Source organism: Molothrus ater, chromosome 29 (genome assembly GCF_012460135.2).
Source record: "Molothrus ater isolate BHLD 08-10-18 breed brown headed cowbird chromosome 29, BPBGC_Mater_1.1, whole genome shotgun sequence".
In the NCBI taxonomy this organism is placed as follows: domain Eukaryota; kingdom Metazoa; phylum Chordata; class Aves; order Passeriformes; family Icteridae; genus Molothrus; species Molothrus ater.
This window is the reverse complement of record NC_050506.2, coordinates 5,001-64,284: the sequence shown is the minus strand read 5'-3', so window position 1 is coordinate 64,284 and position 59,284 is coordinate 5,001. Positions and strand designations below refer to the sequence as shown.

Below are 59,284 nucleotides of genomic sequence, written 5' to 3'. Positions count from 1 at the left end.
ACTGTATGCGTCTGCTTTTATTGTGTGTACTCATGTTGTACCACTTATGGTCGGAGCTGCCCTGCCCTGGCATGTAGTCACAGTTAGGTAGTAGAGTTATAAAAACTTTACTGTTCATCTGTCTTTAGTGGGGTTTAGGGTAGAAAATTTATCGGTCAGAGCGGGGACAAGTCCTAGCTGTCAGCCACTCCGTTGACCGCTTCCTGTCGTCTCACAGGTCCCTGAGGCTACTGATTTCCCCAGAATCTACCATTTGACGTTGAGGAGCGGCAGCCAGAAGAAGCGTGGAAGCACGTTCTTCAGCGTCTCGAGTAAGAGCCACAGGGAACGTTTAAATGGGAGGAGTGCGTGAGCGTGTGTGAGAGCACGTGTCTGTCTGTCGGCGTCTGCTCGTCTCTGAGTGTGTGAGCGCATGCTGTGACTGGATTTAACCTTGTGTGTGTGACTTGCTTTTCAGGTTTTTCAACTCATTTGTAATTTTAGAGTTAAAAAATCCCCAGCCGGGTTTAGCCCCCCCACCCCCCCCCCCCGGCTGTTTTTTTTTTCTTTTTTTTTTCCCCCCGGCTGGGTTTTTTTTCCCGGGTCCCGGTCGGTCTGCAAGGTGACGTTCATCGCCAAAGTTTGGGCACAGACCCTCCAGGGACCGGGTATTTCTTCAGGCAGGAGGAATTTTTGGAGGCTCCAGGGAACCACGTTCCCGAGGCCCAATAATTGCTGGGGTGTAATTTAGCAGTTGTGATCAGAGGGATGGTGAGTTTGTGTGTCATTTGAAGGGGGTGTTAATGGTAGATGAGTGCTGTTTTTTGTGTGCTTTTGTTGTTTTGGGTGTCCTGTAACAATAAATCCACAAGTAATGAAAATAGAAAAAGGTTATAATCTTGTGTTAATGTGTGTGTTGTGTTGTATTGCTCTGTATTGCAGGGTGAGCACAGGGTGAACTCTCTCCTCCTTGCTGTGACACCTGGGCTGGCAGGGATGACACAGTGACCTCTGCCAGCCCATGCTGCCTGTGCCATCACCTGGCACTGACGTGTTTGATGAAAATCCTTTTGCTGGGTTTTTTCTCCTGAGAAGCCTCAGAACAGAAATGGAACCAATAACAATCTGGTGGCTGTGGAGTGTGGGCTGGAGATGGTTTAGCAACAGGGGCATCTTGGGTTGGTCTCCTGTGCATTGTTTCTACTTGATGACCAATCATGGTCCAGCGGTGTCGGGGCTGTGAGCAGTCCCAGGTTTTTATTATTCATTCCTTTCCAGCTTTCTGATGTCTCCTTGCTCTTTTAGTGTAGTTCTAATATCTCATTTTCTTTTAATATAATAGAGATCATAAAATAATATTTCAGCCTTCTGAAAGGTGGAGTCAAGATTCTCATCTCCTCCCTTGTCCTGGAGGACCCTCAAACACCACCACAATCAGCGGCCGAGCGGGTTTGTGCGAGCCCCTCAGTAACCCTCGGCCGGTCCCGAGTTGGCAGACACCAGGGGGCAGCCCCGACACGGCCAACAGCGGGGAGACACTGTGTGTGCCCCGAGGGTGCTGAGGGCACCTAGGCTGGGGGGAGACACTCTCTGTGCCCTGAGGGCACCTGGGCTGGGGGCAGACACTCTCTGTGCCCTGAGGGTACTGAGGGCACCTGGGCTGGTCGCCTTTGCAGCAGAAGCGACACCAGAGACAGCGGTAGAAGATAAAGGGCCGACTCTTAGCAGGGGTTAATCCAAGGTTTTATTAGGACCCCCATAGGAGCTCCTGCACCTCAGGGGGCTCCTGCCCAGAGCCCCGGGAGCTGTGCCAAGGTTACATTTAAAGGGAGGTGGAAACCGAAAGTAGATAACATCCTACCAACCATTAAGTGACCCTAAGGGATGGATGCTGGGGGATAGACATATAGGACAGCGTATGGGGCAAGGCTTGGGGGCTGACCCCGAGCCTCTGGCTAATCACTCGAGGACTTGGACTGAAACTTCTGCATGGGGGGGATGGGAGGCTGAGTGATTGACAGAGAGCCAGGGTGGGGGTTTGGGGATGATCTCATCCCGGGAGAGGGATAACACAGGTAAAGGGAGGGGGGTACAGTTTGGGAAAAACCATTTGGGAAAAATTACTTCAAAGTATTACAAAGTATAAAAATGCACTACAGCAGGTTTGGGCAGCACCAAATAAAATGTAATAAAATGCTTTAAAAATAGAAAAATTAAAAAAAAAATAAAACAACAAAATTAATTAAAAATAAATAATAAAAAAACCCAAACTGTAAAGTGCTGTAAAGTGCTGTACAAGTTCCATAAAATGTAGTGCTGTAATGCAAGACCCTCAAACACCACCACAATCACCAGCTTAAATTGGTCTGGGCAGCACCAAATAAAATAAAATAAAAAGCTTTAAAAATAGAAAAATTAAAAAAAGAAATTAAATAAAAAACAAAATTAAAAAAAGAAATGCTTTAAAAATAGAAAAATTAGAAATAAAAAATAAAAAGAAAATTAAAAAAATAAAATGCTTAAAAAATAGAAAAATTAAAAATAAAAATTAAATAAAAAATAAAATTTAAAAAATGCTTTAAAAATAGAAAAATTAAAAAAAAATAAAATAAAATAAATAAAATAAATGCTTTAAAAATAGAAAAATTAGAAATAAAAATTTAATACAAAACAAAATTAAAAAATATAATAAATGCTTTAAAAACAGAAAAATTAAATATAAAAATTAAATAAAAAATTAATAAAATTAAAAGGTTTAAAAATAGAAAAATTAAAAATAGAAATAAAAAATTAAATTAAAAAATAAAAAAAAGGTTTCAAAATATAAAATTAAAACTAAAAATTAAATAAAAAATGAAATTAAACAATAAAAAAGCTTTGATAATAGAAAAATTAAAAATAAAAACTAAATAAAAATAAAATTAAAAAAATAAATGCTTTAAAAATAAAAAAATTAAGAATAAAAATAAATAAAAAAATAAAATTTAAAAATTCAAAAACTTTGAAAATAAAAAATTTTAAAAATAAAAATTAAATAAAAAACATAATTAAAACATAAATGCTTTAAAAATAGAAAAAAAAAAATTAGAAAAAAACCAAAATTAAAAAATAAATGCTTTAATAATACAAAAATTAAAAATAGAAAAATAAATAAAAAACAAAATAAAAAAAAAGCTTTAAAAATAGAAAACTTAAAAATAAAAAAATTAAGAATAAAAATAAATAAAAAATAAAATTTAAAAATTCAAAAACTTTGAAAATAGAAAATTTAAAAAATAAAAATTAAATAAAAAACAAAATTAAAAAATAAATGCTTTAAAAATAGAAAAAATAAATATAAAAATTAGAAAAAAACCAAAATTAAAAAATAAATGCTTTAATAATACAAAAATTAAAAATAGAAAAATAAAAAACAAAATTAAAAAAATAAATGCTTTAAAATAGAAAACTTAAAAATAAAAAAATTAAAAATAAAATTAAAAAAATAAAAAGCTTTAAAAATAGGAAAATTAAAAATAAACATTCAATAAAAAACAAGATTAAAAAATATAACTTCTTTAAAAATAATAAAATTAAATATAAAAATTAAATAAAAAATTAATAAAATAAAAAGCTTTTAAAACAGAAAAATTAAAAATAAAAACGAATTTAAAAAATTTTTAAAAAGGCTTTAAAAATAGAAAAATTAAAAATTAAATAAAAAAATTTACAAATCAAATAAATGCTTTTAAAATAGAAAAATAAACAATCAATAAAAAACAAAATTAAAAAATATAATAAATGCTTTAAAAATAAAAAAATGAAATATAAAAATTAAATAAAAATTAAAAAAAAAGCTTTAAAAATAAAAAAAAATTTAGAAAATAGTTTAAAAAGAGAAAAATTTAAAAAATTAAAAATAAAATTTAAAAAATAAAAACCTTTAATAATAGAAAAATTAAAAATAAATATAAATATTTAAAAATAAAATAAATACTTAAAAAAATTTAAAAAATAAAAAGGTTTAAAAATAAAAATAAATAAAAAATAAAATTAAAAAAATACAAAGCCTTAAAAATAGAAAAATAAAAATTAAATAAAAAACAAAATTAAAAAAATAAATGCTTTAAAAAAAGAAAAATTAAATTTAAAAATTAAATTTAAAAATATTTTAAAAATAAAATGAAAAGCTTTAAAAATAGGAAAATTAGAAATAAAAACAAATAAAAAAATTAAAAAATAAAATAAAAAGCTTTAAAAATAGAAAAATTAAAAAAAACCCCAAAATTAATAAAATAAAATTAATTAAAAATACATGAAAAACAAAATAAAAATTCTAAAGTGCTGTAAAGTGCCGTAAATTTTCCATAAAACGTCGTAAAACTGCCGTAAAGCTCGACTGTCGTAAAACTGTCGTAAAACTGTCGTAAAAGGCGTCGTAAAGCGCGACTGTCGCAAAAGGTGCCGTAAAGCGCGACTGTCGCAAAACTGTCGTAAAAGGTGCCGTAAAGCGCGACTGTCGTAAAAGGTGCCGTAAAGCGCGACTGTCGTAAAAGGTGTCGTAAAAGGTGCCGTAAAGCGCGACTGTCGTAAAACTGTAGTAAAAGGTGCCGTAAAGCGCGACTGTCGTAAAACTGTCGTAAAAGGTACAGTAAAGCGCGACTGTCGTAAAAGTGTCGTAAAAGGTGCCGTAAAGCGCGACTGTCGTAAAACTGTCGCAAAAGGTGCCGTAAAGCGCGACTGTCGTAAAAGGTGCTTTTTTTCGACTGTCGTAAAACTGTCGCAAAAGGTGCCGTAAAGCGCGACTGTCGTAAAAGGTGCTTTTTTTCGACAGTCGTGCTTTACGACACGGCCTTTTATGGAACTTTTACAGTACTTTACAGCACTTTACGGATTTTATTTTGTTTTTTTAATTATTTTTAATTAATTCTATTTTTTAAATTTAATTTTTATTTATTATTTTTTAATTTTCCGATTTTTAAAGCTTTTTATATCTTTTCTTTAGTTTTACTTTTTCTATTTTAAAGCATTTATTTTATTTTTAAATTTTCCTTTTTATTTAATTTTTAGTTTTAATTTTTATATTTCTAAAGCATATTTTAAATTTTTTTATTTTTATTTTTTTCTTAATTTTTACTTTTGAGTTTTTGATTTTTAAAGCTTTTTTTATTATTTTTTATTCAATTTTATTTTTGATTTATCTATTTTTAAAGCTTTTTATTTTATTTTAAATTTTTTTTAATTAATATTTTTTTAAAGCATTTTTTTTAAATTTATTTTTTATTTTTTAGTTTTCATTTTTTATTTATAAACTATTTATTTTCTATTTTAAATTTTATTTTTTATTTCATATCTATTTTTGCTTTATCTATTTTTAAAGCATTTATTTTATTTTTTTTAGTTTTTATTTAATTTTTAGTTTTGATTATTTTATTTTTAAAGCATTTATTTTATTTTTTACATTTTATTTAATTTTTATTTTTGATTTTTCTATTTTTAAAGCATTTTATGTTATTTTTTAATTTTATTTTTTATTTCATTTTTTAATTTTTTTATTTTTAAAGCATTTATTTTATTTTTTTAATTTTATTTTTTATTTGATTTTTATTTTTTGCTTTTTCGATTTTTAAAGCTTTTTTTATTTTTTAATTTTATTTTTATTTGATTTTTTGTTTTAATTTTTTTATTTTTAAATCATTTATTTTTTTAATTTTATTTTTTATTTCATTTTTATTTTTTGCTTTTTCGATTTTTAATGCTTTTTAAAAACATATTATTTATTTAATTTTTAGTTTTTATTTTTTTATTTTTAAAGCTTTTTTAATTTTTTATTTAATTTTTATTTTTGATCTTTCTATTTTTAAAGCTTTTTAAAAATTTTTTATTTAATTTTTTATTTCATTTTTAGTTTTAATTTTTTATTTTTGAACTATTTATTTTATTTTTCAAATATTATATTTTATTTCATTTTTATTTTTTGCTTTTTCTATTTTTAAAGCATTTATTTTTTTTTTACTTTTATTTTTTATTTAATTTTTAGTTTTGATTTTTTTATTTTTAAAGCATTTTTTAATGTTGTTTTAATTTAATTTTTATTTTTGATCTTTCTATTTTTAAAGCTTTTTAAATTTTTTTTTAATTTTCAGTTTTAATTTTTTTATTTTTAAACATTTATTTTATTTTTTTATTTAATTTTTTATTTCATTTTTAGTTTTAATTTTTTATTTTTGAACTATTTATTTTATTTTTATTTTTTTATTTCATTTTTATTTTTTGCTTTTTCTATTTTTAAAGCATTTATTTTATTTTTTTAATTTTCCTTTTTATTTAAATTTTAGTTTTGATTTTTTTATTTTTAAAACATTTTTTTATTATTTTTTATTTAATTTTTATTTTTGATCTTTCTATTTTTAAAGCATTTTTTCATTTTTAAACATTTATTTTATTTAATTTTATTTTTTAATTTTATTTTTTATTTATTTTTAGTTTTGATTTATTTTTAAAGCATTTATTTTTTTAATTTTATTTTTTATTTAATTTTTTGGTTTTGATTTTTTTATTTTTAAAGCATTTCTTTTATTTTTTTAATTTCATTTTTATTTCATTTTTAGTTTGAATTTTTCTATTTTTAAAGCATTTCTTTTATTTTTTAAATTTTTTTTTAATTTTTAGTTTTAATTTTTCTGTTTTTAAAGCTTTTTATTTTTTTAATTTGCTTTTTTTTATTTTCCCATTTTTAAAGCATTTATTTTATTTTTTTTATTTAATTTTTATTTAATTTTTATTTTTAATTTCTCTATTTATAAAGCTTTTTATTTTATTTTATTTGGTGCTGCCCAGACCAACTCAAGCTGGTGATTGTGGTGGTGTTTGAGGGTCTTGCAGTTACCCCGATTAATAGGTAGAGATGATGTTTGGAGGCCACAGTGTTACAGGTAGGGGTTAAACAGTTTTTTAGGGTCTTTCAGGTGATTTTTCAGGGATTTTTAGGGATATTTTAGGGTTTTTTTTACAGGAGTTGTTTAGGAATTCTCTGGAAATTTTTAGGATACCTTTAGGACTTTTTCAGGGCTTTAAAAATAATTTTTAGGGTGTTTTAATGACTGTCTTACGGGGCGCAACAGCCACCCAAGGCACCCCATTCTGGCGCCGTGGCGCTCCAGCCCAGGCTCCCGTCAGCGCCGCCCGTGGTCGCTTCCCCTCTCCTGCCGCCGCCTCTGCATGGCGGGCCGAGCCGCGCCTTCCCCACCACACCCTCCCGCTTCAGAGCTGCAGGATGGCGCGGCTCCGCTGCCTCCTGCAACCACGGACGTCCCGGCGTTCCCTTCCAGGGCCGCAGCCGCGGCCCCGTTCCCGTTCCCCCAGCTCCGCCGCCTCCCGCACCCCCGCGGCCTGCCCGCCGCCATGATGACTGCCCGCGCCGCCGGAGTGATGGAACCCACGCATGCGCCGTTGCTACAACCCCCGCACCAGCGATATCACTCCGCGCCGACTCATCAAACCACAGCGCTGCTTCCGGGATCAGCCGCACGCATGCGCAGTTCTATCTCCACGGCCCCGCCGCCACCCCCCACTGCGTTTGCCGCAGCTTTGGTACAGCCCGGTCCCGGTTCTGAGCCGCTGCGTGCCGCTGTCCAGCCACAGCCGGCATCCCTGTGCCCTGTCACGCCACTTCTGCTGCCACTGCGTCTATACATGGCACCACAGCAGGCGAAAACTGCAGCGCCTTGCGTGTATCCTTCCGCGTGTCTCCCTCTGCCGGGCACCGAGAGATCCCTCTGCAGCACGTAACCCTGAGCAACCGATACCTGGTGTGTCTCTGCGTTTTCGCCTTCCACACTCCTAGCACCCAGTGGGACTACTTTGTGTCACGATTCATCTGCACAGCCACATCCATGCACACAAACCGTGCGACGAGGAGGAGGAGGAGGAGGAGGTTGGAATATGACAGCTGCTTTAATAAATACAGGACAGAGAGAGAATTATTTTGCCCCTGCAAATGCCAGCTCTTTGATCCCAACACAAAAGAATTTTGAAAAAGAACTGTTCCCAAATAGCTCCAGAGTCCCCTCAGTGTTTGGGACAGATTTCTCGACCCAAAATTAGACAGTAAACCCTGAAAATTCGCCAGCATTAATGCCAAAATTAGAAAACTCACAAAAATCTTTTGATAATTTTCACCTAACAGACTGGTGTGAAAAACATCAATCACTTGCTTTTCAAATTTTTGAAAGTTTAATAGTAATAAAATGGTTATAAAAATAGTCATACAATTAGAGTAATAATAATTTGGACAATTTGAATTAGGACAATATGAGACAACAAAAACAAAGAGTTACGGACGTCCGGGTACCTTTTTCTGGGCAGCACGAGCCTGAAAAAGGACCCCCGTTAACAAAGGATTAACCCTTAAAAGCAATAGCCTGTTGCAGAGTCATACACTTCATACATGGTGCATAAATTCCATTCAAACACAGGATTCTGTCTGCTCATCATCCACTTCTTCCTTCTAATCCTAACAGCGCCTTGGAGGTAGGAAGAAGTTTGTTTCTTCTGATAAGAGGGCAATATATATAAATTCTTTTTCTCTGAAAGATCCAGGTGTCCTGTGGCCGCTATCTCGCTGCAAGTCCTTTCTTTAAAAAAAGTATCTTACATAGCATCGTTTCTATTTTAACAGTTTTTATAACCTAAAACTGTATTTAACACACTACTTAAGAGAATTAATACAGCATTCCTTTCTAACACAACACATATAATATTCATTTTAATATTTCAAAAAAGCCAATATAAAATACCTGCATTTGTCACAATCCCCACTCTTATTCTTTGTAAATCCTTTGGCTTGAGCAATATTTCTTATCTACTTGCATCTTCTGGACTATGCGGGCAAAATAAAACAGGGGATTACACAAGGAAGAAATATAAAAATAGTTGCAACACATAAAATGAAAGATCTTAATTTCTTCTAATACATTACCCTACCAGCTAGGTTTTAACATTGTTTTCTAATTTTTGGACCGGTACCTCGGTTATTATATGCATATATATTTTTTTCTTCTTTGATTTCTTTTGCTTTTTCTAGAATGACTTTTCTGTGCTCATCAATTTTCAACAATTTGATATATTAAACTTTCCACAAACACCCCCTTCTTTGGCCAATAAATAGTGTAAAGCCAACCTATTCTGATACCCTACAGTTTTTGTTTGGCTTAGCTGACTTTATATTAACTCCAATGCCTGGGCAGCTCCATTTGCTATCATTTCTATAACTGCTTGGAGTCTTGTAATACGACTCAATAGATAATTTGGTGTCAATACAGAGTTAAGTTGCTGTGCTGGTTTTACCTTTTCGTTTATTATTTGTTTTTTTACCAAATCTCGAACCGTCCAGATTAAATGTAAAACAAATCCCTCTCTCTCCTTTTGGACCTTCAATTCCAAATCTATTACCACTTTTTCCTAAGTTTCTTGTAATCCAATAATTTACTCCATTTTGCCTACAGGTTCTTAATTTGGATGGGTTATAACAGTGGCTGTTGACATAGGTGTGTGTAATAAAAGAGGAACTTTGGTTTCTTTCCACGTGATGCTTTCTGCAGCATTTGTGACACGATCTTGCTGGTATCCCAAAAGGGAAAAGAGAACAAATGAGTGCCAGAAACAGGAATAACAGAGGTCCAGTATGCCTTATACTCCCACCTCCCAGGCCTGTGAGGTTGCAACCCACAGCAGGCGTATTTGATCTTCTCGGTGGCAAAAAACAGAGGCCAATCTGGTCGTGCCCTCTATTTCCTTGTCACTTTCTCTTAAATAATTTCCAGGCAAATTGGTTTGGACACCCTTTAGCTGTGGACTCTTACCGTTCTTCAGGTATCTCTCATTCACCAGGCACTAGTAATTCCCATCCACAAAACTAAGTTATTACTTTAACACTTTTTGCAATAAGAGCATAAATGTTGTGAACTACAATACTAATTATTCTCACAATTCAAGCATTTACTTATAACCCAGCTAGCATGTCCAGTCTTGGAATGAATCAAATAAAGTTTACTGATGGAAATGGTAATTCCCCTTCTCCCCTGTACAATTCTCAGGCTACGGTCAGAACACAAAAACAGTCTTGATCCTTCTATCTGGAGTATTCCTCCCCTAAGGAGATGTTTTATTCAGGCAAGACCAGAATAAAACCAGGCAGTGTTTGAAATCAGTGGTACAAGCGTTGTCTTAATTCTTAATTCTGTGTTGTTCTTTGTACATTTCTTGGATCATTTGCCTTTTTTGAAACTATTACCACTCAGTCCCCTTTGAGAAAACGCCAAGGGAAGAGCCCTTTTGCCAAGGGGCAGCATCTGAGCAGGCCAGGCAGCATGTGGGGTTCCAGGAGAGGGCTTTCAACTTTCCCCTTTTACTGTGCCAGTCCCTCCCCAGAGCCCCCAGACCCTCCACAGCACTCCCAGAAAGGAGAGGGGTTATTAGGAGAAAAAGGGTTTAGAAAAAAGGGAAAAAGCTTCCTTTTCCTTTATTTTTTGTGTTTAAACTGGGAGGGACTCTGCTTCCCCTGCAATTTTAGTGGTCTCAGTTGAAAGAATCCCTGCCTTTTCTATGCTGTTAGGGGTGTTAATTGACAGGGAGTCCTCATTTTCGATTATTCCCCAGTTTAAGTAGAAGGGGAAAACCTTGACAATGTTTCTTATGGGTTTGAATTAAGGGTAGCCGCCCCCTTTTTGTTGTCCTGAGGCCTAAATTGAGGGAGAAGCCCAGCTATCCCTCCATAAGAATTTGAACTGAGGGAAAAATCCCTCTTTTTTCATCACTGGAGAGATTTAAAGAGAGAAGAAAACCCTTCTTTTCCCAATAATTAAGGAGAGTAAATTAAAGGGCAGAAGCTATTTATTTGCCATTGTATTATTTTCAGTAGAGGTAACTGCCCCATTTCCTCTTTTTAAGGGGTTCACTGGAAGGAAGCTCTGCTTTTTTCAGCATTTTAAGGGTTTAAAACTACATTTCAGGGCCCTTCTTTCTGTGCCATAGACCAAGTATCTCAGAGCAGGGTGAGCCTGGCATGCACTTAACCCTTACACTGCCTGGGAAGCTTTTATTTTTCTTATTTTTACTTATAATGTAGGTAGGCCTAATTAGAGGTCCCAAGGAGACTTAGACGATTCATATCATAAGCATTCTTCTCCACCGGGCTCAGTCACACATGAAGTACTACTTAATAGCCACTAAGGAATAATTATGTAAGGTCACAGCAAATTAGCCAATTTATCTAGTTATGCTGCCTAAACCGAAAGTTTTATTTCTTACCAGTTTCCTGCCCATTTACTCCAAGTAGTTGTTGCAAAAAACAAAGCACTGTTATTTTTCAGAAGAGTTTTCTTCTATAACAAGCCCTTTGCTCCCCTTGAATTTGAGTCAGAGGAGCCAAACAGCTGCAACTGCTCTGAGGGCTTTCATACCAGGTGGGATTCACCCCCCTCCCTTTTCCTGGGTGCCATGGGAACGAGAGGCGGGCACCATCAGGGGTATATTAACCCCAGCCTTTGCTCAGGGCCTTCATTCCCTCTCTGGGATGTGCTGGGATCAGAGCTCTCCTCTCATTTCACTCTCATTTCAGGTAAGAGGCTCTTTCAGCTTATCTCAGCTTGTTTTCAGTAGGTGTTTCTGGGCATCTAAAGCAACAGAGGCTTTGAAGATACTGTGAAGAAAACAGCATAGAATACAGGGAGTATTTAAGTTCACAGTTTTGGGTTTTGTGTTTAGGGGTGGTAAAGTGCATTTGTAATTTCCTGTTTTGTTCTTATTTTGTTTTGTATTTTTTTTAGGAAGAGCACAGCTTCCAGAGGCTCCGGGTTGTGTTAACTACAATGCTTTTTTCAGCAGATTCATCATGTCACAAGAGGAATCTGGGAATCTGCCCAGTGTCCAAGATGATGTTTGAGATTGAGGCTTCAGGTGAGTTGAGGATTGTGACTAGGAGAGGGAGGGTGAGCGGGTATCCGGTTAGGAGTTATTGTTGGGGGGGTGGTTTTGAAGGCAGCAGGGTGAGAAAGGGTGTTTATTTGAGCCCCCCACCCCAGGCCTTTTAGAAGCCGAGCAGAGGCATTCACGTGTCTTACAGCACACAAGGTCACCCACTGCACTCACAGGAATGCCATTTAACTTTGCCTTTCTCTAACCCAGGTGTCACTCACAATAACGGCCGCAGCCTTGGAATCAGGATGAAGCTGAAGCCTGAAGGAGCCAGGCACACTCAGGAGAGGGCAAGTAGCTGACTCGCTGGGATTTGGCCCACATAACTCTGTACTCATACTTTGGTTTTGGTTTTCTTTATTGTAGCTGACCGAGAGGCTAACAGGCCATCACGGGGCCCTCCGAGGCAGACTCATTTCAGGTGCCATGTGGATCCTCATCACGGATCATCCAAAAGATAAGTCAGGGCCACGGCCTGGAGATGGGACAATGGGAGAGCAGCGGGTTGGGAGTTCCTGGGACAGATTTAAAAATTAGCAGAGGGAAAAGCAATCTCCTCCAAGGGGCCTCTTAGGAGAGCTAGAGGGAGAGGCTCTAATTTTGACGGCAGCTTTCAGGCGGGCAGTGCAGAGCAGTTCCGGTCCACGTCGTGTTGTCCAGTGTACCGTGTTACCTAGTGTGTCTTTGGGGTCCCTTTTGCCTTTTCCCCTCGAGACCCTCACCACAAGCATAACGTGTCGTGTTTGTCGTCCCCCTGTTTGTCACGTTCCGTGTCACGGGTGTCCGCACATATTTGTGCCGGAGCCGCTCTGCCCTGCCCTGCCGCATAGCCTGCTGCAACAGGACAAGTCCCAGGAAGTTGCAGTTTGTGGGGTGTTGCCAGACTCTAGATGATATTCCTAGATAGACAGAAGATGTTTGGAGCTGTGAAGTTATCCTGCAGCCCTTTGACTTTTGTCCTCGCTTTCTTTCAGACGCAGAAGGATAAAATCCAGGGCAAAATCCATCCACCCATCCCGAGTGAGGCGGTTCCCCCGGGCAGGTCAGTCACCATTTGTCTCTGCAGGGAGAGTGTAAAGTGTGACTCTGTTACAGCTCTGTTCTTTTTCTTTTTAGGAAGTAAAGCTGGATATTGGCAGTCAAGGTGAGGTGGGCAAGGTGAGCATTGAGTAGGGTACAGAAGCAGTTGTTAATGCTCCAGTCTCGCTTTCCAGTGCAACTCTAAGCATCCGTTCCTGTTTCTGCACTTTAGGCAATCCACTCGGAGTACGCCGAGCCCCAGTCACCGACCGGCCGACACGCCGGGCGCGCCGCTCTCCCGAGCCCTGCGGAAGAATCACGGGACTCGGCGATGGAGCTGAGCGTTCTTAGGAGCACGGTGAGTAGCAGACTTGTGGGGTTTTGGCTGAGGGGCTGCCAAGATCAGGCACTGATGTTTGGTTTTCTTTAATACAGCTGTCTGAGAGACACCAGCCCGGTGCCAGCAGGACCTTCCCGGCTGACGAGGTGGCCTTTCTTCGCACCTGAGACCGGCATCCCCAGATGTGCGAGAGATAAGTAGAGGGCCATGACCCACAGAGGGGATGAAAGCGGGGGGCTGGTTTGGGAATTACTGGGAGGGGTTTTTGAGTCCCCTTTGGAGATGGGGGGGTGTCCATGAAGCAGCCCCTTAGGCCCCATAAAAGCAAAGCCTGGCTTTGGATCACAGTGCTGAGGTGCGCAGGGCAGAGCAGTCCTGGTGTGTATCGTGTCACTTGTCTTTTGTGTATTATGTGTGTTTGGATATGTCATGTCCTTTACCTTAGGTCTTGGAGGGGCCTGTCAGAAACCCTGGCATCATTGTTAGCATCTGCGATCTCTGCATTTCTCGGCCTGGCACCCAGGCCATGGAACTTTGGACTCAGGAGCTCAGACAGGCATCAGACTCTCTTGTCTCTTTAGAAGCATCCGGTCAGATGTCTTTTCAGGTCTTGTTCTGAGCTGTATGGGCAGCTGTGCCCGCCAGGATCCATTATGGCGGACTAGGACTTGTGAGAAGGTGAGGGCAGGTAGAGGCTTCTGGCTGTAGGATTCTCGGGCATCCATCTTTGCAGTTTTTGGAATAAATCATTCGGTTAGCATCTTCTTCCTCCAGGTTTCTCTGAGCCTCGTCAGCTCGCCATCCATCTTACCTCAGTCATCTAATTTTCTGTCCTTGTGCTCCTTGCAGTCATGGTTCTTGTCTCGAGATTTCTGTCTGTGTTGTGTCCCCATTGTCTGTCACGTCCTGTCTGTCCCGTGTCACGGGTGTGTGCACACATTTGTGCCGGAGCTGCTCTGCCCTGCCGCATAGCCTGGTGTAATAGGACAAGCCCTGGGGAGTTGAAATTTGTAATGTGGGGTGTAGTTGGACTCTAGATGCCATTCCTAGATTGACCTAAGGTGTTTGCAGGTTTTGAGTTATCCTGCAGGTGTTTGACATATGTTCTAACTCTCTTGCAGGTGCAGATGCATTGCATCCATGTCAGAGCCCCCCATCCTGGGTGAGGGGGTTCCCACAAGCAGGTCAGTCACCATTTGTCTGTGCAGGGGGAGTGTCAAGGGTGACCCTGTTACAGCTCTGTTTTTTGTCTTTCTTTTTAGGAAGTAAATCTGGATCCCAGCAGTCAAGTTCAGGAGAGCAAGGTGATCAGTAGCATTTCTTGTTGCTGAGCTCTCAATTCCTGGGGCAAGTCTAAGCTTCCATTCTCTTTTTTGTGCTTTAGGCAATCCACTTGGAGCCTGCCAAGCCCCCGTCACCAGCCGGCCGATGCACCGGGTTCCCTGCACGTGCGAGCCCTGTGGACGCATTACAGGATCTGGTGATGAAACCCTGAACTCTTCTATTTAAAGGCGTCACCAGGGTAGCCTTGGGCACCTGCCAAGGAGTTGCGGTGAGTCGGGGAAGTAGGGAGGAGGAGCGAGGGTCCGCTCAGGTTTCAGCAATGCCAAATCACCTCGTCTCCTTTTAACCCAGGCTTACCCCATGACCATGGCATCAGCCTCGGAGCGCGGCCGAAGGGTGCGGCCCCAGGAGCCGGGCATTCTTAGCAGAACGGTGAGTCGCAGAATTGTTGGGTTTTGGCCAGTGTGCTGCAGAGATCATGCATTGATATTTGCATTTCTTTCATGTAGCTGACTAAGAAACAAGAGGGAGTTGTTGAACAACAGTGCCAGCAGGAACTTCCCAGATGTTGAGGCTGCCTTCTGTTGCACCTGACACGGACCTGCATCCCCAGATGTCTGAGAGATAAGTAGAGGGCTACAACCCACAGTGGGGATGAAAGCAGGGCGCAGGGTAGGGACCCACCGGGAGGGATTTTTGAGTCTCCTTTGGAGATGGAGGTGTCCATGAAGCGGCCCCTTAGGCCCCATAAAAGCAAAGCCTGACTTTGGATCACAGTGCTGAGGTGAGCAGGGCAGAGCAGTCCCGGTGTGTATTGTGTCACTTGTCTTTTGTGTATTATGTGTGTTTGGATATGTCATGTCTTTTACCTTAGGCCTTGGAGGGGCCTGTCAGAAACCCTGGCATCATTGTTAGCATCTGTGATCTCTGCATTCCTCAGCCTGGCACCCAGGCCATAGAACTTTGGACTCAGGAGCTCAGACAGGCATCAGACTCTCTTGTCTCTTTAGAAGCATCCGGTCGGATGTCTTTTCAGGTCTTGTTCTGAGCTGTATGGACAGCTCTGCCCCGCCAGGATCCATTATGGCGGACTAGGACTTGTGAGAAGGTGAGGGCAGGTAGAGGCTTCTGGCTGTAGGATTCTCGGGCATCCATCTTTGCAGTTTTTGGAATAAATCATTCGGTTAGCATCTTCTTCCTCCAGGTTTCTCTGAGCCTCGTCAGCTCGCCATCCATCTTACCTCAGTCATCTAATTTTCTGTCCTTGTGCTCCTTGCAGTCATGGTTCTTGTCTCGAGATTTCTGTTCGTGTTGTGTCCCCGTTGTCTGTCACGTCCTGTCTGTCCCGTGTCACGGGTGTGTGCACACATTTGTGCCGGAGCTGCTCTGCCCTGCCGCATAGCCTGGTGTAATAGGACAAGTCCTGGGACGTTGAAATGTGTAATGTGGGGTGTAGTTGGACTCTAGATGCCATTCCTAGATTGACCTAAGGTGTTTGCAGGTTTTGAGTTATCCTGCAGGTGTTTGACATATGTTCTCACTTTCTTTCAGGTGCAGATGCATTGCATGCATGTCAGAGCCCCCCATCCTGGGTGAGGGGGTTCCCACAAGCAGGTCAGTCACCATTTGTTTCTGCAGGGGGAGTGTCAAGGGTGACCCTGTTACAGCTCTGTTTTTTGTCTTTCTTTTTAGGAAGTAAATCTGGATCCCAGCAGTCAAGTTCAGGAGAGCAAGGTGATCAGTAGCATTTCTTGTTGCTGAGCTCTCAATTCCTGGGGCAAGTCTAAGCTTCCATTCTCTTTTTTGTGCTTTAGGCAATCCACTTGGAGCCTGCCAAGCCCCCGTCACCAGCCGGCCGATGCACCGGGTTCCCTGCACGTGCGAGCCCTGTGGACGCATTACAGGATCTGGTGATGAAACCCTGAACTCTTCTATTTAAAGGCATCACCAGGGTCGCCTTGGGCACCTGCCAAGGAGTTGCGGTGAGTCGGGGAAGTAGGGAGGAGGAGCGAGGGTCCGCTCAGGTTTCAGCAATGCCAAATCACCTCGTCTCCTTTTAACCCAGGCTTACCCCATGACCATGGCATCAGCCTCGGAGCGCGGCCGAAGGGTGCGGCCCCAGGAGCCGGGCATTCTTAGCAGAACGGTGAGTCGCAGAATTGTTGGGTTTTGGCCAGTGTGCTGCAGAGATCATGCATTGATATTTGCATTTCTTTCATGTAGCTGACTAAGAAACAAGAGGGAGTTGTTGAACAACAGTGCCAGCAGGAACTTCCCAGATGTTGAGGCTGCCTTTTTTTGCAAATGACACGGACCTGCATCCCCAGATGTCTGAGAGATAAGTAGAGGGCTACAACCCAGAGAGGGGATGAAAGCGGGGCGCAGGGTAGGGACCCACCGGGAGGGATTTTTGAGTCTCCTTTGGAGATGGAGGTGTCCATGAAGCGGCCCCTTAGGCCCCATAAAAGCAAAGCCTGACTTTGGATCACAGTGCTGAGGTGAGCAGGGCAGAGCAGTCCCGGTGTGTATTGTGTCACTTGTCTTTTGTGTATTATGTGTGTTTGGATATGTCATGTCTTTTACCTTAGGCCTTGGAGGGGCCTGTCAGAAACCCTGGCATCATTGTTAGCATCTGTGATCTCTGCATTCCTCGGCCTGGCACCCAGGCCATAGAACTTTGGACTCAGGAGCTCAGACAGGCATCAGACTCTCTTGTCTCTTTAGAAGCATCCGGTCGGATGTCTTTTCTGGTCTTGTTCTGAGCTGTATGGGCAGCTGTGCCCGCCAGGATCCATTATGGCGGACTAGGACTTGTGAGAAGGTGAGGGCAGGTAGAGGCTTCTGGCCGTAGGATTCTCGGGCATCCATCTTTGCAGTTTTTGGAATAAATCATTCGGTTAGCATCTTCTTCCTCCAGGTTTCTCTGAGCCTCGTCAGCTCGCCATCCATCTTACCTCAGTCATCTAATTTTCTGTCCTTGTGCTCCTTGCAGTCATCCTTCTTGCCCAGAGATTTCTGTCCGTGTTGTGTCTCTGTTGTCTGTCACGTCCTGTCTGTCCCGTGTCACGGGTGTGTGCACACATTTGTGCCGGAGCTGCTCTGCCCTGCCGCATAGCCTGGTGTAATAGGACAAGTCCTGGGAGTTGAAATGTGTAATGTGGGGTGTAGTTGGACTCTAGATGCCATTCCTAGATTGACCTAAGGTGTTTGCAGGTTTTGAGTTATCCTGCAGGTGTTTGACATATGTTCTCACTTTCTTTCAGGTGCAGATGCATTGCATCCATGTCAGAGCCCCCCATCCTGGGTGACGGGGTTCCCACAAGCAGGTCAGTCACCATTTGTTTCTGCAGGGGGAGTGTTAAGTGTGGCCCTGTTACAGCTTTTTTTTTTTGTCTTTATTTTTAGGAAGTATAGCTGGATCCCAGAAATCAAGTTCAGGAGAGCAAGGTGATCAGTAGCATTTCTTGTTGCTGAGCTCTCAATTCCTGGGGCACGTCTCAGTCTCCATTCTCGTTTTTGTGCCTTAGGCCATCCGCTCGGAGCACGCCAAGCTCCCATCCCCAGCAGCCGATGGACCGGGTTTGCCGCTCTCGCCAGCCCTGAGTTCCGGGTCAGGAGCCGCCGAGGAGCTGCGGTGAGTCGGGGAAGTAGGGAGGAGGTGCGAGGGTCCCCTCAGGTTTCAGCCATGCCAAATCACCTCATCTCGTCTTAGCCCAGGCACCCCCTGTGACGACGGCCTCGGTCTCCGAGCGTGCCCGACGCGTGCGACCCGAGCAGCTGAGTGTTCTTAGGAGAATGGTGAGTAGCAGACTTGTGGGGTTTTGGTCGCGGGGCTGCCAACATTGGGCACTGATGTTTGGTTTTCTTTAATACAGCTGTCTAAGAGACACCAGCGCGGTGCCAGCAGGACCTTCCCGGCTGGCGAGGTGGCCTTTCTTCGCACCCGAGACCGGCATCCCCAGGAGTGCGAGAGATAAGTAGAGGGCCACGACCCACAGAGGGGATGAAAGCAGGGTGCTGGTTTGGGAATTACTGGGAGGGGTTTTTGAGTCTCCTTTGCAGATGGGGCTGTCCATGAAGCAGCCCCTTAGGCCCCATAAAAGCAAAGCCTGACTTTGGATCACAGTGCTGAGGTGAGCAGGGCAGAGCAGTCCTGGTGTGTATCGTGTCACTTGTCTTTTGTGTTTTATGTGTTGTTTGGATATGTCATGTCCTTTACCTTAGGTCGTTGAGGGGCCTGTCAGAAACCCTGGCATCATTGTTAGCATCTGTGATCTCTGCATTCCTCGGCCTGGCACCCAGGCCATAGAACTTTCGCCTCAGGAGCTCAGACAGGCATCAAACTCTCTTGTCTCTTTAGAAGCATCCAGTCAGATGTCTCTTCAGGTCTTGTTCTGAGCTGTATGGGCAGCTGTGCCCGCCAGGATCCATTATGGCGGACTAGGACTTGTGAGAAGGTGAGGGCAGGTAGAGGCTTCTGGCTGTAGGATTCTCGGGCATCCATCTTTGCAGTTCTTGGAATAAATCATTCGGTTAGCATCTTCTTCCTCCAGGTTTCTCTGAGCCTCATCAGCTCACCATCGGTCTCCCCTCGGTCATCTCCTTTTGCATTCTCTCAGTCCTCGCAGCCATTTTCCTTGCCAGGAGATTTCTGTCCGTGTCGTGTCCCCGTTGTCTGTCACGTCCTGTCTGTCCCGTGTCACGGGTGTCTGCACACACATTTGTGCCGGAGCTGCTCTGCCCTGCCGCATAGCCCGGTGCAACAGGAGAAGCCCCAGGGACTTGAAGTTTGTAATGTGGGGTGTAGTTGGACACAAGATATCTGGAGCTATTAAGTTACCCTGCAACAGTTTGACTTTTGTCCTGACTTTCTTTCAGATGCAGAAGGATAAAATCCAGGGCAGAGCCCCCCATCCCGGGTGTGGGAAGTGCCCCGAGCATGTGAGTCCATGTTTGTTTCTGCAGAGGAAGCATAAATGGTGGCCGTTACAGCATTGTTCGTTGTCTCTCTTTTTAGGAGGTCAAGGCCGAGAGCAGCAGTCAAGGCCGAGTGGGCAAGGTGAGCATTGAATAGCGTACAGAAGCAGTTGTTATTGCTGAGGTCTCAGTTTTGGTGCAGCTCTAAGCATCTCCTCTTGTTTTTTTATTTTAGGTGGTCCACTTGCCATCTCTCCTGGCCGAGCACGCCTATGCCAGGTGTGTGCAGCTTAAGGTATCGGTGTGGCATCCTTGTCAGATTAGGGAGGTTGTGTTTTCACAGTATCTCAGCATGCTTTTCCGATTTGTTTCTTTGCAGGTGCTGTCGCTGCCCTAGGCACGCCAAGGAACAGAGCAGGGCAGGTGAGTCGGCGTTTAGGCAGGCTGACTCCTAGGTGAGCGTTACACAGCAGCATGCTAAGCGTGTCCCTTTTCTCTTTGCAGGTATCTTCCGGGCACCCTCCGGAGCCAAATCAAGATTTGAGGTGAGCTGGGGCAGTGGTGCAGAGGAGTCCCGGGGATTACTGTTTTTGAGGGCAATAGTCAGGTTTTCTGTTTTGCCTTAGGTACCCTGAGGAGGCTCGTAGCCCAAGCTTGGAAACGGCAGCACCGAAGCACACACGGAGAGCATCTCAACGTCCACGTCTGACCGAGGATGGATTTTGTCCTCTCATCTTCCAAAAGCTAAGTGTCGGGGCCAGCGGTTGGGAGAAGGGGAATAGCCTTTACTATCACAGGAGGCAATCAGATGTCAGCTTAGTTGCGAGCTCTGTAGCGGGACGGGCTCTCTGGAAGTAAAGGGAGAGGGTTTCCCCTCAGCCTCGCCAGAGCCTTTGCCGGGCAGGGCAGTTCCGACCCATCTCCACATTCTCGGGAACTTTGCGTCGTCCGCCTCCCTCGGCCCGACGTCGTCACGGATCTTTCCCCTGAGGAGCTCGCCTTCACGTCCGGAGCTACGGCCACGGTCACCCGTCAGTCCGCTTCCTTCTCTAGGCTCGCCGCCCCTCTCGAGCATCCTCTTAAGTACTTTGGCACTAACTTATTTTAACGAGTTACATTTCATCATCACGTGCCATCGTCGTAGGGCTTCATTTCCTTTGGCATCATCAGCCTCTGGCTCACCTTGCACTAGGAATCTCGGGTCCCTACGGGGACAGTGCCAGGCAGTTGTCACTCGTCTCCGTGTTATGTCGTCCGTGTCCGTGTTATGTCATCCGTGTCCGTGTTATGTCGTCCGTGTCCATCGTCTTACGTGTCACAGGCCTTTGTTACGTCTCAACGCTTTATCGGCACTATTCCGTGCCACGTAGGCCATATTCTACTCACGTTCCTTTCCGGATATCCCTTATTCCGGCATCTTTACATTTTTACTCTTTGAGACAGGAATGTCTCAAAGGGACAAGATGTTCTCATCCATCTTCCTTTTCACTACCAGCTTTGGTAGTGCCTTTTTTTCCACGCCATTCTCTTGGACTTTCCGAGGGAGCGTCATACACCCTCCTCACGTGACTGCAGGAGTTCTATAGGTTCCATCTTCTCAAAGGGTACAGGGTTCAAGAATTAATCTTCCAGAGAGCTATCTCAAGTCCTGGCTTATACTGTATGTACTTACATTGTTTGTACCTATGCTGGTTTATACTGTATGTACTTATACTGTATGTACTTACATTGTGTGTACCTGTGTTGGCTTACACTGTATGTACTTACATTGTGTGTACCTATGCTGGCTTATATTGTATGGACTTACGCTCCATGCACACTTGCACTGTATGCGTCTGCTTTTATTGTGTGTACTCATGTTGTACCACTTATGGTCGGAGCTGCCCTGCCCTGGCATGTAGTCACAGTTAGGTAGCAGAGTTATAAAAACTTTACTGTTCATCTGTCTTTAGTGGGGTTTAGGGTAGAAAATTTATCGGTCAGAGCAGGGACAAGTCCTAGCTGTCAGCCACTCGTTGACCGCTTCCTGTCGTCTCACAGGTCCCTGAGGCTACTGATTTCCCCAGAATCTACCATTTGACGTCGAGGAGCGGCAGCCAGAAGAAGCGTGGAAGCACGTTCTTCAGCGTCTCGAGTAAGAGCCACAGGGAACGTTTAAATGGGAGGAGTGCGTGAGCGTGTGTGAGAGCACGTGTCTGTCTGTCGGCATCTGCTCGTCTCTGCGTGTGTGAGCGCATGCTGTGACTGGATTTAACCTTGTGTGTGTGACTTGCTTTTCAGGTTTTTCAACTCATTTGTAAATTTAGAGTTAAAAAATCCCCAGCCGGGTTAAGCCCCCCCACCCCCCCCCCCCCGGCTGTTTTTTTTTTTCTTTTTTTTTTCCCCCCGGCTGGGTTTTTTTTCCCGGGTCCCGGTCGGTCTGCAAGGTGACGTTCATCGCCAAAGTTTGGGCACAGACCCTCCAGGGACCGGGTATTTCTTCAGGCAGGAGGAATTTTTGGAGGCTCCAGGGAACCACGTTCCCGAGGCCCAATAATTGCTGGGGTGTAATTTAGCAGTTGTGATCAGAGGGATGGTGAGTTTGTGTGTCATTTGAAGGGGGTGTTAATGGTAGATGAGTGCTGTTTTTTGTGTGCTTTTGTTGTTTTGGGTGTCCTGTAACAATAAATCCACAAGTAATGAAAATAGAAAAAGGTTATAATCTTGTGTTAATGTGTGTGTTGTGTTGTATTGCTCTGTATTGCAGGGTGAGCACAGGGTGAACTCTCTCCTCCTTGCTGTGACACCTGGGCTGGCAGGGATGACACAGTGACCTCTGCCAGCCCATGCTGCCTGTGCCATCACCTGGCACTGACGTGTTTGATGAAAATCCTTTTGCTGGGTTTTTTCTCCTGAGAAGCCTCAGAACAGAAATGGAACCAATAACAATCTGGTGGCTGTGGAGTGTGGGCTGGAGATGGTTTAGCAACAGGGGCATCTTGGGTTGGTCTCCTGTGCATTGTTTCTACTTGATGACCAATCATGGTCCAGCGGTGTCGGGGCTGTGATCAGTCCCAGGTTTTTATTATTCATTCCTTTCCAGCTTTCTGATGTCTCCTTGCTCTTTTAGTGTAGTTCTAATATCTCATTTTCTTTTAATATAATAGAGATCATAAAATAATATTTCAGCCTTCTGAAAGGTGGAGTCAAGATTCTCATCTCCTCCCTTGTCCTGGAGGACCCTCAAACACCACCACAATCAGCGGCCGAGCGGGTTTGTGCGAGCCCCTCAGTAACCCTCGGCCGGTCCCGAGTTGGCAGACACCACGGGGCAGCCCCGACACGGCCAACAGCGGGGAGACACTGTGTGTGCCCCGAGGGTGCTGAGGGCACCTGGGCTGGGGGGAGACACTCTCTGTGCCCTGAGGGCACCTGGGCTGGGGGCAGACACTCTCTGTGCCCTGAGGGTACTGAGGGCACCTGGGCTGGTCGCCTTTGCAGCAGAAGAGACACCAGAGACAGCGGTAGAAGATAAAGGGCCGACTCTTAGCAGGGGTTAATCCAAGGTTTTATTAGGACCCCCATAGGAGCTCCTGCACCTCAGGGGGCTCCTGCCCAGAGCCCCGGGAGCTGTGCCAAGGTTACATTTAAAGGGAGGTGGAAACCGAAAGTAGATAACATCCTACCAACCATTAAGTGACCCTAAGGGATGGATGCTGGGGGATAGACATATAGGACAGCGTATGGGGCAAGGCTTGGGGGCTGACCCCGAGCCTCTGGCTAATCACTCGAGGACTTGGACTGAAACTTCTGCATGGGGGGGATGGGAGGCTGAGTGATTGACAGAGAGCCAGGGTGGGGGTTTGGGGATGATCTCATCCCGGGAGAGGGATAACACAGGTAAAGGGAGGGGGGTACAGTTTGGGATAAACCATTTGGGAAAAATTACTTCAAAGTATTACAAAGTATAAAAATGCACTACAGCAGGTTTGGGCAGCACCAAATAAAATGTAATAAAATGCTTTAAAAATAGAAAAATTAAAAAAAAAAAAACCAACAAAATTAATTAAAAATAAATAATAAAAAAACCCAAACTGTAAAGTGCTGTAAAGTGCTGTACAAGTTCCATAAAATGTAGTGCTGTAATGCAAGACCCTCAAACACCACCACAATCACCAGCTTAAATTGGTCTGGGCAGCACCAAATAAAATAAAATAAAAAGCTTTAAAAATAGAAAAATTAAAAAAAGAAATTAAATAAAAAACAAAATTAAAAAAAGAAATGCTTTAAAAATAGAAAAATTAGAAATAAAAAATAAAAAGAAAATTAAAAAAATAAAATGCTTTAAAAAGAGAAAAATTAAAAATAAAAATTAAATAAAAAAAAAAAATTTAAAAAATGCTTTAAAAATAGAAAAATTAAAAAAAAATAAAATAAAATAAATAAAATAAATGCTTTAAAAATAGAAAAATTAGAAATAAAAATTTAATACAAAACAAAATTAAAAAAATATAATAAATGCTTTAAAAACAGAAAAATTAAATATAAAAATTAAATAAAAAATTAATAAAATTAAAAGGTTTAAAAATAGAAAAATTAAAAATAGAAATAAAAAATTAAATTAAAAAATAAAAAAAAGGTTTCAAAATATAAAATTAAAACTAAAAATTTAATAAAAAATAAAATTAAACAATAAAAAAGCTTTGAAAATAGAAAAATTAAAAATAAAAACTAAATAAAAATAAAATTAAAAAAATAAATGCTTTAAAAATAAAAAAATTAAGAATAAAAATAAATAAAAAATAAAATGTAAAAATTCAAAAACTTTGAAATTAAAAAATTAAAAAAAAAATTAAATAAAAAACAAAATTAAAACATAAATGCTTTAAAAATACAAAAATTAAAAATAGAAAAATAAATAAAAAACAAAATAAAAAAAAAGCTTTAAAAATAGAAAACTTAAAAATAAAAAAATTAAGAATAAAAATAAAAAAAATAAAATTTAAAAATTCAAAAACTTTGAAAATAGAAAATTTAAAAAATAAAAATTAAATAAAAAACAAAATTAAAAAATAAATGCTTTAAAAATAGAAAAAATAAATATAAAAATTAGAAAAAAACCAAAATTAAAAAATAAATGCTTTAATAATACAAAAATTAAAAATAGAAAAATAAAAAACAAAATTAAAAAAATAAATGCTTTAAAAATAGAAAACTTAAAAATAAAAAAATTAAAAATAAAAGTAAAAAAATAAAAAGCTTTAAAAATAGAAAATTAAAAATAAACATTCAATAAAAAACAAGATTAAAAAATATAACTTCTTTAAAAATAATAAAATTAAATATAAAAATTAAATAAAAAATTAATAAAATAAAAAGCTTTTAAAACAGGAAAATTAAAAATAAAAACGAATTTAAAAAATTTTAAAAAGGCTTAAACAATAGAAAAATTAAAAATTAAATAAAAAAATTTACAAATCAAATAAATGCTTTTAAAATAGAAAAATAAACAATCAATAAAAAACAAAATTAAAAAATATAATAAATGCTTTAAAAATAAAAAAATGAAATATAAAAATTAAATAAAAAGTAAAAAAATAAAAAGTTTTAAAATAAGAAAAATTAAAAATAAAAAAAAAATTTAAAAAATAGTTTAAAAAGAGAAAAATTTAAAAAATTAAAAATAAAATTTAAAAAATAAAAACCTTTAATAATAGAAAAATTAAAAATAAATATAAATATTTAAAAATAAAATAAATGCTTTAAAAATAAAAAAAAATTTAAAAAATAAAAAGGTTTAAAAATAAAAATAAACAAAAAATAAAAATAAAAAAATACAAAGCCTTAAAAATAGAAAAATAAAAATTAAATAAAAAACAAAATTAAAAAAATAAATGCTTTAAAAAAAGAAAAATTAAATTTAAAAATTAAATTTAAAAATATTTTAAAAATAAAATGAAAAGCTTTAAAAATAGGAAAATTAAAAATAAAAACAAATTAAAAAATTAAAAAAATAAAATAAAAAGCTTTAAAAATAGAAAAATTAAAAAACCCCCAAAATTAATAAAATAAAATTAATTAAAAATACATGAAAAACAAAATAAAAATTCTAAAGTGCTGTAAAGTGCCGTAAAATTTCCATAAAACGTCGTAAAAGTGCCGTAAAGCGCGACTGTCGTAAAACTGTCGTAAAAGGTGCCGTAAAGCGCGACTGTCGTAAAACTGTCGTAAAGGTGCCGTAAAGCGCGACTGTCGTAAAAGGTGCCGTAAAGCGCGACTGTCGTAAAACTGTCGTAAAAGGTGCCGTAAAGCGCGACTGTCGTAAAAGGTGCCGTAAAGCGCGACTGTCGTAAAACTGTCGTAAAAGGTGTCGTAAAGCGCGACTGTCGTAAAACTGTCGTAAAAGGTGCCGTAAAGCGCGACTGTCGTAAAACTGTCGTAAAAGGTACCGTAAAGCGCGACTGTCGTAAAAGGTGCCGTAAAGCGTGACTGTCGTAAAAGGTGCCGTAAAGCGCGACTGCCGCAAAACTGTCGTAAAAGGTGCCGTAAAGCGCGACTGTCGTAAAACTGTCGTAAAAGGTGCCGTAAAGCGCGACTGTCGTAAAAGGTGCCGTAAAGCGCGACTGTCGTAAAACTGTCGCAAAAGGTGCCGTAAAGCGCGACTGTCGTAAAAGGTGCTTTTTTTCGACAGTCGCGCTGTACGACACGGCCTTTTATGGAACTTTTACAGTACTTTACAGCACTTTACGGATTTTATTTTGTTTTTTTAAATATTTTTAATTAATTCTATTTTTTAAATTTAATTTTTATTTATTATTTTTTAATTTTCCGATTTTTAAAGCTTTTTATATCTTTTCTTTAGTTTTACTTTTTCTATTTTAAAGCATTTATTTTATTTTTAAATTTTCCTTTTTATTTAATTTTTAGTTTTAATTTTTATATTTCTAAAGCATATTTTAAATTTTTTTATTTTTATTTTTTTCTTAATTTTTACTTTTGAGTTTTTGATTTTTAAAGCTTTTTTTATTATTTTTTATTCAATTTTATTTTTGATTTATCTATTTTTAAAGCTTTTTATTTTATTTTAAATTTTTTTTAATTAATATTTTTTTAAAGCATTTTTTTAAATTTATTTTTTATTTTTTAGTTTTCATTTTTTATTTATAAACTATTTATTTTATATTTTAAATTTTATTTTTTATTTCATATCTATTTTTGCTTTATCTATTTTTAAAGCATTTATTTTATTTTTTTTAGTTTTTATTTAATTTTTAGTTTTGATTTTTTTATTTTTAAAGCATTTATTTTATTTTTTACTTTTTATTTAATTTTTATTTTTGATTTTTCTATTTTTAAAGCTTTTTATGTTATTTTTTAATTTTATTTTTTATTTCATTTTTGTTTAATTTTTTTATTTTTAAAGCATTTATTTTATTTTTTTAATTTTATTTTTTATTTCATTTTTATTTTTTGCTTTTTCGATTTTTAAAGCTTTTTTTATTTTTTAGTTTTATTTTTATTTGATTTTTTGTTTTAATTTTTTTATTTTTAAATCATTTATTTATTTTTTAATTTTATTTTTTATTTCATTTTTATTTTTTGCTTTTTCGATTTTTAATGCTTTTAAAAAAATATTATTTATTTAATTTTTAGTTTTTATTTTTTTATTTTTAAAGCTTTTTTAATTTTTTATTTAATTTTTATTTTTGATCTTTCTATTTTTAAAGCTTTTTAAAATGTTTTTATTTAATTTTTTATTTCATTTTTAGTTTTAATTTTTTATTTTTGAACTACTTATTTTATTTTTCAAATATTATATTTTATTTCATTTTTATTTTTTGCTTTTTCTATTTTTAAAGCATTTATTTTTTTTTTACTTTTATTTTTTATTTAATTTTTAGTTTTGATTTTTTTATTTTTAAAGCATTTTTTAATGTTGTTTTAATTTAATTTTTATTTTTGATCTTTCTATTTTTAAAGCTTTTTAAATTTTTTTTTAATTTTCAGTTTTAATTTTTTTATTTTTAAACATTTATTTTATTTTTTAATTTTATTTTTTATTTCATTTTTAGTTTTAATTTTTTATTTTTGAACTATTTATTTTATTTTTATTTTTTTATTTCATTTTTATTTTTTGCTTTTTCTATTTTTAAAGCATTTATTTTATTTTTTTAATTTTCCTTTTTATTTAAATTTTAGTTTTGATTTTTTTATTTTTAAAACATTTTTTTATTATTTTTTATTTAATTTTTATTTTTGATCTTTCTATTTTTAAAGCATTTTTTCATTTTTAAACATTTATTTTATTTAATTTTATTTTTTAATTTTATTTTTTATTTATTTTTAGTTTTGATTTATTTTTAAAGCATTTATTTTTTTAATTTTATTTTTTATTTAATTTTTTGGTTTTGATTTTTTTATTTTTAAAGCATTTCTTTTATTTTTTTAATTTCATTTTTATTTCATTTTTAGTTTGAATTTTTCTATTTTTAAAGCATTTCTTTTATTTTTTAAATTTTTTTTTAATTTTTAGTTTTAATTTTTCTGTTTTTAAAGCTTTTTATTTTTTTAATTTGCTTTTTTTTTATTTTCCCATTTTTAAAGCATTTATTTTATTTTTTTTATTTAATTTTTATTTAATTTTTATTTTTAATTTCTCTATTTATAAAGCTTTTTATTTTATTTTATTTGGTGCTGCCCAGACCAACTCAAGCTGGTGATTGTGGTGGTGTTTGAGGGTCTTGCAGTTACCCCGATTAATAGGTAGAGATGATGTTTGGAGGCCACAGTGTTACAGGTAGGGGTTAAACAGTTTTTTAGGGTCTTTCAGGTGATTTTTCAGGGATTTTTAGGGATATTTTAGGGGTTTTTTTGCAGGAGTTGTTTAGGAATTCTCTGGAAATGTTTAGGATACCTATAGGGCTTTTTCAGGGCTTTAAAAATAATTTTTAGGGTGTTTTAATGACTGTCTTACGGGGCGCAACAGCCACCCAAGGCACCCCGTGCTGGCGCCGCGGCGCTCCAGCCCAGGCTCCCGTCAGCGCCGCCCGTGGTCGCTTCCCCTCTCCTGCCGCCGCCTCTGCATGGCGGGCCGAGCCGCGCCTTCCCCACCGTACCCTCCCGCTTCAGAGCTGCAGGATGGCGCGGCTCCGCCGCCTCCTGCAACCACGGACGTCCCGGCGTTCCCTTCCAGGGCCGCAGCCGCGGCCCTGTTCCCGTTCCCCCAGCTCCGCCGCCTCCCGCACCCCCCGGCCTGCCCACCGCCATGATGACTGCCCACGCCGCCCTAGTGACAGAACCCATGCATGCGCAGTCGCTACAAGCCCCGCACCAGCGATATCACTCCGCGCCGACTCATCAAACCACAGCGCTGCTTCCGGGATCAGCCGCACGCATGTGCAGTTCTATCTCCACGGCCCCGCCGCCACCCCCCACTGCGTTTGCCGCAGCTTTGGCACAGCCCGGTCCCGGTTCCGAGCCGCTGCGTGCCGCTGTCCAGCCACAGCCGGCATCCCTGTGCCCTGTCACACCACTTCTGCCGCCACTGTGTCTATACACGGCACCACAGCAGGCGAAAACTGCAGCGCCTTGCGTGTATCCTTCCGCGTCTCTCCCTCTGCCGGGCACCGAGAGATCCCTCTCCAGCACGTAACCCTGAGCAACCGATACTTGGTGTGCCTCTGCGTTTTCGCCTTCCACACTCCTAGCACCCAGTGGGACTACTTTGTGTCACGATTCGTCTGCACAGCCACATCCATGCACACAAACCTTGCGACGAAGAGGAGGTTGGAATATGACAGCTGCTTTAATAAATATAGGACAGACAGAGAATTATTTTGCTCCTGCAAATGCCAGCCCCTTTGGTCCCAACACAAAAGAATTTCGAATAAGAACTGTTCCCAAATAGCTCCAGAGTCCCCTCAGTGTTTGGGACAGATTTCTCGACCCAAAATTAGACAGTAAACCCTGAAAATTCGCCAGCATTAATGCCAAAATTAGAAAACTCACAAAAATCTTTTGATAATTTTCACCTAACAGACTGGTGTGAAAAACATCAATCACTTGCTTTTCAAATTTTTGAAAGTTTAATAGTAATAAAATGGTTATAAAAATAGTCATACAATTAGAGTAATAATAATTTGGACAATTTGAATTAGGACAATATGAGACAACAAAAACAAAGAGTTACGGACATCCGGGTACCTTTTTCTGGGCAGCACGAGCCCGAAAAAGGACCCCCGTTAACAAAGGATTAACCCTTAAAAGCAATAGCCTGTTGCAGAGTCATACACTTCATACATGGTGCATAAATTCCATTCAAACACAGGATTCTGTCTGCTCATCATCCACTTCTTCCTTCTAATCCTAACAGCGCCTTGGAGGCAGGAAGAAGTTTGTTTCTTCTGATAAGAGGGCAATATATATAAATTCTTTTTCTCTGAAAGATCCAGGTGTCCTGTGGCCGCTATCTCGCTGCAAGTCCTTTCTTTAAAAAAAGTATCTTACATAGCATCGTTTCTATTTTAACAGTTTTTGTAACCTAAAACTATATTTAACACACTACTTAAGAGAATTAATACAGCATTCCTTTCTAACACAACACATATAATATTCATTTTAATATTTCAAAAAAGCCAATCATAAAATACCTGCATTTGCCACAATCCCCACTCTTATTCTTTGTAAATCCTTTGGCTTGAGCAATATTTCTTATCTACTTGCACCTTCTGGACTATGCGGGCAAAATAAAACAGGGGATTACACAAGGAAGAAATATAAAAATAGTTGCAACACATAAAATGAAAGATCTTAATTTCTTCTAATACATTACCCTACCAGCTAGGTTTTAACATTGTTTTCTAATTTTTGGACCGGTACCTTGGTTATTATATGCATATATTTTTTTTTCTTCTTTGATTTCTTTTGCTTTTTCTAGAATGACTTTTCTGTGCTCATCAATTTTCAACAATTTGATATATTAAACTTTCCACAAACACCCCCTTCTTTGGCCAATAAATAGTGTAAAGCCAACCTATTCTGATACCCTACAGTTTTTTGTTTGGCTTAGCTGACTTTATATTAACTCCAATGCCTGGGCAGCTCCATTTGCTATCATTTCTATAACTGCTTGGAGTCTTGTAATACGACTCAATAGATAATTTGGAGTCAATACAGAGTTAAGTTGCTGTGCTGGTTTTACCTTTTCGTTTATTATTTGTTTTTTTACCAAATCTCGAACCGTCAAGATTAAATGTAAAACAAATCCCTCTCTCTCCTTTTGGACATTCAATTCCAAATCTATTACCACTTTTTCCTAAGTTTCTTGTAATCCAATAATTTACTCCATTTTGCCTACAGGTTCTTAATTTGGATGGGTTATAACAGTGGCTGTTGACATAGGTGTGTGTAATTAAAGAGGAACTTTGGTTTCTTTCCACGTGATGCTTTCTGCAGCATTTGTGACACGATCTTGCTGGTATCCCAAAAGGGAAAAGAGAACAAATGAGTGCCAGAAACAGGAATAACAGAGCTCCAGTATGCCTTATACTCCCACCTCCCAGGCCTGTGAGGTTGCAACCCACAGCAGGTGTATTTGATCTTCTCGGTGGCAAAAAACAGAGGCCAATCTGGTCGTGCCCTCTATTTCCTTGTCACTTTCTCTTAAATAATTTCCAGGCAAATTGGTTTGGACACCCTTTAGCTGTGGACTCTTACCGTTCTTCAGGTATCTCTCATTCACCAGGCACTAGTAATTCCCATCCACAAAGCTATTACTTTAACACTTTTTGCAATAAGAGCATAAATGTTGTGAACTACAATACTAATTATTCTCACAATTCAAGCATTTACTTATAACCCAGCTAGCATGTCCAGTCTTGGAATGAATCAAATAAAGTTTACTGATGGAAATGGTAATTCCCCTTCTCCCCTGTACAATTCTCAGGCTAAGGTCAGAACACAAAAACAGTCTTGATCCTTCTATCTGGAGTATTCCTCCCCTAAGGAGATGTTTTATTCAGGCAAGACCAGAATAAAACCAGGCAGTGCTTGAAACCAGTGGTATAAGCGTTGTCTTAATTCTTAATTCTGTGTTGTTCTTTGTACATTTCTTGGATCATTTGCCTTTTTTGAAACTATTACCACTCAGTCCCCATTGGAAAGTCAGGTCGGTATCACCTGGTTTAAATGTGATAGTCCATTCCTCAGGTTTCTTCACAAGTCCTTTGATTCTGCTGGCATGAATTCACCCTCTTTCTGTGATTCTGATTGTTGCTTCAGTAGTACCTGGAAAGGACTTCTTAATAGCATAGTAATAAAAGAAAGATAATACTGCATTAACTTTTACCATTCACTCTTCTTCCAAACTTTCTGGGTTTAGCTAAAAGCTTTCTCCACAGCAGCATCTTCTTCTTCTTCTATCCAGCTGTGCTAATAGCTGCAGAGGCAAATTCTTCTTTTTGTGAGTTACAGTTAGTTAAATAAGAAAAGCTAGATCAATTTTAACATGAGATGTATCACATCTATTGCTTTTTACTTTTTGGGCAGCATTTAATTGTTTTAGCCTTACAAACCCATTCTTCAGGAAAAAAAAAAACAACAAACTTCTTTTTAACAGCAAACAAAACACACAAAAGAAAAAACCAAAAACCTTTTTACTTAAGAAAAACAAACCACTTTGTGAGGTTTGGAGAGTCAGCAATCTCTGCTTTGATTTTATCTTTTAGTGCTAGCCCCCCTCCCGCTCTTTTCACGGCCTTGCTGTCAATGCTGTGCTGCCACTTCGCTGCAGGGCCGGAGCAGGGGAGAGCAGCCAGGGGCATGGGGACCCTGGGGGCAGCCTTGGGTCCCTTTTGCCCTCTCTCTCTCTTCTTCTCTTTCTCTTTCCTTCTCTCTCTCGGCCTACTTACCGGGGCTGACACTGCCATCCTCGACTCGGGACCCCGGCAGCCTGGGAGCCCCCCCGGCAGTTCCACCACGGAGCCAGCCTGCTCCTGGCCGGCAAACCCGTGTGTCCTCTGCTGCCAGCAGTGCTGCCGGGTCACCTCCATGGATCGGTCCCTGCCGCAGCCTCCGAGACCCCGCTGCTCGTAGGGAGCGGCCAGACACCTCCCAACCTTGACAACCCCAAACCTGGCGTCCCCAGGTGCTCCTGACATTCTTTTCCTTTCTCTAGTCAACTTCTCCTCTTTTCCCTTCAAGGAGGGCCCGTTCTGCTAAACCCTTTCTGGACCTCAGTTCGGCATTGAATAACCTCCTAACAACCGTGTGTTAAGACACTTCCCTGCTTTTCATGCAAAAACCCTGCATTCACACTTCTGCTCTCTTCTAGCACCAAGATGTCATCACTTCACATTCTAACATCTCAGAGTTTGCTAACCACCTCCCTACTTCAACTTCTCTCTTTCTTCTCTTCTTACCTGTTTTTTTTGATTCAACACACTTCAGACAGTATGAACTGAACCTAACTAAATTACTTCCAAAAGTAAGCTTACAACTTTCTTTTACTAGGATTGCAGTAGCTGTTAAATACCTACTGGCTAGCTGTGGCTTACTGAGTCCAACATCTTTGATATATGAGCTAATAGATATTTTTTTATTCTTCCTTAGCCTTGAATTAAAATTTTATGAGGTACTCCATTTTCTGTATTTATGTATAAATGATAAATGACTTTTCTAACAAAGGTAAGCTTAAAGCTGGTACTTAGGCTAGTTTTAGCTTAACTCTTTTAATTTAACAATATCTTCTTTGGTCTGTTTTATATAATCTCCTTCTGTCCGTTTTTTTCATACACAAATTTTGCTACTTGTGTGTACCCCTCAATCTATAATATTTCAATAATCTAGGTAATTTTCTGATCTCTCTCTTTGAAGAGGGAGGGAGAATGAATAAAATTCTAGCAATTTTCTCATGGTTGGTTTTCTAGCTACTTCTATTTATTAAGTGTCTAAGATATTTTACCACTGGGTAGTGAGTCTGAGTTCTTTTACTAACCTCCCTTAAATCTTGTACTAGTCTATAACTCCCATCAGACTTTATTGGGGGAATAGGGATATTATGAGGAGACATACAAGGTTCTAATGCCCCATCCTTTATTAGTCCTTCTATTACCGGCTTCGAACCTTCCCGTCCTTCTAAAGATCCAGGATACTGACGTACATGTACGGGACAATCTTCTCTCTCAATTGTAACCCTTATGGGGTCGATATTTAATCTTCCCCTATTTCCTTCCCCACCTCAAACTTCTTTGTTGTTTTTTTTTTCTTCATCCTCTTTTAAATAATTTTAAAACTCTAGCTGTCATTTTCCCATTTTCTGATATAACTCCTATTCTTAATTGCACTTGTAAGACTCTTCCCAATAAATTGCTACCTGCCCCTGGGACCAATAAGACATCTCCCATCCAAATTCTAGTTTTTTCCCTCAATTACTACATCTTTAATGACCAGAAATATAAAACTTTCTCTCTTTGCCCCTGTTACTTTCACTATATCTTTGCTCACACTATAACTTTTTGGAATATTTAACAGGCAGGTTCTCTCTGCCCCTGTGTCTATTACAAATTCCAATTCTTCTTCTTGGGGACCCACTTTTAAAGTTATCACAGGCTCCAGATGGTATTTGTTCCCCCCAGAAAATTAGAGCTTATGACCTCCCTATTCCTCCTCTGTGCCCATCTCTTTAAAGATTTTCAGATCTTCTGCTTACTTAGGACCATTTTCCTATTTCTCTTAAGTTTGTTTATCCATTTAGTTGCAGTTTCTTCTTTCCCCTCGAAAAGCTGTCCCTTAAAAACCTTTTTTTTTCCCCTGCATTTCGCCTTTGATATGCTGTCGCATTTATTCCTTTGATTATGTAATTACAATAATTATTCATGTGTTTACTCCCCTCCTCGTTATTTTTACCCCACTCAGGAGGTACAGTTGGCATTTTGTCTTCTCTGGGGGTCCCCGTAGATTATCTTTTTTCCTAAGCTTTTATTTCAGCTGCTCTGATTAATTGCCTTTCTTCCTGAGAAAAATATTATTTTCATTACAGACCACATCTCTTCTGAAGTATAAATGTTTGGACCTAAAAATTGGTCTAATTGTTCAGCTATGCCTACGGGATCCTCCAAATATCCCTTTTATTTATTTCTTAAAATTTCAGACCTCAGACGAAGTCAAAGGAGCATTTACAAACCCTGGTCCGCCCCCTCCTATGGGAGCCTCTTTTAATGGAAATAGACTAATCCCTTTATCCCGTTCTTTTTGGATTTTTATCTTCTATAGCTTTTCTCCCGTATTTTTAGGATGAATCAGGAGAGGACTTTCTTTTACCTGAACTTTTAGTGTTTCGATAAGGTGATTCCTTTAGAGAGTTCCCCTGAGCAGCCGGAGCTGTGGTTACCAAGGGAACGGAGCTCAGGGCGGGACGGCGGAACTCGGCACAGCTCAGGGTCTCGGTGCTCCAAAGGCGGGGTCTGCAGCCGGGATCGCCCGAGGGGATCGGCACAGCTCAGGGTCTCGGTCCTCCAAAGGCGGGGTCTGCAGCCGGGACCGCCCCAGGGGCTGTTCCGGTGCAGACCGAGCTGCAGCGTGGATCGGCCCCACGTGGCTCACGGCGGCTGATCCGGCAGAGACCAAGCCGGGACTGACCCCGGCTGCAGCGGCGGGAGCCGAGCAGAGTCAGGGCAGCCGGGGATGGGACAGACGGGAGCCCCCCTCGGTGCGGTCAGCGCGGTACCCACGGTGCACACGGCAGGACGGACCCCCCGCCCCTTCCGCCGGCACGGCCAGCGGAGCGGCCGCGGGCCAGGCGGCCGGGACCGGGACAGACGGACCGGGACAGACGGACCGGGACAGACGGACCGGGACAGACGGACTGTGCCGGGGCCGGCACAGGGGCTGGGGCAGCCGCGAACGAGTGGAGGAACAAACAGGAATGGATGAGGTAATATTTCGTTCCCAGCCTTATACTTTCACCGTTTTTCTTTTATTGCCTTTAAAAATGTTATTTTCTTACAATCTCCCTCCTGCCCAGCATGTGGTATATCCTTTTTTTTTTCCTGGATTAAACGGTTTTTACAAATAAATCCAGAGTTTACCAAAGCAAACTTCTGCTTGGATACTTTGAAATGGTCGACGAGTTAACTCACGACCTTCTCATGTTGTTTTTCTCACCACCCTTTTATTTATCCTTTGGCAAATTATACATCTTTCAGTTACTTGTTTTTCTACTCCAAAAATCGCAGTGCATCCATAGTTCCTTTAAAAAAATGATCACACAAAGCCTGAGTATCCCACTGGGCGTTTTGATACATGTCCTCTGCTATTCCCTAGTAAGCATTTTATTATCTGTCTTCCATCAAGATGTTTCTATTTCCCCCATTTATCTTTTTCGCCACCTATCTTGTTTTAATTCGCCTTTTTTTTTTTTTTCTTCCTTAAACTTTGGAATTTCCAATTTTTCCTCATTTGGAGTTAATATTAACTCTTTCAGCTCCATTTTCTGCTGCATCCTTAGCTTCCTGATCTGCCAAATTATTTCCAGGGTCTTTACCCTGCAAATGCCAACCCTTTGATCCAACACAAAAGAATTTCGAAAAAGAACTGTTCCCAAACAGCTCCAGAGTCCCCCCAGTGTTTGGGACAGATTTCTGACCCAAAAAGAGACACTAAACGCTGAAAATTCATCAGCATTAATCCCAAATTAGAAAACTCACAAAAATCTTTTGATAATTTTCAACTAACAGACTAGGATGAAGTCAGAGGCCAGATTTGCAAAGAAGAAAGTCTAAATCCTCAGCTATGCCTGTGCCATTCAGCGAGCAAGCCGCTTGTCCTAGAACATGGGTGGCTATCCCACCTCATTAGATAAAAGAATTGCGAAAAGCAATAAGGGACGGTTGTATCTGCTCCCCATATTTTAAGCAACTGCTGAAAAGGATAGTCCTGGAAGGACGTACACTCACCCCAAATGACTGTAAAAATCTTGCTAGTATAATTCTCACAGACTCACAATATATGCTATGGGAACTCAAATGGAAAAGACTGCTTACAGGGGTACTAGCCACTTATAGACAAAGTACCGATGCAGACCTTCGTACCCTTGTCATGTCTAAGCTGACTGGTGACCCTCCTGATGATCAGAGTGATAATCGAGTGAATTTACCCAAAACAGCGTTAGATGACATTAAAAAGATGGCTCGCAGAGTCTTTTTGCAAATTCAGCCTGCAAGAAGTTTTGAAAAAGCCTATAATATGATTAGGCAAGACTTGTCTGAACCATTTACCACATTTGTGGGGTGGGTAACGCAAGGAGCAGAAAGACAATGCGGCGATGATATAGCTTGCCCAATAATGATACGGGACATTATTGAAAATAATGGCAATGCACAATGTAAAAGAGTTATCAAAGCCCTAGGAAAAGAAAAACCCACAGTGCCTGAAATGATAGATGCCTGTAACAAAATTGGGAGTCCACAGCAAGTGGCAATTATCCAGGCAAATGAACTTGGAAAAACTCTAGGAGAAAAAATTGAAAGGGCTCTTACAGCTCAAACAGCGCAAGCAGTCGCACAGGCAGCACAAACAGAAGCTTTACCTGTAAATCAACCAAAGACTAATGTCTGGGTTGCTTTAGCCAGGTCTGCAGGCTCCGATACCATCCGTCTATCTGACACAAGCCCTGACAAACCTTTTTCAACCTGTCTAGTTGGAGTACCTTTCCCAAAGGGTCTTGATAATGTTACTCCTGATAAATGTTGGCCATATGATGATCATCACGTATCTCCAACTCCCAGCCGGAAACACCAAACTTATATTGATAATTCTAAAGCTGATAAATCTGACCTTCAAGAGCTAGAAATCCTAGGCTCATTAACTATGGATACCTGTTACTTCTTTCATTTCTTAGGAGAAGACGGCCCTCATTTAAAGGTTACCCCATATCACCCAGCTTATAGCAATATGACTTCTCATCTCCATCCGTCCCGACCGTGCTACCCCCCGATGCTCCTACAGGTAGAAACTCACTCACTAGCAGGAAAAATCCTTCCAATGCATTTTTTTCTATTTTTATCCTCTGAGTGTCCAACTTCTTTTGCTAAATTTCTACAGATTTGAGCTCAAATTACCATTTCTGACCAGTGCAGAGACAAATGATGAAACATTCCTGAGTTATTCTTACTCTTCATCTTATGGAAGTAGCAGCCAGCACTAAATTTGCATGATCTAACCAAAGTAGACATTTCACAGAAAAGCACTTTCTATAGCAATATTGAAAAACTATAGATTGAGGTAAAACCATCAAGTTTCTGCCCTCACTGGTGCAAAGTCACATGTTGTTTGAAGAGCATCCCACTGAATTTTCTAAAGATGTGTGAATGTGTCATCTGGACCACAGGAGATAAAGCAGGGTTAAAACACTGAGCAAAACTGCAGTTAACAAACACAAAGTTCATCAACCTTGCAATAGAAGCTTGCAGAAACCTTTCAAGGCTTATCCAATAAAGCCCCGTGGCACTTTGTTCTTCCCCCTCCTCCCAAATCTCCATCCGTCTGAGCCAGCATCAGCAGGAAATTTTGCACGGAAGCTTGCCAGATAAAATAGCTATATCATCTGCCATTAGTTTTAGAGAGTTCTTCAAAAATAGGTTAAAAATTATTTTATCTATTATTTTTTAGCTGTGTCCTAAGTTAGGGATGGGCCGAGTCTTGTGTCTTTGTCTCACAGAAAGGTGGTTCACATGTCCTTTAATATCATATGTGCAAATATTTCCAATCTGCATTCTGCCTTATCAGAAGGCTAATTAATTGCTTTATTATACTATATTACATTACAACTAAACCGAATCTGCCAAGTACTCAACCCTGCACACAACTCATGACCGTCACCCAACAGACCCGACACGCACACACACTTGGCCCTGACAGGCCAAGGAAACAAAACACCATCACTTTGGGTAAACAATCTCCATGCTGCATTCTACTTCGGCACAAACACAGGCACAGTAAATGAGATAAGAATTGATTTTACTTCCTCTGAGGTTCAGAGAACGTGAATCCCAGAAATATTCTTGGGAAGAATTGTGCCTTGCTTTTCTCTGTGAAGAGAAATGCGGTGACAGGTGCACCCTTGCCTCCAGGGCAAAGAATCACGGAATGGTTTGGGTGGGAAGGGACCTTGAGGTTTATCTTTGATTTATCCAACACTTCAACAGGCAAGAGGGGGCTCATCTGCTTCAGAGCTGCTTGCTTTTCTCACACCTTTCACAAGCAAAGCCTGAAGCAAACCCTCCCGAGTTGCCCTATCGACCAGGGGACCCCTCAGCACTCGGCGATGCTGCCGGCAAAACCTCAAACTTTTACTCACACAGGGACGAGGCTGCGCACTCGGTCGTAACCCAGATTCTCTTTTTCCCACAGAATCCTCGAACTTCCTTTGTTCTCTCTGCAGGCCTTTTTGTAAGCACGCCAATTAACAGACTACACAAGTTTCACCAGCAGACTTCAGCTAAATCCAGTTTCTACCCCAAGTAAAATTTGCAACCCCCTGTCTCACCTGCGATGTTTGGAATTTTAGGAGGTGGCAGCCCACTCGAGATCAAAGGTCCTGGGCAGGGTGCAGGCCCACGGACACAAATGCCACCCCTTTTCCATGGGAAACAAAACTCATCACCCCAGTTTCCTTACATCAGTTTGCCAAAGACGTTCACTGCTCCCAGGTCACTCAGAGTTCTCGTTGGCTGCAGACTCGGTCTTGGAGTTACGGAGTTACGCCTCCTCCTAACACTCACCTCCTCACCTCAGCCCCCTACTGCTGCGTCCCCTTCTCCGCTCCTAACCCTACTCTATTTTCCAGCCCGCCCTTGCTCCATCCCTCACTCCGCCCTTAACCCGTCTCACCACACTTCCCGCTCCATCCGTTACTTCACCCACCGCCCACCCGTGAGTCCCCTCCAGCAGCACGCAGAAGCCCGAACCCTTGGAGGACGGCGCAGCTCTCGCAGCAGGACAACACCCAGGCGAGACAGGCAGGGACAACGTCTGTGGGCTGCAGGGTGTCACAAGGGGCTGCGGGCTGAGGGGAGGGGGCTGGAGGGTGACACAGAGGATGGGGGGAGCTGAGAGGCAGAAGGGGGCTTTAGGAGCAACTGGGGGGCTCCAGGGTGGCACAGAGATGCTGAGAGGCTGAGAGCGGGGAGCTTGAGGGTGACAAGAAAAGGGTGAGGGGGAGCAGATGCCTTGAGGGGCAAAGTGGGGGCTGCTTGAGGGTGACAGGTGAACCAGCGCTCACACCACCCCTAACCTTACCCTAATAACCACCCCTAACCAGGTGGAGAGTGCACGGTGGAGGCCAGGGGGCCAAGGGACAATGTCAGAGTTCTCGGGGTGGCACGCAGACATTGCGGGCTGAGGGGCAAGGAGGGGGAGGCTTGACAGATGGAGAGCTCACACCGAGGGTTAGGGGTACAAAGGACACAGGGTACCAGGTAGGGTTAGGGTACAGGTGCAGCAGCCCTCAACCCAACCCCAAGGTCACCCTAAAGAGCGCCCCTAGGACCCCAGTTTTCCCCAACAGCAGCACAAGGCAGTAACCCCAACGCTGGGACAGCCCCAGAACTCTCCCAGCAGCTGCAGGCAGCAACCGTAATGAAAAGGTAGCAATGATGTTTGTGGTCTAGAGAGTGACAGGTAGGAGTTGGGGGCTGAGCAGTTTTTTAGGGTTTTTTTTAGGGTTTTTCTCATGGCTTTAAAAGGATGTTTTAGGGCTTTTTTGGAGGAGTTTTCCAGGAAATTTCTGGTAACGTTTAGGATACTTTTAGGGCTTTTTCAGGGCTTTTAAAAGATTTTGTTAGGGTATTTTAAGGGCTTTTTTAGTACTTTTAAGAATTGTTTGGGGGGGGATTTGGGTGTTCTTGGGGGTTTTTTAGGACTATTGAGGGTATGTGGAGAACTTTTTAGGGCTAGGGTATTTTTAGGGTTTTTGAGGAAATTTTTAGGCTTTTTTAGGGTCTTATCAGGGCATTTTAAGGATTTTTGGGGTACTTTTTGAGCTCTTTTTGGACTATTAGGGGTATATTTAGGAATTTCTAAAGGTTCTTTGGGGATTTTTAGGGGTTTTTTAAAAGTAAGATATTTCCAGTGTATTCTAACAGCATTCTGAGGCTGTTTTTAGGTTTTCATGGAGTTTTTAGGACATTTTGAAGATCAGGAGGTTTTCAGGGAATTTTTAGGTTTTTTTAGGGTCTTTTCATGGCACAACACATAGAGGCTGAGGGGCAGGTTGAGGGGCACTGTGGGGGCTTGAGGGTGACAGAGGCTGGGAGCTGAGGGAGGAAGAGGGAGAGGGGACAGCGGGTGACACACAGAGATGCTGAGGGTGGCAGGGGCAGCTGTAGGGTGACACAGAGAAGCTGGGGGCTGAGGGGCAAAGGAGAGGGGTCAAGGGTGACACACAGGAGCTGAGGGGGGGCAGAGGGACCAGTTGAGGGGTAAAGGGAGAGGGCTTGAGGGCTGGACAGTCCAGTGGAGATCAGGGGTGCATGGTACAGCTGTACCACCCCTCACCCCAGCCCTAACCTCAGCCGAAGCAGCCCCCCTGAAAACAGCCTTTTCCCCCAACAGCAGCACAACGCAGCAACCCTAACAGCGAGACCAGACAGCAACCCTCACACAGCAGGACAATGACAGAACCCTTAGAGGACAACAGACCCACTGCAAAAAGGTAGGGACGACATCTGTGGGCCAGACAGCAAGAGGTAGAGTTCAGAGACTGAGCATGTCTTTGTGAGGCTTTTTTTTCAGGACTTTTAAAGGTATTTAGGAGATTTTGGAAGGGACTTTTCTCGGACTACTTAGGGTATTGTTGGGGCTTTTTCAAAGCCATTTTATGAGTCTTTAGCATATTTGGAGGATTATGGTCAGGGTCAGAGAAAACACCCTCAGAAAAGGCAGAGTTTTAGGACTGCAGTGGAATGCTTTAGCAAGGGGCCAGCGGCGGCACAGCGGGTCGGGTCCCACGCTGCCAGTCCGAAGGTTGTAAGTTTTAGACCCAGCTAAGTTGTTGTGGTTAGGGTTAGATGCTGTCAGCTTTGGTCTGGGAGAACTTCTGCACAGAAATCTCACCCCCTGCGTCTCCCGATGCCAGTTTGCAGGAGGAGCTCGGCACTGCCAGGGCAGCCCGAGCTCTCGGCGGGGGCAGCTTTGCTCCCGGAGAAATCCTGCGCCGGCCCTCTTCCCCGTAAAGCCAAACTCACCCCCGCTGCGCGTCGACGTCCATTCGCAGGAGGCACGCGGCACTCCAAGGGCGGCAAGAGTTCTCGGCGTCGGCAGCCGCGGTCCGTGAGAAATCGTTCTCTGCGGTTTTGGAGGCCGAATCGCAGTTTCGGCCACGGGCACACAGAGAGGAAAGGTTAATTTCCTTGGAAAGGAAAGTCTGGCAGCGCATGGTTTAAGGGGCAGACGAAGGTCTGTGCAGGGGAAGGAACTCCTCACAGGACCTTTCTTCACCTCAAGCCCACTCCGAGGTCTAGCAGCCCCCCGTGTGACCAGCTGCTTTCAGAGGGTTACCCAGGCACACCCGCACAGGGAGCTGGTAGTCTAGAGGGGCTAACAGGGGCATCCCAAGGGTCCCTCCAGGAACTACGGTCGGAGCATCCAGCACGGACTAGGGAGCAGCCAGACCCACCTGGGCACGGAGCATCACTTTGAGAAAATGCCAAGGGAAGAGCCCTTTTGCCAAGTGGCAGCATCTGAGCAGGCCAGGCAGCATTTGGGGTTCCAGGAGAGAGCTTTCAACTTTCCCCTTTTACTGTGCCAGTCCCTCCCCAGAGCCCCCAGACCCTCCACAGCACTCCCAGAAAGGAGAGGGGTTATTAGGAGAAAAAGGTTTTAGAAAAAAGGGAAAAAGCTTCCTTTTCCTTTATTTTTTGTGTTTAAACTGGGAGGGACTCTGCTTCCCCTGCAATTTTAATGGTCTCAGTTGAAAGAATCCCTGCCTTTTCTATGCTGTTAGGGGTGTTAATTGACAGGGAGTCCTCATTTTCGATTATTCCCCAGTTTAAGTAGAAGGGGAAAACCTTGACAATGTTTCTTATGGGTTTGAATTAAGGGTAGCCGCCCCCTTTTTGTTGTCCTGAGGCCTAAATTGAGGGAGAAGCCCAGCTATCCCTGCATAAGAATTTGAACTGAGGGAAAAAATCCCTCTTTTTTCATCACTGGAGAGATTTAAAGTGAGGAAAACCCTTCTTTTCCCAGTACTTAAGGAGAGTAAATTAAAGGGCAGAAGCTATTTATTTGCCATTGTATTAGTTTCAGTAGAGGTAGCTGCCCCATTTCCTCTTTTTAAGGGGTGCACTGGAAGGAAGTTCTGCCTTTTTCAGCATTTTAAGGGTTTAAAACTACATTTCAGGGCCCTTCTTTCTGTGCCATAGGACCAAGTATCTCAGAGCAGGGTGAGCCGGGCATGCACTTAACCCTTACACTGCCTGGGAAGCTTTTATTTTTCTTATTTTTACTTATAATGTAGATAGGCCTAATTAGAGGTCCCAAGGAGACTTAGACGATTCATATCATAAGCATTCTTCTCCACCAGGCTCAGTCACACATGAAGTACTACTTAATAGCCACTAAGGAATAATTATGTAAGGTCACAGCAAATTAGCCAATTTATCTAGTTATGCTGCCTAAACAGAAAGTTTTATTTCTTACCAGTTTCCTGCCCATTTACTCCAAGTAGTTGTTGCAAAAAAGAAAGTGCTGTTATTTTTCAGAAGAGTTTTCTTCTATAACAAGCCCTTTGCTCCCCTTGAATTTGAGTCAGAGGAGCCAAACAGCTGTAGCTTCTCTGAGGGCTTTTATGCCCAGTGGGATCAGCCCCCTCCCTTTTCCTGGGTGCCATGGGAACGAGAGGCGGGCACCATCAGGGGTATATTAACCCCAGCCTTTGCTCAGGGCCTTCATTCCCTCTCTGGGATGTCCTAGGATAAGAGCTCTCTTCTCATTTCAGTCAAGAGGCTCTTTCAGCTTATCTCAGCTTGTTTTCAGTAGGTGTTTCTGGGCATCTAAAGCAACAGAGGCTTTGAAGATACTGTGAAGAAAACAGCATAGAATACAGGGAGTATTTAAGTTCACAGTTTTGGGTTTTGTGTTTAGGGGTGGTAAAGTGCATTTGTAATTTCCTGTTTTGTTCTTATTTTGTTTTGTATTTTTTTTAGGAAGAGCACAGCTTCCAGAGGCTCCGGGTTGTGTTAACTACAATGCTTTTTTCAGCAGATTCATCATGTCACAAGAGGAATCTGGGAATCTGCCCAGTGTCCAAGATGATGTTTGAGATTGAGGCTTCAGGTGAGTTGAGGATTGTGACTAGGAGAGGGAGGGTGAGCGGGTATCCGGTTAGGAGTTATTGTTGGGGGGGTGGTTTTGAAGGCAGCAGGGTGAGAAAGGGTGTTTATTTGAGCCCCCCACCCCAGGCCTTTTAGAAGCCGAGCCGAGGCATTCACGCGTCTTGCAGCACACAAGGTCTTCCACTGCACTCACAGGAATGCCATTTCACTTTGCCTTTCTCTTACCCAGGTGCCACTCATAATAACAGCCACAGCCTTGGAATCAGGATGAAGCTGGAGCCTGAAGGAGCCAGGCACACTCAGGAGAGGGCAAGTAGCTGACTCGCTGGGATTTGGCCCACATAACTCTGTACTCATACTTTGGTTTTGGTTTTCTTTATTGTAGCTGACCGAGAGGCTAACAGGCCATCACGGGGCCCTCCAAGGCAGACTCATTTCAGGTGCCATGTGGATCCACATCACCGATCATCCAAAAGATAAGTCAGGGCCACGGCCTGGAGATGGGATGATGGGAGAGTACTGGGTTGGGAGTTCCTGGGACAGATTTAAAAATTAGCAGAGGGAAAAGTAATCTTCTCCAAGGGGCCTCTTAGGAGAGCTAGAGGGAGAGGCTCTACTTTTGATGGCAGCTTTCAGGCGGGCAGCGCAGAACAGTTCCGGTCCACGTGGTGTTGTCCGGTGTACCGTGTTACCTAGTGTGGCTTTGGGGTCCCTTATGCCTTTTCCCCTCAAGACCCTCACCACAAGCCTGATGTGTTGTGTTGTTCGTCCCCCTGTTTGTCACGTTCCGTGTCACGGGTGTCCGCACATATTTGTGCCGGAGCCGCTCTGCCCTGCCCTGCTGCATAGCCTGCTGCAACAGGACAAGTCCCAGGAAGTTGCAGTTTGTGGGGTGCTGTCAGACTCTAGATGATATTCCTAAATAGACAGAAGATGTTTGGAGCTGTGAAGTTATCCCGCAGCCCTTTGACTTTTGTCCTCACTTTCTTTCAGACGCAGAAGGATAAAATCCAGGGCAAAATCCATCCACCCATGCCGGGTGAGGAGGTTCCCCCGAGCAGGTCAGTCACCATTTGTCTCTGCAGGGGGAGTGTAAAGTGTGACTCTGTTACAGCTCTGTTCTTTTTCTTTTCAGGAAGTAAAGCTGGATATCAGCAGTCAAGGTGAGGTGGGCAAGGTGAGCATTGAGTAGGGTACAGAAGCAGTTGTTATTGCTCAAGTCTCACTTTCCGGTGCAACTCTAAGCATCCGTTCCTGTTTTTTCATCAGCCTCGGAGTGCGGCCCCAGGAGCCGGGCATTCTTAGGAGAACGGTGAGTGGCAGAATTGTTGGGTTTTGGCCAGTGTGCTGCATTGATCATGCATTAATATTTGCATTTCTTTCATGTAGCTGACTAAGAAACAACAGGGAGTTGCTGAACAACAGTGCCAGCAGGAACTTCCCAGATGTTGAGGCTGCCTTCTTTTGCACCTGACACGGACCTGCATCCCCAGATGTCCGAGAGATAAGTAGAGGGCTACAACCCACAGAGCGGATGAAAGCGGGGCGCAGGGTAGGGACCCACCGTGAGGGATTTTTGAGTCTCCTTTGGAGATGGGGGTGTCCATGAAGCGGCCCCTTAGGCCCCATAAAAGCAAAGCCTGACTTTTGATCACAGTGCTGAGGTGAGCAGGGCAGAGCAGTCCCGGTGTGTATCGTGTCGCTTGTCTTTTGTGTTTTATGTGCTGTTTGCATATGTCATGTCCTTTACCTTAGGCCTTGGAGGGGCCTGTCAGAAACCCTGGCATCATTGTTAGCATCTGCGATCTCTGCATTCCTCGGCCTGGCACCCAGGCCATAGAACTTTGGACTCAGGAGCTCAGACAGGCATCAGACTCTCTTGTCTCTTTAGAAGCATCCGGTCGGATGTCTTTTCAGGTCTTGTTCTGAGCTGTATGGACAGCTCTGCCCCGCCAGGATCCATTATGGCGGACTAGGACTTGTGAGAAGGTGAGGGCAGGTAGAGGCTTCTGGCCGTAGGATTCTCGGGCATCCATCTTTGCAGTTTTTGGAATAAATCATTCGGTTAGCATCTTCTTCCTCCAGGTTTCTCTGAGCCTCATCAGCTCACCATCGGTCTCCCCTCAGTCATCTCCTTTTGCATTCTCTCAGTCCTCGCAGCCATTTTCCTTGCCAGGGGATTTCTGTCCGTGTTGTGTCCCCGTTGTCTGTCACGTCCCGTCTGTCCCGTGTCACGGGTGTCTGCACACATTTGTGCCGGAGCTGCTCTGCCCTGCCGCATAGCCTGGTGCAATAGGAGAAGTCCTGTGGACTTGAAGTTTGTAATGTGGGGTGTAGTTGGACTCTAGGTGGGATTTGTAGATGGACACAAGATATCTGGAGCTCTTAAGTTATCCTGCAACAGCTTGACTCTTGTCCTAACTTTTTTTTCAGATTCAGATGGATTAAATGTGTGCCAGAAGGCCCCATCCTGGGTGAGTGGTTTCCCCTGAGCAGGTGAGGCACCATTTGTCTCTGCAGCAGAAGTGTAAATGATGACTGAGTTACAGCTCTGTTCTTTGTCTTTCTTTTTAGGAAGTAAATCTGGATACCAGCAGTCAAGGTGAGCAGTGGAGAGAAGTAGTTGTTATTGCTCAGCTCTCAGTTTTCTGGTGCTGCTCTAAGTTTCCATTCTCTTTTTTGTGCTTTAGGCAATCCACTCGGAGCCTGTCGAGCCCCCGTCACCAGCCGGCCGATGCACCAGGTTCCCTGCACATGCGAGCCCTGTGGACGCGTTACAGGACCTGGTGATGAAGCCCTGAACTCTTCTATTTAAAGGTGCCATCCAGGTGGCCTTCAGCAGCTGCCAAGGAGTTGCAGTGAGTAGGGAAGTAGGGAGGAGGAGCGAGGGTCCCCTCAGGTTTGAGCCATGCCAGATCACCTCATCTCCTCTTAGCCCAGGCACCCCCTGTGATGACGGCCTCGGTGTCTGAGCATGCCCGAAGTGTGCGGCCCGAGCAGCTGAGCGTTCTTAGGAGCACGGTGAGTAGCAGACTTGTGGGGTTTTGGCCGAGGGGCTGCCAACATTGGGCACTGATGTTTGGTTTTCTTTAATACAGCTGTCTAAGAGACACCAGCGCGGTGCCAGCAGGACCTTGCCGGCTGGCGAGGTGGCATTTCTTCGCACCCGAGACCGGCATCCCCAGATGTGCGAGAGATAAGTAGAGGGCCACGACCCACAGAGGGGATGAAAGCAGGGTGCTGGTTTGGGAATTACTGGGACGGGTTTTTCAGTCCACTTTGGAGGTGGGGGGGTGTCCATGAAGCAGCCCCTTAGGCCCCATAAAAGCAAAGCCTGACTTTTGATCACAGTGCTGAGGTGAGCAGGGCAGAGCAGTCCCGGTGTGTATCGTGTCGCTTGTCTTTTGTGTTTTATGTGTTGTTTGGATATGTCATGTCCTTTACCTTAGGCCTTGGAGGGGCCTGTCAGAAACCCTGGCATCATTGTTAGCATCTGTGTTCTCTGCATTCCTCGGCCTGGCACCCAGGCCATAGAACTTTGGACTCAGGAGCTCAGACAGGCATCAGACTCTCTTGTCTCTTTAGAAGCATCCGGTCGGATGTCTTTTCAGGTCTTGTTCTGAGCTGTATGGACAGCTGTGCCCCGCCAGGATCCATTATGGCGGACTAGGACTTGTGAGAAGGTGAGGGCAGGTAGAGGCTTCTGGCCGTAGGATTCTCGGGCATCCATCTTTGCAGTTCTTGGAATAAATCATTCGGTTAGCATCTTCTTCCTCCAGGTTTCTCTGAGCCTCATCAGCTCACCATCGGTCTCCCCTCGGTCATCTCCTTTTGCATTCTCTCAGTCCTCGCAGCCATTTTCCTTGCCAGGGGATTTCTGTCCGTGTTGTGTCCCCGTTGTCTGTCACGTCCCGTCTGTCCCGTGTCACGGGTGTCTGCACACATTTGTGCCGGAGCTGCTCTGCCCTGCCGCATAGCCTGGTGCAATAGGAGAAGTCCTGTGGACTTGAAGTTTGTAATGTGGGGTGTAGTTGGACTCTAGGTGGGATTTGTAGATGGACACAAGATATCTGGAGCTCTTAAGTTATCCTGCAGCCCTTTGACTTTTGTCCTAACTTTCTTTTAGATGCAGAAGGACAAAATCCAGGGCAGAGCCCCCCATCCCGGGTGCGGGGATTGCCCCAAGCAGGTGAGTCCATGTTTTTCTCTGCAGAGGAAGCATAAATGGTTGCCGTTACAGCATTTTTCTTTGTCTCTCTTTTTAGGAAGTCAAGGCCGAGAGCAGCAGTCAAGGCTGAGTGGGTGAGGTGAGCATTGAATAGTGTTCAGAAGCAGTTGTTATGGCTGAGGTCTCAGTTTTGGTGCAGCTCTAAGCATCTCCTCTTGTTTTTTTATTTTAGGTGGTCCTCTTGCCATCTCTCCTGGCCGAGCATGCCTATGCCAGGTGGGTGAGAGCTTAAGGTATCGGTGTGGCATCCTTGTCAGATTAGGGAGGTTGTGTTTTCACAGTATGTCAGCATGCTTTTCTGCTTTGTTTCTTTGCAGGTGCTGTCGCTGCCCTAGGCACGCCAAGGAACAGAGGAGGGCAGGTGAGTCGGAGTTTAGGCAGGCTGACCCATAGGTGAGCGTTACACAGCAGCATGCTAAGCGTGTCCCTTTTCTCTTTGCAGGTATCTTCCGGGCACCCTTCGGAGTCAAATCAAGATTTGAGGTGAGCCGGGGCAGCGGTGCAGAGGAGTCCCGGGGATTACTGTTTTTGAGGGCAATAGTCAGGTTTTCTGTTTTGCCTTAGGTACCCTGAGGAGGCTCGTAGCCCAAGCTTGGAAACGGCAGCACCGAGGCACACACGGAGAGCATCTCAACGTCCACGTCCGACCGAGGATGGATTTTGTCCGCTCCTCTTCCAAAAGCTAAGTGTCGGGGCCAGTGGTTGGGAGAAGGGGAATAGCATCACAGGAGGCAATTTGATGTCAGCTTAGCGGAGAGGTCTGTAGCGGGGCAGGCTCTCTGGAAGTAAAGGGAGAGGGTTTCCCCTCAGCCTCGCCAGAGCCTTTGCCGGGCAGGGCAGTTCCGACCCATCTCCACATCTTCGCGTACTTTGCGTCGTCCGCCTCCCTCGACTCGACGTCGTCAGGGATCTTTCCCCCGAGGAGCTCGCCTTCACGTCCGGAGCTACGGCCACGATCACCCGGCAGTCGGCTTCCTTCTCTAGGCTCGCCGAGCCTCTCGAGCATCCTCTTAACTGCTGTGGCACTAACTTCTTTTGACGAGTTCCGTTTCATCATCATGTGCTCTCGTCCTAGGGCTTCCTTTCCTTTGGCATCATCAGCCTCTGGCTCACCTTGCACTAGGAATCTCGGGTCCCTAAGGGGACAGTGCCAGGCAGTTGCCACTCATCTCTGTGTTATGTCATCTGTGTCTATGTTATGTTGTCCGTGTCTGTGTTATGTAGTCCGTGTCCGTCGTCTTCCATGTTATAGGCCCTTGTTATGTCTCGACGCTTTATCGGCACTATTCCGTGCCACGTAGGCCATATTCTACTCACGTTCCTTTCCGGATATCCCTTATTCCGGCATCTTTACATTTTTACTCTTTGAGACAGGAATGTCTCAAAGGGACAAGATGTTCTCATCCGTCTTCCTTCTCGCTACCGGCTTTGGTAGTGCCTTTTTTTCCACGCCATTCTCTTGGAGTTCCCGAGGGAGCGTCTTACACCCTCCTCACGTGACTGCAGGAGTTCGATAGGTTCCATCCTCCCAAGGGGTATAGGGCTCAAGAATTAATCTTCCAGAGAGCTATCTCAAGTCCTGGCTTACATTGCATGTACCTACGTTGGCTTATACTGTATGTACTTATATTGTGTGTGCCTATGCTGGTTTATACTGTATGTACTTGTACTGTATGTACTTACACTGTGTGTACCTATGTTGGCTTATACTGTATGTACTTATATTGCGTGTGCCTATGCTGGTTTATACTGTATGTACTTACACTGCGTGTGCCTATGCTGGTTTATACTGTATGTACTTACACTGTACCACTTATGCTTGGAGGTGCCCTGCCCTGGCATGTAGTCACATTTAGGTAGAAGAGTTATAAAAACTTTACTGTTCATTTGTCTTTAATGGGGTTTTGGGTAGAAAATTTATTGGTCAGAGCAGGGACAAGTCCTAGCTGTCAGATAGCCACTCATTGACCGCTTCCTGTCGTCTCACAGGTCCCCGAGGCTACCGATTTCCCCAGAATCTACCATTTGATGTCAAGGAGCGGCAGCCAGAAGAAGCGTGGAACCGCGTTCTTCAGCGTCTCGAGTAAGGGCCACACCAAGCCCGTAAGCGGGAAGAGCGTGAGTGACAGCACGTGTCTGTCTGTGTGTGTGAGCGCATGGTGACTGGATTTAACCTTGTGTGTGTGACTTTTGCTTTTCAGGTTTTTCAAACTCATTTTTAAATTTAGAATAAAAAATCCCCAGCCGGGGGGGTTTTTTTTTTTTCCCCCCGGCTGGGTTTTTTTTTCCCGGGTCCCGGTCGGTCAGCGAGGCGACGTTCATCGCCAAAGTTTGGGTGCGGACCGTCCAGGGACCGGGATTTTCGTCAGGCAGGAGGATTTTTTCGGGGGCTCCCGGGAACCAAGTTCCCGAGGAGGGGCGTGAGTGCGTGCCGGGGGTTAGCAGAGCGGTCGAGGTCTGATTTAGTGTGGGTTTGTGTGTAAGCTGACGGAAGTGTGTGCGTGTTGAAGGGTTCTAGGGTTGTAACCTTGTATGACTTTTGCTTTTCAGGTTTTTCAACTCATTTTTAAATTTAGAATAAAAAATCCCCAGCCGGGGGGGTTTTTTTTTTTTTCCCCCCGGCTGGGTTTTTTTTTCCCGGGTCCCGGTCGGTCAGCGAGGCGACGTTCATCGCCAAAGTTTGGGCGCGGACCGTCCAGGGACCGGGGTTTTCGTCAGGCAGGAGGAATTTTTCGGGGGCTCCCGGGAACCAAGTTCCCGAGGAGGGGCGTGAGTGCGTGCCGGGGGTTAGCAGAGCGGTCGAGGTCTGATTTAGTGTGGGTTTGTGTGTAAGCTGACGGAAGTGTGTGCGTGTTGAAGGGTTCTAGGGTTGTAACCTTGTATGACTTTTGCTTTTCAGGTTTTTCAACTCATTTTTAAATTTAGAATAAAAAATCCCCAGCCGGGGGGTTTTTTTTTTTTTCCCCCCGGCTGGGTTTTTTTTTCCCGGGTCCCGGTCGGTCAGCGAGGCGACGTTCATCGCCAAAGTTTGGGCGCGGACCGTCCAGGGACCGGGGTTTTCGTCAGGCAGGAGGAATTTTTCGGGGGCTCCCGGGAACCAAGTTCCCGAGGAGGGGCGTGAGTGCGTGCCGGGGGTTAGCAGAGCGGTCGAGGTCTGATTTAGTGTGGGTTTGTGTGTAAGCTGACGGAAGTGTGTGCGTGTTGAAGGGTTCTAGGGTTGTAACCTTGTATGACTTTTGCTTTTCAGGTTTTTCAACTCATTTTTAAATTTAGAATAAAAAATCCCCAGCCGGGGGTTTTTTTTTTTTTTTCCCCCCGGCTGGGTTTTTTTTTCCCGGGTCCCGGTCGGTCAGCGAGGCGACGTTCATCGCCAAAGTTTGGGCGCGGACCGTCCAGGGACCGGGGTTTTTGTCAGGCAGGAGGATATTTTTTGAGGCTCCCGGGAACCACGTTCCTGAGGAGCAATGATTGCTGGGATGTAATTTAGCAGTTGTGATGGCAGTGATGGTGAATTTGTGTGTAATGTGAAGGGGGTGTTAATGGTAGATGAGTGTTGTTGTTTTTTGTGTGCTTTTGTTGTTTTGGGTTTCCTGTAACAATAAATCAACCTGTAATGAAAATAGAAAAAGGTCATCATCACTTTGTGTTAATATGTGTATTGCTCTGTATTGCATTTGCATTAAATGCTGTATTTTGTTGTATTGCTCTGTATTGCCCTGTATTGCTCTGTATTGCATTTGCGTTAGCTGCTGCATTGCCCTGTATTGCTCTGTATTGCATTTGCTTTAGATGCTGCATTGCCCTGTATTGCTCTGTATGTAAACTAGACTTTTACCAGTGTGTCTATGGATTGTATCTGCACTTGCATTTGTATATACTGTTTCCATGTATTTTGCTGATGTATAAATAAAAACATTCTTTAATAAAGTTGAGTCACCCCTAATAAAGATACCCCCTGCCCTTCCTTCCCCCACCGTGGCTCCTGTCCTTTTTTTTGGTGTGGTTTTGTCATTTCTTTCCACTGTATTCCTTCCTCTTGCTCCTTACTTTACTGTTCTATTTCTAACTTAACTTCCATCTATCTCTAACCCTTTGTTTCTGTTTTCTTTATCACTGTCAATCTCAGTCTTCTTGCTTCTTTTTCTCTCCGTCTTCTCCTTTTCCTCAGATTGTGGTTTTTTTTTTTCCTCTTAGTCTTTTCCTTTTTCACCCCACCCCTCAGTTTTCACTTTCACTCTAATCCTAAGCACTTTCTTTTCCCTCTAACTCCTGTCCTTCTTCAGTTCTCCCACCCTCCTTTTCCTGTCTCACTTTGTCTTCCTCTTTTATTTTCTTCTGTCTTCTTGTTGCTTCTCTGTCTTTTCCTTTGTCTCTTCTCCCTCTCTCCCTCTCTCTCTGTGTCCTCTCCCTCTGTCTCTTCTCCCTCTCTCTCTCTGTCTCACTCTGTCTCTGTTCTCTCCTCTTCTTTCTCTGTCTTTGTCCCTGTTCTCTCCTCTTCTCTCTCTGTCTTTTCTTCTCTCCTTCTGTTTTCCAACTCTTTTCTGTCTCCCTTTTCTCTTTGTTTCTCTCTTTTCTCTCTGCTTCTCTCTCCCTTTTCTCTCTGCTTCTCTCTCTCTCTCTCTCTCTCTCTCTCTCTCTCTCTCTCTCTCTCTCTCTCTTCTCTTTGTTTCTGTCTTTTCTCCTTGCTTCTTTCTCTCTCTCTCTCTTTTCTCTCTCTTCTCTCTCCCTGCTTCTCTCTCTCTTTTCTCTCTCCTTCTCTTTCTCTCTCCCTGCTTCTCTCTTTTCTCTCTCCTCTTTCTCTCTCTCTGCTTCTCTCTCTTTTCTCCCTCCTTCTCTTGTTAAGTTTGTTTTCCTTTCTAGCTTTAGTTTAAAAAAGCAGCAGTAGAAACTTTCAGGCTCCCTGGGAGTAAAAGAAACAAAATAATTTAAAAAAACAAACCATTTACTCCCTGGGAGCCTGAAATTTCCTACTGCTGCACCGGACATATAGTTTTTTTTCTTCTTTTTACTATATACACTGTATATAGGGATCCCACCTGTCAGCCATCAATACTAATGACTAGTCCCCACCCATAGACAGTGCACTCACAGCACCCCCTGCCGTTTACTCCCGAGTACTGCACTCACAGCACCCCCTGCCGTTTACTCCCGAGTACTGCACTCACAGCACCACCTGCCGTTTACTCCCAAGTACTGCACTCACAGCGCCACCTGGTGTTTGCCGGCCGGTACTGCACTGCACAGCGCCACCTGGTGTTTGCCGGCCGGTACTGCATGCACAGCGCCACCTGGTGTTTGCCGGCCGGTACTGCATGCACAGCGCCACCTGGTGTTTGCCGGCCGGTACTGCACGCACAGCGCCACCTGCTGCCTGCCACGGCACACTGCACCCTCGGTGCACCCCGATGACGTCATCAGCGCGACCCGCCCCAAAAAGGACCCCAGTGCACAGACGTCCATGCCAGACGCCCGATCGAAACGGCGCCACCCACCCCGCGCCCCCCAGACCCCCGCGCGCAACGCCACCGGCCCCCCACAAACCGGAACGCCATTCTGGCCACGCACGACCCACAAAAACCCCGCAAAACCCCCCCGAAACCGAGAAAAAAATCCCGGTCCCCGCGGCCGCCATTTTGTCCCAAATGACGTCACCCAGAACAGCCGCCATTTTGCTTCCCGTACCACGTGACCCCCCCTCGCGGCCGCCATCTTGTCCCCCATACCATGTGACCCCCTGGGCGCCGCCATCTTGCACGGCACCACGTGACCACTAGGAGGCCGCCATCTTGGATGACATCACAGGGTCCGCCATCTTGATCCCGGGTCATATGACTCCATGGGCGCCGCCATCTTGTACGGCACCACGTGACCACCAGAGGGCCGCCATCTTGGATGACATCACAAGGGCGGCCATCTTGGACTTGAGTCACATGACTTCATGGGGCAGCCATCTTGGCTCCCCAGTCACATGACCTCATGGGGGCCGCCATCTTGGACTTGAGTCACATGACCTCATGGGGGCCGCCATCTTGGTTCTGTACCATGTGACCGTATGGGCGCCGCCATCTTGATGAGTCACCACGACGTCACAGCAGCCGCCATTTTCTAGGGTTAGGGTTAGGGTTAGGGTTAGGGTTAGGGTTAGGGTTAGGGTTAGGGTTAGGGTTAGGGTTAGGGTTAGGGTTAGGGTTAGGGCCATTAGGGTTAGGGTTAGGGTTAGGGTTAGGGTTAGGGTTAGGGTTAGGGTTAGGGTTAGGGTTAGGGTTAGGGTTAGGGTTAGGGTTAGGGTTAGGGTTAGGGTTAGGGTTAGGGTTAGGGTTAGGGTTAGGGTTAGGGTTAGGGTTAGGGTTAGGGTTAGGGTTAGGGTTAGGGTTAGGGTTAGGGTTAGGGTTAGGGTTAGGGTTAGGGTTAGGGTTAGGGTTAGGGTTAGGGTTAGGGTTAGGGTTAGGGTTAGGGTTAGGGTTAGGGTTAGGGTTAGGGTTAGGGTTAGGGTTAGGGTTAGGGTTAGGGTTAGGGTTAGGGTTAGGGTTAGGGTTAGGGTTAGGGTTAGGGTTAGGGTTAGGGTTAGGGTTAGGGTTAGGGTTAGGGTTAGGGTTAGGGTTAGGGTTAGGGTTAGGGTTAGGGTTAGGGTTAGGGTTAGGGTTAGGGTTAGGGTTAGGGTTAGGGTTAGGGTTAGGGTTAGGGTTAGGGTTAGGGTTAGGGTTAGGGTTAGGGTTAGGGTTAGGGTTAGGGTTAGGGTTAGGGTTAGGGTTAGGGTTAGGGTTAGGGTTAGGGTTAGGGTTAGGGTTAGGGTTAGGGTTAGGGTTAGGGTTAGGGTTAGGGTTAGGGTTAGGGTTAGGGTTAGGGTTAGGGTTAGGGTTAGGGTTAGGGTTAGGGTTAGGGTTAGGGTTAGGGTTAGGGTTAGGGTTAGGGTTAGGGTTAGGGTTAGGGTTAGGGTTAGGGTTAGGGTTAGGGTTAGGGTTAGGGTTAGGGTTAGGGTTAGGGTTAGGGTTAGGGTTAGGGTTAGGGTTAGGGTTAGGGTTAGGGTTAGGGTTAGGGTTAGGGTTAGGGTTAGGGTTAGGGTTAGGGTTAGGGTTAGGGTTAGGGTTAGGGTTAGGGTTAGGGTTAGGGTTAGGGTTAGGGTTAGGGTTAGGGTTAGGGTTAGGGTTAGGGTTAGGGTTAGGGTTAGGGTTAGGGTTAGGGTTAGGGTTAGGGTTAGGGTTAGGGTTAGGGTTAGGGTTAGGGTTAGGGTTAGGGTTAGGGTTAGGGTTAGGGTTAGGGTTAGGGTTAGGGTTAGGGTTAGGGTTAGGGTTAGGGTTAGGGTTAGGGTTAGGGTTAGGGTTAGGGTTAGGGTTAGGGTTAGGGTTAGGGTTAGGGTTAGGGTTAGGGTTAGGGTTAGGGTTAGGGTTAGGGTTAGGGTTAGGGTTAGGGTTAGGGTTAGGGTTAGGGTTAGGGTTAGGGTTAGGGTTAGGGTTAGGGTTAGGGTTAGGGTTAGGGTTAGGGTTAGGGTTAGGGTTAGGGTTAGGGTTAGGGTTAGGGTTAGGGTTAGGGTTAGGGTTAGGGTTAGGGTTAGGGTTAGGGTTAGGGTTAGGGTTAGGGTTAGGGTTAGGGTTAGGGTTAGGGTTAGGGTTAGGGTTAGGGTTAGGGTTAGGGTTAGGGTTAGGGTTAGGGTTAGGGTTAGGGTTAGGGTTAGGGTTAGGGTTAGGGTTAGGGTTAGGGTTAGGGTTAGGGTTAGGGTTAGGGTTAGGGTTAGGGTTAGGGTTAGGGTTAGGGTTAGGGTTAGGGTTAGGGTTAGGGTTAGGGTTAGGGTTAGGGTTAGGGTTAGGGTTAGGGTTAGGGTTAGGGTTAGGGTTAGGGTTAGGGTTAGGGTTAGGGTTAGGGTTAGGGTTAGGGTTAGGGTTAGGGTTAGGGTTAGGGTTAGGGTTAGGGTTAGGGTTAGGGTTAGGGTTAGGGTTAGGGTTAGGGTTAGGGTTAGGGTTAGGGTTAGGGTTAGGGTTAGGGTTAGGGTTAGGGTTAGGGTTAGGGTTAGGGTTAGGGTTAGGGTTAGGGTTAGGGTTAGGGTTAGGGTTAGGGTTAGGGTTAGGGTTAGGGTTAGGGTTAGGGTTAGGGTTAGGGTTAGGGTTAGGGTTAGGGTTAGGGTTAGGGTTAGGGTTAGGGTTAGGGTTAGGGTTAGGGTTAGGGTTAGGGTTAGGGTTAGGGTTAGGGTTAGGGTTAGGGTTAGGGTTAGGGTTAGGGTTAGGGTTAGGGTTAGGGTTAGGGTTAGGGTTAGGGTTAGGGTTAGGGTTAGGGTTAGGGTTAGGGTTAGGGTTAGGGTTAGGGTTAGGGTTAGGGTTAGGGTTAGGGTTAGGGTTAGGGTTAGGGTTAGGGTTAGGGTTAGGGTTAGGGTTAGGGTTAGGGTTAGGGTTAGGGTTAGGGTTAGGGTTAGGGTTAGGGTTAGGGTTAGGGTTAGGGTTAGGGTTAGGGTTAGGGTTAGGGTTAGGGTTAGGGTTAGGGTTAGGGTTAGGGTTAGGGTTAGGGTTAGGGTTAGGGTTAGGGTTAGGGTTAGGGTTAGGGTTAGGGTTAGGGTTAGGGTTAGGGTTAGGGTTAGGGTTAGGGTTAGGGTTAGGGTTAGGGTTAGGGTTAGGGTTAGGGTTAGGGTTAGGGTTAGGGTTAGGGTTAGGGTTAGGGTTAGGGTTAGGGTTAGGGTTAGGGTTAGGGTTAGGGTTAGGGTTAGGGTTAGGGTTAGGGTTAGGGTTAGGGTTAGGGTTAGGGTTAGGGTTAGGGTTAGGGTTAGGGTTAGGGTTAGGGTTAGGGTTAGGGTTAGGGTTAGGGTTAGGGTTAGGGTTAGGGTTAGGGTTAGGGTTAGGGTTAGGGTTAGGGTTAGGGTTAGGGTTAGGGTTAGGGTTAGGGTTAGGGTTAGGGTTAGGGTTAGGGTTAGGGTTAGGGTTAGGGTTAGGGTTAGGGTTAGGGTTAGGGTTAGGGTTAGGGTTAGGGTTAGGGTTAGGGTTAGGGTTAGGGTTAGGGTTAGGGTTAGGGTTAGGGTTAGGGTTAGGGTTAGGGTTAGGGTTAGGGTTAGGGTTAGGGTTAGGGTTAGGGTTAGGGTTAGGGTTAGGGTTAGGGTTAGGGTTAGGGTTAGGGTTAGGGTTAGGGTTAGGGTTAGGGTTAGGGTTAGGGTTAGGGTTAGGGTTAGGGTTAGGGTTAGGGTTAGGGTTAGGGTTAGGGTTAGGGTTAGGGTTAGGGTTAGGGTTAGGGTTAGGGTTAGGGTTAGGGTTAGGGTTAGGGTTAGGGTTAGGGTTAGGGTTAGGTTAGGGTTAGGGTTAGGGTTAGGGTTAGGGTTAGGGTTAGGGTTAGGGTTAGGGTTAGGGTTAGGGTTAGGGTTAGGGTTAGGGTTAGGGTTAGGGTTAGGGTTAGGGTTAGGGTTAGGGTTAGGGTTAGGGTTAGGGTTAGGGTTAGGGTTAGGGTTAGGGTTAGGGTTAGGGTTAGGGTTAGGGTTAGGGTTAGGGTTAGGGTTAGGGTTAGGGTTAGGGTTAGGGTTAGGGTTAGGGTTAGGGTTAGGGTTAGGGTTAGGGTTAGGGTTAGGGTTAGGGTTAGGGTTAGGGTTAGGGTTAGGGTTAGGGTTAGGGTTAGGGTTAGGGTTAGGGTTAGGGTTAGGGTTAGGGTTAGGGTTAGGGTTAGGGTTAGGGTTAGGGTTAGGGTTAGGGTTAGGGTTAGGGTTAGGGTTAGGGTTAGGGTTAGGGTTAGGGTTAGGGTTAGGGTTAGGGTTAGGGTTAGGGTTAGGGTTAGGGTTAGGGTTAGGGTTAGGGTTAGGGTTAGGGTTAGGGTTAGGGTTAGGGTTAGGGTTAGGGTTAGGGTTAGGGTTAGGGTTAGGGTTAGGGTTAGGGTTAGGGTTAGGGTTAGGGTTAGGGTTAGGGTTAGGGTTAGGGTTAGGGTTAGGGTTAGGGTTAGGGTTAGGGTTAGGGTTAGGGTTAGGGTTAGGGTTAGGGTTAGGGTTAGGGTTAGGGTTAGGGTTAGGGTTAGGGTTAGGGTTAGGGTTAGGGTTAGGGTTAGGGTTAGGGTTAGGGTTAGGGTTAGGGTTAGGGTTAGGGTTAGGGTTAGGGTTAGGGTTAGGGTTAGGGTTAGGGTTAGGGTTAGGGTTAGGGTTAGGGTTAGGGTTAGGGTTAGGGTTAGGGTTAGGGTTAGGGTTAGGGTTAGGGTTAGGGTTAGGGTTAGGGTTAGGGTTAGGGTTAGGGTTAGGGTTAGGGTTAGGGTTAGGGTTAGGGTTAGGGTTAGGGTTAGGGTTAGGGTTAGGGTTAGGGTTAGGGTTAGGGTTAGGGTTAGGGTTAGGGTTAGGGTTAGGGTTAGGGTTAGGGTTAGGGTTAGGGTTAGGGTTAGGGTTAGGGTTAGGGTTAGGGTTAGGGTTAGGGTTAGGGTTAGGGTTAGGGTTAGGGTTAGGGTTAGGGTTAGGGTTAGGGTTAGGGTTAGGGTTAGGGTTAGGGTTAGGGTTAGGGTTAGGGTTAGGGTTAGGGTTAGGGTTAGGGTTAGGGTTAGGGTTAGGGTTAGGGTTAGGGTTAGGGTTAGGGTTAGGGTTAGGGTTAGGGTTAGGGTTAGGGTTAGGGTTAGGGTTAGGGTTAGGGTTAGGGTTAGGGTTAGGGTTAGGGTTAGGGTTAGGGTTAGGGTTAGGGTTAGGGTTAGGGTTAGGGTTAGGGTTAGGGTTAGGGTTAGGGTTAGGGTTAGGGTTAGGGTTAGGGTTAGGGTTAGGGTTAGGGTTAGGGTTAGGGTTAGGGTTAGGGTTAGGGTTAGGGTTAGGGTTAGGGTTAGGGTTAGGGTTAGGGTTAGGGTTAGGGTTAGGGTTAGGGTTAGGGTTAGGGTTAGGGTTAGGGTTAGGGTTAGGGTTAGGGTTAGGGTTAGGGTTAGGGTTAGGGTTAGGGTTAGGGTTAGGGTTAGGGTTAGGGTTAGGGTTAGGGTTAGGGTTAGGGTTAGGGTTAGGGTTAGGGTTAGGGTTAGGGTTAGGGTTAGGGTTAGGGTTAGGGTTAGGGTTAGGGTTAGGGTTAGGGTTAGGGTTAGGGTTAGGGTTAGGGTTAGGGTTAGGGTTAGGGTTAGGGTTAGGGTTAGGGTTAGGGTTAGGGTTAGGGTTAGGGTTAGGGTTAGGGTTAGGGTTAGGGTTAGGGTTAGGGTTAGGGTTAGGGTTAGGGTTAGGGTTAGGGTTAGGGTTAGGGTTAGGGTTAGGGTTAGGGTTAGGGTTAGGGTTAGGGTTAGGGTTAGGGTTAGGGTTAGGGTTAGGGTTAGGGTTAGGGTTAGGGTTAGGGTTAGGGTTAG

At 43.4% G+C, this 59,284-nt stretch overlaps 7 long non-coding RNA genes across 10 annotated transcripts; all 7 read left to right on the top strand.

The window, feature by feature from the left end:
* Positions 1 to 218: 218 nt before the first annotated feature.
* LOC129046982 (uncharacterized) lies at positions 219 to 1,353 on the top strand. Its single transcript, XR_008508906.1, has 2 exons — positions 219 to 311; positions 922 to 1,353. It is a non-coding gene; the product is annotated as an uncharacterized LOC129046982 (long non-coding RNA).
* A 13,085-nt stretch (positions 1,354 to 14,438) lies between these two features.
* On the top strand, positions 14,439 to 14,829 carry LOC129046977 (uncharacterized). The gene is made up of 3 exons (XR_008508899.1): positions 14,439 to 14,478; positions 14,557 to 14,598; positions 14,679 to 14,829. It is a non-coding gene; the product is annotated as an uncharacterized LOC129046977 (long non-coding RNA).
* A 1,323-nt stretch (positions 14,830 to 16,152) lies between these two features.
* Positions 16,153 to 16,467, top strand: LOC129046978 (uncharacterized). Its single transcript, XR_008508900.1, has 3 exons — positions 16,153 to 16,192; positions 16,271 to 16,312; positions 16,393 to 16,467. It is a non-coding gene; the product is annotated as an uncharacterized LOC129046978 (long non-coding RNA).
* A 4,191-nt stretch (positions 16,468 to 20,658) lies between these two features.
* Positions 20,659 to 22,673, top strand: LOC129046976 (uncharacterized). The gene is made up of 2 exons (XR_008508898.1): positions 20,659 to 21,629; positions 22,242 to 22,673. It is a non-coding gene; the product is annotated as an uncharacterized LOC129046976 (long non-coding RNA).
* An 18,423-nt stretch (positions 22,674 to 41,096) lies between these two features.
* Positions 41,097 to 44,235, top strand: LOC118696145 (uncharacterized). The gene is made up of 3 exons (XR_004981622.2): positions 41,097 to 41,183; positions 43,733 to 43,804; positions 44,033 to 44,235. It is a non-coding gene; the product is annotated as an uncharacterized LOC118696145 (long non-coding RNA).
* Positions 44,236 to 44,706: 471 nt separating this feature from the next.
* On the top strand, positions 44,707 to 46,979 carry LOC118696144 (uncharacterized). Of its 4 annotated transcripts, none has more exons than XR_008508903.1 (9): positions 44,707 to 44,864; positions 44,939 to 44,980; positions 45,073 to 45,115; positions 45,193 to 45,355; positions 46,237 to 46,277; positions 46,378 to 46,405; positions 46,494 to 46,661; positions 46,739 to 46,824; positions 46,902 to 46,979. It is a non-coding gene; the product is annotated as an uncharacterized LOC118696144 (long non-coding RNA). The 4 variants fall into 4 exon arrangements; XR_008508905.1 differs by having other exon boundaries at positions 46,237 to 46,299; XR_004981621.2 differs by having other exon boundaries at positions 45,193 to 46,277.
* Positions 46,980 to 46,996: 17 nt separating this feature from the next.
* On the top strand, positions 46,997 to 52,095 carry LOC129046981 (uncharacterized). Its single transcript, XR_008508902.1, has 6 exons — positions 46,997 to 47,992; positions 48,069 to 48,110; positions 48,204 to 48,247; positions 48,349 to 48,392; positions 48,474 to 48,514; positions 48,596 to 52,095. It is a non-coding gene; the product is annotated as an uncharacterized LOC129046981 (long non-coding RNA).
* The last annotated feature ends 7,189 nt before the right edge of the window (positions 52,096 to 59,284 follow it).